The sequence below is a fragment of the Panulirus ornatus genome, chromosome 39, assembly GCF_036320965.1.
Source record: "Panulirus ornatus isolate Po-2019 chromosome 39, ASM3632096v1, whole genome shotgun sequence".
NCBI classification, from domain to species: Eukaryota; Metazoa; Arthropoda; class Malacostraca; order Decapoda; family Palinuridae; genus Panulirus; species Panulirus ornatus.
Window position 1 is genome coordinate 5,809,675 of NC_092262.1, and position 61,897 is coordinate 5,871,571.

The 61,897-nt window shown below is 40.0% G+C and overlaps 3 protein-coding genes across 6 annotated transcripts in view; all 3 read right to left on the minus strand.

The window, feature by feature from the left end:
• Positions 1-7,878: 7,878 nt before the first annotated feature.
• On the minus strand, positions 7,879-39,486 carry LOC139761060 (uncharacterized). 2 transcript variants are annotated; one of them, XM_071684855.1, is made up of 8 exons: positions 39,389-39,486; positions 36,005-37,642; positions 33,730-33,816; positions 30,751-31,712; positions 13,609-13,676; positions 13,259-13,454; positions 11,484-11,560; positions 7,879-11,248 (listed from the first exon to the last, which is right to left on the minus strand). In XM_071684855.1, the coding sequence occupies exons 2-8, from the start codon at positions 37,301-37,303 to the stop codon at positions 9,795-9,797; spliced, it is 4,143 nt and encodes a 1,380-aa protein (XP_071540956.1). In that variant the 5' UTR covers positions 37,304-37,642; positions 39,389-39,486; the 3' UTR covers positions 7,879-9,794. The 2 variants fall into 2 exon arrangements, with proteins under 2 accessions (XP_071540956.1, XP_071540955.1); XM_071684854.1 differs by having other exon boundaries at positions 39,378-39,486.
• A 649-nt stretch (positions 39,487-40,135) lies between these two features.
• Positions 40,136-43,521, minus strand: LOC139761284 (gamma-aminobutyric acid receptor subunit rho-2-like). The gene is made up of 2 exons (XM_071685320.1): positions 42,701-43,521; positions 40,136-42,002 (listed from the first exon to the last, which is right to left on the minus strand). The coding sequence occupies exons 1-2, from the start codon at positions 43,383-43,385 to the stop codon at positions 41,179-41,181; spliced, it is 1,509 nt and encodes a 502-aa protein (XP_071541421.1). The 5' UTR covers positions 43,386-43,521; the 3' UTR covers positions 40,136-41,178.
• Positions 43,522-54,700: 11,179 nt separating this feature from the next.
• LOC139761062 (organic cation transporter protein-like) overlaps positions 54,701-61,897 on the minus strand; it is a 78,817-nt gene continuing 71,620 nt past the window's right edge. For all 3 annotated transcript variants that reach the window (XM_071684858.1, XM_071684859.1, XM_071684860.1), the window contains 4 exons: positions 61,254-61,378; positions 57,918-58,135; positions 57,633-57,823; positions 54,701-55,590 (listed from right to left, as the gene is read on the minus strand). In XM_071684858.1, coding sequence (XP_071540959.1) covers positions 55,297-55,590; positions 57,633-57,823; positions 57,918-58,135; positions 61,254-61,378 — 828 coding nt within the window. In that variant the 3' untranslated portion in view covers positions 54,701-55,296. The remainder of the gene's footprint in view (positions 55,591-57,632; positions 57,824-57,917; positions 58,136-61,253; positions 61,379-61,897) is intronic.

Here is a 61,897-nt window from a genome sequence, read left to right on the forward strand (position 1 = left end):
TTATTATTATTATTATTATTATTATTATTATTATTATTATCATTATTATTATCATTATCATTATTATTATTACTATTACTATTGCTATTATCATTACTATTATTATTATTATTATTATTATTATTATTATTATTATTATTATTATTATTATTATTATAATTATTATCATTATTATTATTATTATTATTATTATTATTATTATTATTATTATTATTATCATTATTATTATCATTATCATTATTATTATTACTATTACTATTGCTATTATCATTACTATTATTATTATTATTATTATTATTATTATTATTATTATTATTATTATTATCAATATTAGTATTGTTATCATTATTTGAATTGTTGCTATGTTTTACCCATACATAATCAATCAATGGTTTCTACGAAATTTCTTTGGGAATAATAAAGCACAGATGAATATAATCTTATTAACCCTTTCCAGGAGTTAACAAACCAATAAAGATGATATACCTTATATCACAGGACAATTATATCAAAGTAAACGTCTTGAAAATTCGTCAATTTCAAGGCAATTCTCTGCATTTCATATTAATGAGGTGTTTGTCCATGTTATGGCTGGGATTCGACTTGGAAATTTGCTGCTGCTGTCATGTAACATTAGTCTTTTTACGACATAGTATTTACGTATTTATTAAAGTCTGACATCATTACTTTCAATTTCAATTGCCGTGTTATATATATATATATATATATATATATATATATATATATATATATATATATATATATATATATATATATATGTATATATATTTTCTTTCTTTCTTTTAAACTATTCGCCATTTCCCGCGTTAGCGAGGTAGCGTTAAGAACAGAGGACTGGGCCTTTTTTGGAATATCCTCACCTGGCCCCCTCTGTTCCTTCTTTTGGAAAATGAAAAAAAAAAAAGAGGGGAGGATTTCCAGCCCCCCGCTCCCTCCCCTTTTAGTCGCCTCCTACGACACGCAGGGAATACGTGGGAAGTATTCTTAATACCCTATCCCCAGGGATAATATATATATATATATATATATATATATATATATATATATATATATATATATATGGGTAAAATTGAAAGTTGATGGAGAGAGGTGGGTGATTATTGGTGCATATGCACCTGGGCATGAGAAGAAAGATCATGAGAGGCAAGTGTTTTGGGAGCAGCTAAATGGGTGTGTTAGCGGTTTTGATGCACGAGACCGGGTTATAGTGATGGGTGATTTGAATGCGAAGGTGAGTAATGTGGCAGTTGAGGGAATAATTGGTATGCATGGGGTGTTCAGTGTTGTAAATGGAAATGGTGAAGAGCTTGTAGATTTATGTGCTGAAAAAGGACTGATGATTGGGAATACCTGGTTTAAAAAGCGAGATATACATAAGTATACTTATGTAAGTAGGAGAGATGGCCAGAGAGCGTTATTGGATTACGTGTTAATTGACAGGCGTGCGAAAGAGAGACTTTTGGATGTTAATGTGCTGAGAGGTGCAACTGGAGGGATGTCTGATCATTATCTTGTGGAGGCTAAGGTGAAGATTAGTATGGGTTTTCAGAAAAGAGGAGTGAATGTTGGGGTGAAGAAGGTGGTGAGAGTAAGTGAGCTTGGGAAGGAGACCTGTGTGGGGAAGTACCAGGAGAGACTGTGTACAGAATGGAAAAAGGTGAGAACAATGGAAGTAAGGGGAGTGGGGGATGAATGGGATGTATTTAGGGAATCAGTGATGGATTGCGCAAAAGATGCTTGTGGCATGAGAAGAGTGGGAGGTGGGCTGTTTAGAAAGGGTAGTGAGTGGTGGGATGAAGAAGTAAGAGTATTAGTGAAAGAGAAGAGAGAGGCATTTGGACGATTTTTGCAGGGAAAAAATGCATTTGAGTGGGAGAAGTATAAAAGAAAGAGACAGGAGGTCAAGAGAAAGGTGCAAGAGGTGAAAAAAAGGGCAAATGAGAGTTGGGGTGAGAGAGTATCATTAAATTTTAGGGAGAATAAAAAGATGTTCTGGAAGGAGGTAAATAGGGTGCGTAAGACAAGGGAGCAAATGGGAACTTCAGTGAAGGGCGTAAATGGGGAGGTGATAACAAGTAGCGGTGATGTGAGAAGGAGATGGAATGAGTATTTTGAAGGTTTGTTGAATGTGTCTGATGACAGAGTGGCAGATATAGGGTGTTTTGGTCGAGGTGGTGTGCAAAGTGAGAGGGTTAGGGAAAATGATTTGGTAAACAGAGAAGAGGTAGTAAAAGCTTTGCGGAAGATGAAAGCCGGCAAGGCAGCAGGTTTGGATGGCATTGCAGTGGAATTTATTAAGAAAGGGGGTGACTGTATTGTTGACTGGTTGGTAAGGTTATTTAATGTATGTATGACTCATGGTGAGGTGCCTGAGGATTGGCGGAATGCGTGCATAGTGCCATTGTACAAAGGCAAAGGGGATAAGAGTGAGTGCTCAAATTACAGAGGTATAAGTTTGTTGAGTATTCCTGGTAAATTATATGGGAGGGTATTGATTGAGAGGGTGAAGGCATGTACAGAGCATCAGATTGGGGAAGAGCAGTGCGGTTTCAGAAGTGGTAGAGGATGTGTGGATCAGGTGTTTGCTTTGAAGAATGTATGTGAGAAATACTTAGAAAAGCAAATGGATTTGTATGTAGCATTTATGGATCTGGAGAAGGCATATGATAGAGTTGATAGAGATGCTCTGTGGAAGGTATTAAGAATATATGGTGTGGGAGGAAAGTTGTTAGAAGCAGTGAAAAGTTTTTATCGAGGATGTAAGGCATGTGTACGTGTAGGAAGAGAGGAAAGTGATTGGTTCTCAGTGAATGTAGGTTTGCGGCAGGGGTGTGTGATGTCTCCATGGTTGTTTAATTTGTTTATGGATGGGGTTGTAAGGGAGGTAAATGCAAGAGTCCTGGAAAGAGGGGCAAGTATGAAGTCTGTTGGGGATGAGAGAGCTTGGGAAGTGAGTCAGTTGTTGTTCGCTGATGATACAGCGCTGGTGGCTGATTCATGTGAGAAACTGCAGAAGCTGGTGACTGAGTTTGGTAAAGTGTGTGGAAGAAGAAAGTTGAGAGTAAATGTGAATAAGAGCAAGGTTATTAGGTACAGTAGGGGTGAGGGTCAAGTCAATTGGGAGGTGAGTTTGAATGGAGAAAAACTGGAGGAAGTGAAGTGTTTTAGATATCTGGGAGTGGATCTGTCAGCGGATGGAACCATGGAAGCGGAAGTGGATCATAGGGTGGGGGAGGGGGCGAAAATTTTGGGAGCCTTGAAAAATGTGTGGAAGTCGAGAACATTATCTCGGAAAGCAAAAATGGGTATGTTTGAGGGAATAGTGGTTCCAACAATGTTGTATGGTTGCGAGGCGTGGGCTATGGATAGAGATGTGCGCAGGAGGATGGATGTGCTGGAAATGAGATGTTTGAGGACAATGTGTGGTGTGAGGTGGTTTGATCGAGTAAGTAACGTAAGGGTAAGAGAGAGGTGTGGAAATAAAAAGAGCGTGGTTGAGAGAGCAGAAGAGGGTGTTTTGAAATGGTTTGGGCACATGGAGAGAATGAGTGAGGAGAGATTGACCAAGAGGATATATGTGTCGGAGGTGGAGGGAACGAGGAGAAGAGGGAGACCAAATTGGAGGTGGAAAGATGGAGTGAAAAAGATTTTGTGTGATCGGGGCCTGAACATGCAGGAGGGTGAAAGGAGGGCAAGAAATAGAGTGAATTGGAGTCATGTGGTATACAGGGGTTGACGTGCTGTCAGTGGATTGAAGCAAGGCATGTGAAGCGTCTGGGGTAAACCATGGAAAGCTGTGTAGGTGTGTATATTTGCATGTGTGGACGTGTGTATGTACATGTGTATGGGGGGGGGGTTGGGCCATTTCTTTCGTCTGTTTCCTTGCGCTACCTCGCAAACGCGGGAGACAGCGACAAAGTATAAAAAAAAAAAAAAAAAAAAAAAAAAAAAAAAATATATATATGTATATATATATATATATATATATATATATATATATATATATATATATATATATATAATTTCTTTTTTTTTTGCTTTGTCGCTGTCTCCCGCGTTTGCGAGGTAGCGCAAGGAAACAGACGAAAGAAATGGCCCAACCCACCCCCACACACATGTATATACATACGTCCACACACGCAAATATACATACCTACACAGCTTTCCATGGTTTACCCCAGACGCTTCACATGCCTTGATTCAATCCACTGACAGCGCGTCAACCTCGGTATACCACATCGCTCCAATTCACTCTATTCCTTGCCCTCCTTTCACCCTCCTGCATGTTCAGGCCCCGATCACACAATATCTTTTTCACTCCATCTTTCCACCTCCAATTTGGTCTCCCTCTTCTCCTCGTTCCCTCCACCTCCGACACATATATCCTCTTGGTCAATCTTTCCTCACTCATCCTCTCCATGTGCCCAAACCATTTCAAAACACCCTCTTCTGCTCTCTCAACCACGCTCTTTTAATTTCCACACATCTCTCTTACCCTTACGTTACTTACTCGATCAAACCACCTCACACCACACATTGTCCTCAAACATCTCATTTCCAGCACATCCATCCTCCTGCGCACAACTCTATCCATAGCCCACGCCTCGCAACCATACAACATTGTTGGAACCACTATTCCTTCAAACATACCCATTTTTGCTTTCCGACTTCCGACTTTCCGTTCTCGACTTCCACACATTCTTCAAGGCTCCCAGAATTTTCGCCCCCTCCCCCACCCTATGATCCACTTCCGCTTCCATGGTTCCATCCGCTGCCAGATCCACTCCCAGATATCTAAAACACTTCACTTCCTCCAGTTTTTCTCCATTCAAACTCACCTCCCAATTGACTTGACCCTCAACCCTACTGTACCTAATAACCTTGCTCTTATTCACATTTACTCTTAACTTTCTTCTTTCACACACTTTACCAAACTCAGTCACCAGCTTCTGCAGTTTCTCACATGAATCAGCCACCAGCGCTGTATCATCAGCGAACAACAACTGACTCACTTCCCAAGCTCTCTCATCCTCAACAGACTTCATACTTGCCCCTCTTTCCAAAACTCTTGCATTCACCTCCCTAACAACCCCATCCATAAACAAATTAAACAACCATGGAGACATCACACACCCCTGCCGCAAACCTACATTCACTGAGAACCAATCACTTTCCTCTCTTCCTACACGTACACATGCCTTACATCCTCGATAAAAACTTTTCACTGCTTCTAACAACTTGCCTCCTTGTCACCTAAGTGTGTTGTAACGTGTCTGCTTATGAAGGCCAATTTATACCATTTCGCATAGAAAAAAATGGGGGATGGGAGAAATAGCATACAAAAGTTTAAAAAGGTTTATGGCAGAGGAAAAAGTTCCAAGAAATGGTGTCCAACACGTGTATAAAAAGTTCCTCTCTGTAGACACGTGCGCACACGCTCAGGAACGTGCATACAAGGTATACATGATGAGTCTCGATGCTCAAATGGAAGATATACATGAGGGTTATAAGTCTGCTGAGGGTGTAAATATATATATCAATAGGATGAACATTTAAGGACTAAGAGCCATTTCTCCATTGTAATTCAATTCTTTTAATTATGGTACCAGCTTTTTCGTCCTTCTCTTGGCTTTCTCTCTAAGTTCACAGTGCTTCTTCAAGTGCGGTGACCAAAAATGAGATGCAAATTCTTGTTTTGGCATAATATAGGGTGAAATTAGTAAACATTTCCTCAAATTGTGTGTGTATGTGTGTTTGGGGGAAGGGGGGGTGAAAGTTTGTGTTCACAAATTGTGTATTTAGGAAAATTTAACTCTTCAAATAGGGGAATTGGCTTGAAAAGTCCAATATAGTATACACAAGAAAACGTCAAAAAATATGGCCTCTATGAATCATGATTAATCACAGATTAACATTAAAAATTAAGATATGCGAAAAAAAAAAAAAAGTTGAGAAATATCTTCTTTGTCATCCTATAATGATCAATGAAGAGGCAGAGAAAAACGTTGATTTCACTTGGAAATGATGTTTCGTTCTTTTCAACCAGTTTTAACACTGTACACTTATCTCAAACACAGACAGCTACCAAAACTGGTGGTGAATAACACAAACATATTCACTGAAGAATTATTACAAAGTCTTACAATAAAAATGACTGAGAAGTGATTAGCACAATGGAGAACACTACCGGAGCTTTTTTTTCTTCCTTAATCAAAAAATTTGCTTCACGCACTACAATGATTTCATGTGAATGTGAAATATATTCAGAAATTCAATGTTGAAAAGACAGCAATAAGGTGGCACATGTAGGGCTCCTACTGGAGGTACATTTTTCACTGGTAATATTTCAGGGGGCAAAAATCCTGGGAGCTTTGAAGAAAGTGTGGAAGTCGAGAACATTATCTCGGAAAGCAAAAATGGGTATGTTTGAGGGAAGAGTGGTTCCAACAATGTTGTATGGTTGCGAGGCGTGGGCTATGGATAGAGTTGTGTGCAGGAGGATGGATGTGCTGGAAATGAGATGTTTGAGGACAATGTGTGGTGTGAGGTGGTTTGATCGAGTAAGTAACTTAAGGGTAAGAGAGATGTGTGGAAATAAAAAGAGCGTGGTTGAGAGAGCAGAAGAGGGTGTTTTGAAGTGGTTTGGGCACATGGAGAGAATGAGTGAGGAAAGATTGACCAAGAGGATATATGTGTTGGAGGTGGAGGTAACGAGGAGAAGTGGGAGACCAAATTGGAGGTGGAAAGATGGAGTGAAAAAGATTTTGTGTGATCGGGGCCTGAACATGCAGGAGGGTGAAAGGAGGGCAAGGAATAGAGTGAATCGGATCGATGTGGTATACCGGGATTGATGTGCTGTCAGTGGATTGAATCAGGGCATGTGAAGCGTCTGGGGTAAACCATGGAAAACTGTGTAGGTATGTATATTTGCCTGTGTGGACGTATGTATATACATGTGTATGGGGGTGGGTTGGGCCATTTCTTTCGTCTGTTTCCTTGCACTACCTCGCAAACGCGGGAGACAGCGACAAAGCAAAAAAAAAAAAAATATTTCAGCTTATTACGTACTATCTATATCCAATGCCCTCTTCATCCCAGGATTACACATTAAATTAAGTACATTTGTCAAATAATTTCTTCCCCAAGGGCAATGCCTCATGCTGACATTCCCTTATCCAATCCCCCTAAAATCAGTGTCACTTATCTTCACATTTCTCATCTACATATTTGCTCCATGGCTACCATACACACATAACCTCCATGTCAACAGTTGTGCTTAACGATTGTTAAACAAGCTGTAGGAGTACTAAAGAGAGCAAAAATATTTCCTGTGCCTTACTTGTATCCTATATAGACTCCAAATGGTACAAACATCAGCTGCCTGTTTAAAGAGGTGGGAAAAGCTAGCTCATGGTGCTAGATACCATTCCCTTCAATTAATTATATCCTTGTACACCATCACATAAACCTTTTAAGCAATCAAACCCCTAACGTATGTCTGGTACCCATTTATTGACCACCCTAAAGGAAAGGATGAATAGCTACATTGGCTGTAAGCTGACTTACCCTGTCACGGACTCTAACCAGACACCATTACATCAGTAGATCTCTGTGTTATTCGCTGCACGTGTAATTATCCAATAGGATTTCTAACTACCAGTGTGTACTGGATGGTAAAGGAGTTCTATATCATGCAACTTTTTCAACATCTCTTTAGTGTTTATATTCACAACTTCCATCATTCAGTTCATTCCACTCATCTACAACTCTTAAACTATAAAAAGTTTCATGCTAAATATCATGTTATGGCCATATTATGAATAAAAAATAGTGGGCACTGAAAAATGTTATGAAATAAAATTTCCTTTTCATCACCGAGTTGTATTTCATAGATGTATTTTACAAAGCTACAGTTTTTTTGGGGATATGCAATTATTTGACAAGCATGTTCAAAACCATGACAGTGAAGACATGGGTACTAACTACCCATGTTTAAACACTTCCCTCCAAACTTGATGGCGTCTAGATGTGGAGCCAGCCAATTCACCACCCTGCCCTCATATGACTGCAAAAGTAATGTGTTGGCTCTCTACTGTCATAAGAATTTTTCTCCATTACTACTAAGACTATTCATCACATGATCATTCATGGTAAATATTTGTTCATAATTGGTATAGTACGCCGAGTTCTAACTGAAGGTATGTTTGAACAAAAGTATACACGACAGAACTAACATTTGCTCTGAACTCGGACAAAACAGTGAGAGTACTTACAAGTACTTGCGACGAGAAAGAGTGAACGGAAGGCTAGGTATGAAAGGTATCATTCTGGGCAGACATTCATGTAACCCATTATCACAGAGAGATGCCCTCCACACCAATTAGATCACAGGGATGATCAGGGCAAGTTAGAAATGGTGACATTGTTGCTGCCACAGCATTTGCTCTAAGTCCATCAATTTTCCTGAGTAAATAGCAGCAGTTGTCACAAAACTATGAATCATGTCTAAAACTATACCAAATTTGATTTTACTAGTAATAACTAATCTCATACTATGTTTATTTTTGTCATTGAATATCATGGACCATGCAATGTCATATTTTTCATGATTCCCAAAGCAAAACAAGGCCCTCTTGTTTCATCATCTTAAACTAATCTAATATAGTTTTTATAAAACAATATTAAACCAAAGGCCTGTTTATTCACCATAAATAACCCTGCTTATTCCAGTATAAAATAAATATTATGAAATTAATAAAATTCTTTTTTGTGATGTTAATCATAAGAATTATTCATCTATAGAAAATAAATTTTAACATATTAGTTCAATTTTGTCATAACAATTACTCAACAAGGTCAAACTAATTGCCTGAACCTGTTTTATCTGTAATACAAAGTAGATTGCCTTTGTCTACTTTGGTTTTTACAACATAGTCTTCTAACCTATTCTAATATAATATTACACTGTCCAACCTGGATAATTCATGAAGTAGTGATGTTACCATATGATTTGCTGTTTCATGTTGTTAGATTTAGCCAGAAAAGACAAACTTTAACCTGAAGGACAAAGTTTACTCCAGGAGTTATGAACAGATATATATAACACTGCCTCATAAAAAACACCAATAATGCATTTTTGAGTCACACTGTCCCTCATATATATTATACTGTCCTTCCTCTTGGATGTTGTGTTCCTTCTTCCAATGTGAGTAAAGATGTACTATTATCCATGACTTGCATGTATTCCACAATGAGAAATCTAACCTCAATACTTTGATCAATCTAACTACTACAAACGCATCACCCTTTCAGTACTCTTAGCAATATGGAATGCAGTCATTTTTTTTCCTTCCATCTCCCACCGCATAAGCTTTACATCACACTCAGCTACATTTCCATGATGCTTAAAATACTGAAAGCAGAGATGATTCTACAACAGCCATCATTGTTTCTATCATCTTTAACAACACCCGAACAGTCTTCACATATAAAAAATGGGAAGAAAAAATTATATTCATTCATCATTTTTGCCACAGTGCTGAAGGTGCTAAAGGCAATAACACTTCCTCTTTGGTAATCAAACTTTCAAGGAATAGCTAACATCAATGCAGAACCCTCAACAGGCTCAAAATAATAAATCCACTTTATTTCTAATGCAAGCAGCTTCTTCTCAGTAGGATATTTTTGATATGGTTTGGAGTGGGGAGGGACATAGATAACATGCAGGTGCATTTCATCCTGATTTAGAGATTTGCTGCACGATGGAGAAATCTTTAGTACGGGGGAGTAAAGAATTTAGATTGCTGATATCCGGACTTCATGTACTGCTGTGAAACACCTGCAGCATTTGAAGAAGAGGTTGCAGAGGCTACAGGCACATTCACTGGGCTTCTTAAGTTAGATGATGCTGGAGCACTACGAAATGTAGACTTCCCATCAGAAGACACTGAAGTTGATTTTGATGCAACAGGGGGTGGATTTGGTGGAAGGCTTGCTTTAGATCCTCCAAGAGATTTGGAAAACTGTGACTGTTCTTTTACTGAGCGATTCACCGTAGACGTACTAGGCGGGTTAGAGAATGATGAAAATTTACTTCCTCTATGAATCTCTTTAGATGTTCCAAAAGTGCTGGAGATCTTTGACGTTTCAGTAAACTGTGGTCTTGTACTATATGAACTCACAGATGTTGTAGAACTGTAATAAGAATACGGTTCAGGCATATCTATGAAAGACGAAAAGTTCTTAAGGGAATATCTTTCACTTGAAGTTATACCAGTGATAAAGCCAGAAGGTTCACTTAAAGTGTGGCTCACATTAGAAGATGGAGCAGAAGTGCTGAAGAAGTATGCAGGTTCATTTACTGAGTACCTTCCATTAGAGGATGACTGAGTAGTACTATAAAAGTCTGTGGACTGATTTAATGATGGCATTGCATTAGGTGGCACTGCAGAGGTGCTGGAATTCGAAGATTCATTCTGTGGATTTTTCACAGTGGAAGATGGTGCATGATGATTGTAGTAGTTTGATGATTCATTCTGAGACTGCTTTGCATAGGATGATGCATGGCTGTAGTAGAGGTTTGAAGCATCATTCCAAGAGTATCTCATATAATCATTACATGTTTGTGGGACGTTAAAGCTTTGGGTCTCATTCACAGAGTATCCTAAAGCGTTATTTGGTACAGCAGTAGTGCTGTAAAAGTTAGAGGGTTCATTCACCGAGTACTTCATACTATCATCAGCCACTGAAGTGACCGTAGTTGCATTTGATGGCTCATTCACTGAGTATCTCATAGAATCATAAGACGTTGCAGCAGTGGGCATGTTGTAGAAGTTTGAAGATTCTTGCACAGGTTGCCTCACATCAAAGGCTGCTGGACTAGTGAAATAAGCCGGTGATTCATTCACTGGATGCTTCACAGTACCAGATGTTGTGGGACTGGGACCACTGAAACAAGGTGACTGTTCACTCTGTGGATGTCTTATATTGGAAGATACTTGTGTATTATAGGGTGCTGATGGTTCATTTTGTGGTCTAACTTCAGGCACTGATGAAACGCTGTAATAGGATGACGGTTCAGTTTGTGGATATTTCATGTCAGTAGTTACAGAAGTGCTATAACTGGGCTGAGGTGCAGTGAGTGAGTAACTCTGACCACTGGATGAAAACTGCTGTTGCTGGGTGTTACTAAAGCCTCCTGGCATACTTGCATTATGGTTCAGCAGACCTTGAAATGCAAAAGATAATCAAGAATGAGATAAATCATATGGTGTGAAACATAACTACAAGGTTGCTCAAGGCAGCTATACATTAACAAATTCATTTTTAAATGCAATTGCTAAAAGGTATCTTTTTAAATAGATTAAAGTGCATTTGTTATAAGTAATGCACAAATCATATCATTACTTCATAAACAGTAGAAACTGAAATATAAAAAGACACAAAATCTTTTATTTCCTTACCAGAGCGTCCTTTTGATCGTTTACGTAAATTTTCCCAGTTCCAGAAGACAGGAATCAAGTTAGGACTCTCAGGGTCACTGCCAGATGAGAGAAAATCATAAATAGTGGTCATATTCCTGATGAATGATATCATTTTCCCATAGCCATCCCCTTGAGGGTGCTCCAGAAGAGAATGAGTGTCAGAGACAGAAAGATATGTAAGAGAAAAAAACACCTGTGATCAGACATGGTTTATATCATGAGAGCACTCAGTTGTAAAAGACACCATTTTGGTATATTAGGTATATGGAAAGTTACTTATGTAGTGTAGAGTTTCTAACATGAAAGTAAGGTACTGTTAAGAGTGGGAGGGGAGAAAGATGAGCATCCTCATTGAAGGTGGGTCTGCATCAAGGATGTGCGATGTCACTGTGGTTGCTTAATGTTGAAGGATGGCCGACTGAAGGGAGAGAATGCAGGGACATTGAGCAAAGGGCATACTGGGGTTGGAGGTAGTGATAAGAGGTGAATCTGCTATTTTTTGCAGATGACATGACTTTAGTGGCAGACTCCTGACAGAAATTCCAAAAGCTAGTAACAGAATAGGAAAGCGTGAAAAATGAAAATTGCAAGTTAAAAAGAACATAAGCACAGTAATAAGGTGCAGCAGGGAAACAAGACAGGATGGTCTAAGTGTGACTGGGGAGAACCTATAAGATGTATAGTGCTACACATAACTGGGAATGGAGAGCACCTACGAGATGTATAGTGCTACACATAACAGGGAATGGGGAGAACCTATAAGATGTATATTGCTACATATAACAGGGAATGGGGAGAACCTATAAGATGTATAGTGCTACACATAACTTGGAATGGACATGGCAACAGATGGAACGATGGAAGCTGAAGTGAATCATAGTATGGATAAGGACGCCAAGGTCAAAGGTGTAGTGAAGTGTACGCGAAAGGAGAGGTCACCGTCACTTAGGACGAAAATATGTGTCTGTTAGGACAAAAATGAGTATGATACAACTGAAAATGTTGTTTGGATGCAAGTCATGGGCCTTGAATGCAAGAGGGCAGAAGAGCATAAATAAATGTATCAAATGAAATGCCTTAAGACAGTACCTGGTGTGATTATGTGAGAAATAACAACTTAAGAGAGAACTGTGATCACATCATGATTGTTAGAGCTGACTATGATGTGCTGATATGTTTCAGACATATAGATAGGATGACCATAGAAAGACTGACTATGAGAATCTACATGTCAGAAGTGGAGTTAAGAAAGGGGTGGGGGGAATCCATGAAAATGATGGCATGATGAAGTGAAGGAGGATTTGGAATTTTAGGGCCTGAATATTTAGGAAGGTGAGATGCATGCTTGGGAAAGAACAAACTGGGTTGGTGTGGTGTATGGAGAACACAACATGCCATCAATGGAATAAAACATGGCATGTGAAGCAGTCATGGTAAACTATGGATGAGTCTGTGGAACTAGGCTTGGACAGCAGGCTCTGGCTTTATTGACAGACAACTAAAGAGTGGTGTGCACAAATGAGGCCATTACTTATCCATTCCTGCTACTATCTCACTGAGGTAGGAGAAGCAATTGCATAAACAAAGATAATGAATATTATCAATATAACAAGACAAAAGAAGGAGCCAAAATATAATTTTTCCAATTTAGCTCATTTGTATTTTGATCCTACCTAACTAAGGCCAGAAACAGAGAACAGGAGGTAAGAGAGAGAGTAAATGTTATTGATATCATTCAAGATGAATTTACATACCTGTTGTCAAAAGGATATCTATGACCTAAGACATTACTTCCATTTCCTCGATTCAGACTGTCAAGTTTTCCTGGGTAATTATTTCCACCTCCATAACCCCAGTTAAACCTGCCTCCAATTTGACTTTTTCCCATTCCTCGTTCACCATCCCTAACCATTTGGCCAACATAACCCTTACTGGGTCCATCTTGTGCTGCTGTTAAGTAGACAAAAGACGTTATCATTAAAAATCTAATAAAAAAATGTAAGAAAAAGAACTTACACAAACATTATGTCACATATCAAAATGTGTCACCATGCTAGGTCTAATTTCAAAACATTCAATGAACAAAGCAGTTCAAACTTTTCACCTGCTGATGCTTCCTTCTGTCCTGCCTTGTTCCTCGACAGTGCAATCAAGTTGTTGCTACTGCTGCCTCTGCAGAATACTAAATACTGTAAGTCCAGTCTTCATCAATATATCAGTTTACATGCCATACAAATTCTCCTCATATGTGAAGGGGCATCATACAGAACCTCTGATTACACTACTGCCTTTGTGCAAATTTCTTCAAATTCCATTAACCTTTGAGCTTTCTTACATTCCTGACTAAGGTCTCTCTTATATGTTAAAAAGTTCTCTGAACTGCTCTTCCCACATCTAGTCCCTCCACTCGCCCATAGCACTTCACTTCACTATCTTTTACTTCACAAATGATTCTCTTTTAATGTACTCATTTTATCCACTCTCTTAACTGCATATCCACTTCCAGCAAATCAATCAGTTATTCTAAAACATATATCCAAATTTCACTGACATATCACTGTGAAATACGCAACCCTTTATGGTAAAAGTTGCTCTACCTCATGGGTAAAGTTTTTCCTTCACTTCTTTTTCGATAGGTCTTTAGGTAGTTTCACTCCTAACAATAATTTTTCATACCGTCACATCACTTCAAGTACTCACTGATAAAAGCAACAGACAGCATCCTTGTCTCTATATGTCTTTAACCTCTAACTATGAACTAGTAACTTAGTCAACTCACTTCTACCACTTGCCCTACGCAATGACAGAAGTCATTTGCTCCCTCTTACATTCTTGCATCAAGAGCAAATGTTCTTCATATTTCAAAATACTTATAAAATACATTCACCATCAAAACCAAATATACCCAAAAACATCAATTAATGCAGAAATTAAGAGAGAGACAGAGAGCACACACACTTTACTAGTCATTAGAAATAAACTGCCGGTAAAGAGGCAACTAATCTCGTTAGAGACTGAGAGGTGAGAACTCTTGAGGATGAAGGAGTTCGATCTGAGAGAAGATGAATGATAGATTCAAAGGTATTCTAACTGAGGAATTACTAAAGCCACAACACCAGTAAGATGGGAAGGGAAAGGGAAGAGGATCATAAGGCACTGAAACAGCCATGAAGGAATATAACCAAGCTAATGAAATGCTTTAACCCGATCCATGAAAGGCTTAAATTCTTGGTGCAGTCTCGTCTTTTATATGCTACAGTAGAGATCAGATAGACCTGATATCCCCCAATAAATTCCATAAGTTGCAAGAGAAGGAAACAGTGGCAACAGGAGTGGAAGTGGGAAAATAGAGCTTATCTTTAAAAAATAAAACTGAAAAAAGTGCAGTGAACTACAGACTAGTTTCTCTAACAAATGTGGTCAATAATATACTGAAAAGAAAATCAGATAGCAAATGGATGGCAACTTGCAAAAGAGGAACTAACTAACCTAGAGATAACACAGATTCATAGTAAGGTCATACGTAATAAAGTTCTTAAGACTTCTAAGGCTGAGCTCCACTTTAGAAAACATATTTTTGAGAAGACTGTGTCTTTCGATTACCCTTAGCATTTGATGATGTAATACACACAGGAGGTTTGTACAGAAACTAGACCTTCAACCAGGAATATGGGGTATATTCCTCCACAAGAGAGATCATTATTGGAAGAGAGGAAAGGACACAGGTCAGCATAACATTCGTGAATGGGATAAGATCAATATTGGCATGCTTTAGGGTTCACTTTTGGGACCACTGTTCTTCTAAATTTATACAATTAATGTACCAGACAGAAGATGCAAGGTCATGAGAGAAATACAGTACCCGATAGATGATGGCTTAGTTATGGGGGAAGTCCTGTACCAGACAGATGTCACAAAGGTCATGGGGGGAAGTAAAGAATGATGAAGGTTGCATCAACTTATAATGGGACTTAAACAAACTCCAAAGTAGATCAGGTACATGGTTGATCATATTCACTCCCATCAAATGTGAAATAATGAGGAGGGGTCATAATTAAAGAAACCCTTAGTACAATTATCATCTCACAAGAAATGAACAACAGGATTCTGCATGTGAAAAACTTCAGAATCAACAGTGTGCCTGTCACCAGAACTCCACATGAGAACTGTTCAGAAGACAAACTGTCAACTGGTAAATATAAGAATAATGCTTACACACAACTGAATAAGGAAATATTAAAAAATTACACTTGAACAGAATCACAATAAACTTGCCAGGTCTGGTCATTACACTTAAAACAGTACAAAAATATTACTGTGAGGGTCTGGTAGGCCTGAATTAGAACTAAGCTACAGTGAGTGAAAGGCTGTAGCCCCAGAGATGCCTACTAATTAAGAGAGAAGAATACAAGGGGACTTAATCACAAATAATAAGTTTCAACATCATTTTGATGATGTCAGACAATATACAGTTTTTTGTGAGATGCATAGGCAGAGCAACAAGAGGTCATAACACGAGGCTAAGCATGAAGCTTGTTAGAAAGAATGTGAAGGACTTTGTTCAGTACCAGATGAAAAATAAATGGAATAAACTAAGTAATGAAATTGTAATTACTTGCAGGCGACTTTAGTTTAAAAAGATGTATGATGGAAGAGGAAGTTTAAGAGATAAGGCCTCATAATACAGAAATCCCTAGCCATAATGAAAAACAGAAAATAACGTATGAGCCTCCACCGTGCAGTAGTTGGTGCTGTGACCCAACAAAATAACAGGATCAAGTTCATATCCTGGTCAGGGCAGCTGGCTCAAAATAAACTCAGCTGTTCTTCATCATTTTTAAGGGCACGCCAATGAATTAGTATCTGGTGTAAGCTGGGGAATGCAAGTGTATAAGGTAATCACACAGTTAAAAAAAGGTAAATGTACAAGATTACCAGAGAAGACAACTGGAACACACATATAGCAAACACATACACCAACATATAAACAAATATAAGTAAAGCATTATGACATGATGAAACAGAGATCAACTGAAACATACAAACACATACATAAACATAAATGCATACACAATCTCTCATTCATTTTCTTCTCTCTTTCCCAAACAGAAAATAAAAGGCAAAAAAAAATCATCCAGAATGTATCTATAAACTCATCAGAAATAAAGTATCATTCAAATAAGCAAACTTAAAAACTCAGATGGGATGTTCTCAACACATATATAGTTAAAGGAAAAATGTCAATATTTTTATCACAGGAATCACAATCTAAGATTTAAGAAAAAGAAAGAAACCAATATCACTGAGGCAGTAGGTAATAATGGACATGACATTCAAGAATTTATGAGTAACATCAGAACAGATCCTGAGGTCCACATGAAATACCAACATATATTTTTTAGACTGGATAGAAGTAAGTAAAGGCTCCCTCCTGCTGCGTTGAATTACATTCCAAAACTGTATAAATGTTTACCTTAAAAATGAAAAAAATTACATTTTACCAAGAAAACAACATACAAATGAAATGGAAACTTCCTTGCTTCAAACAAAGGTAAATGAAAATCAGAAGTTGCAAGGTGGCCAGGAAATTTCCCAATGGGTGCCAACTCAGGCTTGGTTGAGCCTCTTGATGTAAGCACTGTACCATGATCACAGTGTTCCTCTAATTCATATCCTGATCACATAACTCATCAAACTCATGTATCATACTTTCCTTTTTTTTAGAGTCAGGTCCTGATCATACATCCATCAAACTCACTATTCATACTTTCACCACAAAAGGATTAGCATTACTTTGTCTACATGTGATTTCATCATGATTGAAAAGTCACCTTTGGTGACAAAAAGAAATTCAATCTCACTGAACAACTCCTCACTCCAGAAAAGTCCATCCTTTACCTACTATGGACTGTAAAACAGCCTTTGAAGCTGCACCTGCCCCATAAAAGGGGTCCTGAAGTTTCAAACCTGTCCTGAGGTTTCATAACTATATCATAATCAAAATAATAAAGGAGATTCTCATAATTCTCCTGTAGGTGAAAAATTTCCCCAACATTCATGCCATGTTTCAGTGAGACAGGCATATCCTATCTCTCCCATGTCTAATAAGAACTTATTTGGGGGAATTTTTCAGGTACTAGAAATATAAAGCTGATTATACTTGGCAACTAAAGAGACCAAAAACAGAACCATCCACATTTGAACATGTTTAGGTGCTTTAATCACACACAGGGGCTCCCTGTGGCAGACATGGATCAATGCCTTAAAGGGCTACACAGTGAGCTAATACCACGAAAAGATCATTAGAACTCTTGTTCAAATGTCCTTTGAATGAAAGATTACTGTCATGACAATGGAAAAAAGTAAAAATCCCAAATTTTTTGAAGAGCAATGAAGAACTTCATATTACACAGTTCAAGCTACCTTCATGACGTTTAAGTGCTGAGGTACCACTCAACATTCAAAATCCAAAGACCTCAGCAGAATTGGCAGCATCACTTAACTAAACCCACTGCCGGTTGATGTGCCTCTAGAAGATGGCAGCAAGTGTGTAGTACAGGGCATGGGAATTGTAAAAATCCATCGTCCAGTAAGTATGACAGCAGTCAGATAGCAATTACTGGCAACTCAATGATTCCAAATACTTTGTCCATACTTTTTTCACTTGGCGGGAGATGCAGAGAATAGTATACCGAGAGCAAACTGCCACAGACACAGAAGAAAATGTATAAAAATATTATCAATAATGTGCATAACTGCATACAAACAATGTATACAAATGTTATATATTAATAACAGAACACATATCAAGGAAAAATGGAAAAATTAAAACATAATTGCATTATGAAATGGGCATACATTATGATATACAGCTGGGAAAATCAGTCTGAACAATTGCCAGTATTCATCTGGGAAGCTCACTAACATGAGTAAAGTTTTCTTCAACTGTTATATGTATCGTTTGCTTATGTAGAAATGTCTTTTGAATGGTAAGGCAATAAAAGAAACAGATTTTTTTCACTTACTGAAAACTGTGATAAGAAGACAACAGTATCCCTACCCTAGTTCATCCTCCTCTGCACAAGAAAAAGATCTTTTATGAAATTATATTAATTTTTGCATGCAAGAGAAAGAAAAATTACACAAAAAACTGCATGAAAATAAATAAAAACTTCATGTAACTGTTTTGGAGTGCTGAAAGATGAAGCAGTGCGACGGAGGTATGTAAAATCACCAGCAGCACTAGTCAGATACAGTGTTCTCAAGCTCGGTTGGGCATTGGTCACCTGCAGCACTAGTCAGATACAGTGTTCTCAAGCTCAGGTGGGCATTGGCAATAAGACCTCCACTTCTAGAAGAAACCCTTCTCCTACTTCATCTTGGTCAACTTTTGATAATGATAGAGTCACTGTCCTTAACATCACTCTCCATGTAATCTAATCCCAAGACACATCATCACTGTCCAATAATTGAAGATCATCCTCTGTCTAGTCATCTAAATCTAGCTAAAAGCTGCTCAATCTCTTTTCTAGAAAACTCACAAAATGTGGTCTTACTGGAATGACTAGAGGATGAATGACTGTGGCGAGAAATTACTGCGCAATGCCATCTCAACCAAAACCCAGGTTCAGTGCAGAGCTTGAAACTGAGACACAAAACTCAATAGAAAAATATCCACATAGAGACATTGCTCAGCTCATGTGAATATCATTCAGGAGGCAAAAAGGGTTAATATTTATAGCAACCACAGTCAATAGATTGATGATAGCTGGTTTATTAACAACGATGTTTTCCACTATAAAGCACAAAAAAATCAAAGGGATTCACTCAGAAGTATTATAGAAATATATAAATTTCAATGTTTTCTTGTACCTGTAATTTTAAAAAAATGAGGGTTCTGAAGACTGAGGAATTTTTTCTCTCCAAGGGAAGATCCCATGTGCAAAGAGGATCACAAGGGAATGAATCCTCGAAATCCCCTATGGAAAATATGCAGGCATTCTCCACCTTCTGACACACCACCAGTAAGTGGTTGTTAGCTGATCACTCATTCAGGGGTTCCCCCAGCCAATCTGAGATTTCTATTGGTTAAGACATTATCGACTTGCCCAGAGTGGCAGCAGCAGCTACCTGTGTTCCTCAGAATTTGCATATCACCTGCATCAATCTAAGAATGGTCACAGTCAGAAATGAGACAAGGATTTTTGTTTTTCAAAAAGGAAAGAACAGAAAACAACACTTGTGGAATCTTGCCTTGGAGAGAAAAGGTTTTTCATTCTTATGAACCCTTACTTGTCTTTCATGAGCTATTCAATGTTCTACCCTGTGAAACAAGGAACACTTGTGGAGTACACAACAAAGCCTTTAAAAGAAAATTAGATGGAAGGTTAAATAAAGTACCAGATCAACCAAGTATTGATGATGACAAAAGAGGTGTAGTGACATGAAAACTGGATAACAGCACAAGCAAAATATGCTTAAGAAAAACATATCTCTTGATGAAGTTAGGTCTGCTGCAGAGGTGTGTGATATCACCACAGCTGTTTACTCTATCAACATATGTGGTGGGAGGGGAATGGGATATGAGTCAGTTACCATTTATTGCTTACATGGTGCTGATGGAAGGGTTGAGTGAGAAACTATACAAGATAGTTTCTGAGGCTGAATGTGAATGAAAGGAGGTAGTTGAGTGTACATTAGGAAAAAACAAAATAAGGTAATTAAGTTTAGCAGTAGAGAGTGCGACTTTGAATTGAGAGAACTTGGAGGAAATGGAGTGTTTTAGATACCTGGAAAGGTAATGGTGTTAAACTGAACCATGAGAGGTATATATCTATCTATCTACCTACATCTCTGATGTCCGTTTCCCTCCCATCAAGGGGTGTCCACAGCAAAAGAGTCTCCACTCATCCGCCTTTACATGCCTCTATTGCATACACCACTCCGCACATTCTTCCCCTATTTCTTTCCCACCAGTATTCCTCTACCCTATTTGCCCATGTCACAAGTGGTCTTCCACTCAAACCAACCCCTTAATTGTACTATCATACACTATCCTTGTAAACTCCTAGTCTTGCATTCTTTCCATGTGCCCGAACCATTTCAAAGTATTACGTTTCTTCCATTCTACCACTCCACAATTCACTCCCTTTGCATTCCTTGCCATACCACATTTCTCATACACCCTTTCACTTCTTTCTTCATTCCATATAGTCACATCACATGCTCTTCTCAAATAGCTCATGTCCACAGCCTGGATTCTTGACCTCTGTGCCTCATTCCACATCCATGTTTCAGATGCATAGGTCTGGGTCGAAAGGACTATGCTGTCCCTTAAGCCTTTATTCACTTCCATACTTACACCTCTACCCTTCATTATTATATTAAGGGACACAAAGACTCTTCTACCCTGTACTGCTCTCTCCCTTATCTTTCTTTCCATATCACCACACTTACCCAAGACAGCTACAAGATACTTAAATCCCCTCACTTCTTCCAGTCTTTTTCCTCATCATATCCACAGCACAATTTAGTACTTTCTTCTTTCACTCTATATGGTTTTACAAAATCCATACTTTCATTCCCTTTCCTTTTAAACACCACTGCTTTACTTTCACTTGCATTTACCTTCAATATCCTATGCTTAAACACATCATAAAACACACAATTTCTGCAACTCCTCTTCAATCTCCGCAAACAAATCAGTATCGTCCACAAACAGGCTTGCCACTAGCCACCATATCTCACCACCACAGTCCATCTCTGCACCCTTTTTCCCTAGTTTTGCTTTCATCTCTCTTATCACGCCATCCATATATATATTAAAAAGCCACAGTGACATCACACAGCCCTGCCTCACACCTATATGTATCCCAAAACTTTCACTCAACTCTCCGTCCACTCTTACCCATGCATTTGCTCCTTTATAGAAGGCTTTTACACCATCCAACAGTTGTCCCCCTATTCCTTAGCACATCCCAGAGAGCATTCCACACCACAGTTATAGGTTTTCCCCAGATCTAGAAAGCTGCATACAACTTCTTACCTTTCCCTAAATACTTTTCCACCGTCATCTTTATTACAAAAATCTGATCCACACATCCTTTACCTTTCCTAAAACCCCCTTGCTCTTCACTTATTCTGCATTCAGTCACTTCCATCTTTGTCAATTAATATTCTTGCATACACTATTCCTGATATACTTAAGAGACTTGTTCCCCTATAATTGCTACATACATCCTTCACACCTTTTCCTTTGAATAAAGGAACAATAATAGCTTTTACCCAATCCCCTGGCACAACCTTGTTTCCATGCTAAGTTACATATAAGATGCATCCACTCTATCACACTTTCTCCTACATACTCCAGCATTTCAGTCATAATCCCATCCACTCAAGGTGCTTTTCCTACCTTCAGCCATATTACTGCACCTACTTTCCTACCTTTTTTCTATAGGCCCCTACACTTGTATCCTCTTCCTTCCCTCCTCCACATCCATGCATGTAACACCTGTTGACTCCTCCTTCTCCCACATTCATCAGTTCTTCAAAATACTCTTTCCATCTTCATTTTGAATCAGCAATTCCTCTTCCTTATTTCTCACATCACCATTTCCACTCTTACATCCACCTCTTTCCTTTTTCACCTCATTCAAGTATAGTTTCTTATTATCCCAAAACTTTTCACTTAATTTTCTTCAATAATCTTTACCTACTCTTACTTTGCTTTCCTCTATCAGCTTCTTAACATTCCATTTACATAATTTGCATTCTTCCTTCCTCCTTTGCTGAACTTCCACTGGTACATTCCTATTGAGCAATCTACCATGTGCCTTTTCCTTCTCTTCCATAGCATTTCTACTCTCTTCTGTCCACCATGCACTGCCCTTTTTACTTCTATATCTCACTACTTTGTATCCAAATACTGATTCTACAACCTTTACTACTAGTATTTCTCTAAACATTTTAAACACCTCATTCAGATATGCATTCCTTAGCTTTCAATTACCTTCCTTTCATATTCTTCCCTGTATTTTACCAGATTCATCCTCTTACTTGCCAACAATCTTACCTCTCCATTCTTCCTTACACCATACCTCCACTTCTCCCTGACCCTCATCCCCACAAGAACCGAGGAATGGTCAGTCTCTCCAAAGAATCCTATCATGACCCTAACAGCCAGCACAGCCTTTCTCAATCTTTCATCTATTGCCACATAGTCAATCAAAGCCTTCTGCTCTTCTCTTCTTATCATTCCTCATCCAAGTATGTCTGCAGACAATCTTGCGCTTAAAAAAGGTGTTCACAAGGAATAAACCCCTCTTACCACAAATATCCACAGATAGCTTCCATTCTCATTTACTCCAGGCACTTCCCATTTACCAATTATCTCACCAATTTCATCGCATCCCACTTTCACATCCCCCAGTATCCCAGAATACTCAACTACCTACTTCTACGCAATAGACCTCCAACTATACTGAGTATCACATTTGCTATTTACTACCTAAACCATTGAAACCAAAATGAAGGCCTTAAACAAATTAAATGCCATCAGAACAATTACTGGCACCAGTTCTGGATGAGGAAAAGAATCCCATTTTATCCTCTACAAACACTTCACCTACTACCCTAAACTACACCTCACTTGCCTTGTCGTTCACCCTGTCATAAGGAAATATAATAAAAATACAAACCACACAAAACGAGGCACTCAGAACAATCATTTGTTGTTGAGCAACCAAAAACACCTGAACAGCAAAATAAAGATATTTCTAATACAGCCTCACTTCAACATATTCAGCACCCAATTCTCTGCGACAGCACAACATCCTTCCCATCTACACCAAGCCATAAACCAAGAATCCCAAACTGAAACAAAAACTCATCCCTACATCGCACTTTAGCAAGCTGTTGTATGCAAGAAGTCCATGATATATGCAAGTTCACTCTAAGCAAATTCAAAAACGATATACAAGCACCACCTTTAAACAAAAAAATTGTAATGTGCAAGAAAGTTTCAAAGTTCTGCAAACTGAATGAGTGCAGTGTACGACAAGCTGTCATTGCTCAGCTGTTATGCTGCTGTAGTTTAGCAGTAGGTATTGTGTACAGCTACCTGAGTAACTCAATGTTCACTGTCAGGTGCACACCCCATATCCTTGTACAGTCCACTGTGCCTTAAGCATCCATATTTCCATTATAGCATCCAAGCTTCCTGCTAATTCACAGCCTAGCCCTATCCGTTCCATTAATGAAGACACAATGGAGTGCACTAATGCTGCAGCTAAGGCATGTGGAAGTGGGTGAAAAAGTCTCCCATTTGGTCGTACCTGTCACCTCAACAACATCAGAGGTTCTTTTATTCATTTCACTCCCTCTCTTGGCCATATCAATGTACAAAATTATAAGCCCATAACAGAAAAAATGCACAACATGATGGGTATATGTATGGACAAAGGATGGGAAACAGAAAAAGGAACCTTAGCAAAGCAATGATTAGATGTAAGGTACTGTAAATTCCAGTACACATTCTGAAACGGGAACAATGGGCCAAAGAGCAGTTTATTACCATTAAGGCCTGGTTCACCAAGTTTCTTAGCAACAAAAGTATCACTACACTATGGTTACCAGTGAGTCGGCCACGGCTGATCAATCAAATGCAGCATCATTTCTTGATGAGGTTAAAGCCTTCACTGAAACATCAGGGGACAGTCCTAAATGAGTGTTCAGTTCTAATGACACCCAGTATTTTTGGAACCAGATGACAAAAAGGACTTACAATAGCATAGAAGAGATGGTTACACCTGGGACGAAGGTAGCCAAAGACAGCCTCTTCTTTATGAAATGTCTCAAGGCAAAGCCAGAGGTTGTTTCTTATTCACTTAACCTATGTGCATTGAAAAGGTTAAGCAAGATTAAACAACAATGAAAGTGACTGTAGATCCAGTAATCCAGTTCATAAGATGTTGGGGAGGGCTTCCTAGACCATGTAAAGGAACTCCTTGATAAACTGGTTATGGATAATCTTATAAAAATTGTCAATAATGACAAAATGGAGGAAGATTAAAAGAATGAGGTTAATTGTGTAAAAAAACAAGAGAACATATGGAAACATCAGTGAAGGGGCTAATGGGGAAGTAACAACAGGTAGGGATGAGGTGAAGAGGAGAGATGGATTAAAAGCATGGTCTTTTCATGTTAGAAAATATGAAAAGTCAAAATACAATCTCCATGTCTTGAGGAAGTGAAATCAATTGGGAACTGCACGTGGCATCCAAATGTGCAACCAAAGGGGTTACGAGTATCATATTAAAAGGGCAAAATCCTGTAATTCTACCATAAAATAAAGATGCAGTCATGGTCACCAATTTCTACTTAATGGTAGTAATCCAAGAAGAGCCCAAATGAAATGTCTATACATGGGCATCAATGAAAAGTTTAACTAGTACATCAATAACATACTTGCTGGGGCATAGGGCCTTTTCAAGAAAAGACAATGGGGATGGGGGCCTACTTTGTATCCCCTCAAAATGACTGAGAGATACGGAATATAATCTTAATAAAGCAAGAACCCCAGTGAACACTAGGAGCTCAAGATTATACATACTATGGTTTACCACGGGACATAGCAGACCAGATACCAAAATGAAAACATCATCTGGCAGAACTAATAATGAAAGTTTTGTTAGTGCTTCATTGGTGGACTACCTGAGCCTGAAAACTTTTTAACTACGGGCTCTGTCTTCACATCCCCTTCCGTATATCAAGAAAATCTTGAATTAAGCTTGAGAAGCACAACAAAGATACAGAACCACAACCAAAATCATCCCAGAAAAAGGCTCACAGAGAACTTCAAACACTATCCCTGATAGTGTTCTCTTTCTGCCACTGGGGTGACCCCTGTGCCCTTGTGTGGTACAGGCAAGGCACAGGTTCACAGAGATGGGAGTCATTAACTTGCCCCTCAGCATGACTTTAGGATGGTGAGGTACACATCCAAAAACTGCTCTCTGTGCCCAAATCATTTATGTAAACAAAGGTTCCATGATGTTACAAAAAATCCCTTCCCCTCAGGAATGAGCAACAAGAGCATATCATGCTGGTCCCAATAGAAAGCAGAATGTAGAGCGGCCAGCTGATACTCATCCCTACATATAGATCATCAAAGGTTTAAGTTAGTACAATCCCAACAAGAGACTCTTCTAGTCCCTACCTTTGGGTAATTCCCCCTCCTATGGCCTATTCACCCAAGCCTTCCCATAGAGAGAAAAACAACTCAAATCTGCACAGGTAGTGGGGCAGGGGTCACTCACTACCTGACTGATTAAACATGGGTGTACAGTGGCAAAAAAACTATTTAGTAATCAGCAAAAATACAAAGAACGTACAGGAGAATAAGAAATCCCATTAACAATAAAGGGATATCAATCCATGTGCAGGAGGGAAGAGATAGCAAACAAGGCAATGTGTTAACTGCAAGGCAATTCAGCAAATTCTGAGGAATGTCAGCAACTGTTGCTGACAACTTGAGCAGGGCAATAACATCATGTCCCATGGCAATGGAGGAACCACGAACAAATGACCAGCCAACAACCACCCACTAGGAGTATGTCGATGGGTGGAGAATACCTGCACATTTCCATCAGTAAGGTGCAGGGTTTAAAGGATTCTGAACCCCTGCAATATCTGCAATCTCTTGTCTCTCAGTGGATCCCTCAATCAAGGAGAGTAATTCTCATATCATACCTGTTTTGTAATAAGCCTCTTCCACCTCTTCCTCCTCTGAATGACACAGGGATGAAGTTAACACTATCATTATCTCTGCACAAAAAGAAAGGGAAGAATATTCACTGTTGAATCAAGAGTTAATTTGTACAAAGATAATTTCCAGCAAATCAGTATACACGAAAAAGGGGGAAAAGCTAAGATGCTTGAAACTATTCTTACAGTATACTATAGCCTGACTAAGACATTAGATATATGACTCATTTTTTAAAGATTGTGTTAGAAGATGTACTGCATATAAGAAGAGATGAAGTATGATGATAAAGTACAGCAGATTCTACTACTGTGCACAAACTCATGCTCATGAATGCATTTTGTATATCTAAGTCAACAAAAGTAATACATTTGTTCAAAGAAACCATACATTTTGGAAACAGATGGGGTATGAGTAGATCAAATTTCTCCTTAAAGTCTCTCTTCTTCCCCTGATGGTTCAATTTCATCAGCAACAGTAAATCTTGCAGAAAAACATAGAAGTTCTTTCACATATCTTTTCTAAACTCATCACACTTCCAATAGCTGCTATTGCACTTCCCTATTTCTTAACCTTTCCTTGTTTTTCCTTTCCATGTTTATCTTCACTTTATCTGCCTTGTAATTTGCCCTGCTGGGGTGTCCTCAATCTTCTTGCCTTTTTCTTAAAAAGCAAGCAGAAAGCAATAATCAATATGCAAAATTTTCATAATCTTTTAATGTTGCTTTGTATCTCTAACATTGGAATGGGTAAGGTTCTAGCACTTCAACAATGGTCTGATATACTGTTCAGTTGTAAGTGAGGTTAGAAAAATGTTGGACAGAAACATATAACAACATATCAAATGTATCTTCAGAATTACAATTTAAGGTAATATAATCACCAAAGAAAAAACTCCAAAATTTCAAAATGATGATGTTATAAAATAGCTATGAACCTTAACAATAATTTTCTAAACCAAAACTACTTCTTGAATCTATCCTCAGGAGAATTTCTTCTTCAACAATACACACATAATGCAAAATACTCTACAAACTAATTTCAAATATCTACATTCACTCATATGTGTCAAATCCAATACACTCCCTAACTTTCATTATTCAACCTTATTCATCTTTTTGACCTACGATATTCCTAAACCCTGATTCACATTACTTTATGTTCAAATACTTGCTCTATTTTACACTAATTGGCCAACTGATCTGTATTTCCTCTTTCCTTCCAATACAAAATTACTTCTGCATCTTTTCAACATGGAAATTTCAGTATTTTGAAGAGGACTAACAAATTCTAATTCTTCCACAACTATCTTCGGTAAACAATATAAAAGGAAGACAGCCTAAAATATACCTACCTAGAAGTGCCTAAAAAGAGACTTTGCCAAGAACCAAGGCTTGTGCATAGTGCTCATTGCATTGGGAAAGAGGGAAAATGACTTACACCACAATACAAGCATCATGTAAGACTTCCCCTGTACTTGTTTCTTTGGCGGACTGAAAATTTACAGGCCGAATGACATTTCATACTCTAATCGTACTTTTAGTTTCTCTCCCCTGAGACACTTTCAGATTTTTCCCATTAGATCTCGTAATTCTCTCTATAAGTTAATTAGTGCTGTATCACCTTCACAGAGAAAATTCCAAACTCCTGTTCCTTTCAAGCAGCTTTAAATTATATGCTAATGCTTTCACTGCTGGCCATAACCTTCTTCACCACTCCATTATTGTATAAATCAAGAAGTAATAGAGTTTCATAAATATCTTATAATATTTTCTACTTCCAACCAGTCACTAAATGTATTTTCTACTTCCAACCAGTCACTAAATGTAGCAGCATATTCCAAACATCTTCAGTACTCTCAAAAGAGAACCTTTTACTAGCATTTTTTCAGCACTCCTTGCATATTAATGACTCCTCTGATATTCCCCAATCATAACTGACTAACTTTTGTCTTACCTTCAAAGGATCAATTAATTCTGCGTATACACTCCCCTCCTTTGTCACTACCCTATCTACTCAAATGAAGTCATTTTGAGAATATTTCCAATATATTGCCATCCACCTTTTCTAAACTAGCCCAGACTTTCAACTCATATCATCACACAAAAAATATATTTATACTATCACATCCATCCAAAACTACTACATCTTTGTAACTGTTTCTGTTCTGACAATACTAGAAAGTATCTGATTCATACGATAACATCTATCAAAAAAATTTATCTTGATATCTGTTATTTCCTCATGGTATAATATCAATGCTTTAACTTGTTTCTAGCTCTAATAATACAGCAAAAGAGAAAATAACTCTTTCCACATCGGTATATACAACAAAATATCCTCCATATCAATTCATCCATCTCATCTAAGGAATTCTTTAACATAATCAGAGTCAGATGTCTTGTAATCATCTTGATGTGAGGGTTTAGGATACCCAATTAATCACAGTGTTCTTTCATGATGCAGTTTTCATTCCTGCATATCCTACAGGTTCCAAATGCAAATAGAAAAAACCTATAAGTTCTGGACCTCCAGAGGTACGAGCCAGTCTGGTTTTAACTCTTTCCCATAATGATGTAAGGTCACCTTTACTTTTCACATGGTGTGAATTAGACATTTGTCTGTCATTCCTTTTCTAAGAATTCATTCATCTTGTATTCATGTACCCTTTTAAATATATGGATATGTGATACTGAGCTTTTTGATGCTGCTTTGCTTTTACACAGTTGGGCAGGTTACAGGTCCATAAGGCTTTTAAACTATCTTATATGCCACCAGTATCCAGTTTTATTTTTCTCTCCAAATGATAAAAGCTTATGAAAGTGACTTTTGCCCTTCTTATGAGGACCACTTTGAAGGCTACAGGTGCTACTGCAGAGTAGCTGCATTTTTTTTTTCAACACCTTTTCAAAATCTAATGGAGATATTGCAGAGAGTAGCTGCATTTTTTTTTCAACACCTTTTCAAAATCTAATGGAGATATTGCAATGTCTGGATGTGAATTGTCCATGAAGGACTATGAGTTATTAATTACTTAGTTTTCAAGAGCTACATAACTTTGGGAGGGAAAAAGGGAGGGATGACAGTAATAAAGATAATGCTAGTTGTATCCAGGATAACAGAAGACCTGATGGTCTATAGCAAGGTTATATGCTGAAAGTCTATAACATATTCCCACATTCCTAAGCTATACAAAAGGAAACAGGATAACATAGTATAGTATAGTAGAATGTGGTGGTGGTGACAGGGCAATGGTGGAGATAGTTTGAGTGGTTGTGGTGGGTGGTTGATCTGAGTAATGGTGGAGGTGCATAAGAGGGCAACTGGAAAATGCGTACGACAGTGAGGAGGGATAATGATCTGATAGCCATCTCATATGCTTTTCAAAAGCTGCAAATGGGAGATGATCAAAGAACAGTAACCATCAAAGAGGTTGTTAACGTAATTGGGTAGCTGAACTTACTGCATTAGAGGTCACTTTCCTCAACTTGAGAGGAATGCATATTACATTTCTTTTATATGTTAATAGGATCAGAAAACTTATTTTGATATGGGAAACATCCTATAAACCACGACAAAGTAAGCCAAAAGCATGAGATCAAAATTCCTAACCAGGTTTCATGCTGGAAAAAAACAATATGTGCAAGAAATATCAACAAATATTAGTATAATGGCACCAAAAACACTACAACTGATCAAATATCAGTAACTGAGGATTAGCAGACAACGTAAAAATATATCTGCCATTATTGCTGAAGCCCATCAACGATGGTATACACTCCGCCTAGGGCACTATCTACCAGGTATGGAAATTACCAGATAGCACTTGTCTACCTACAGTGAAGTATAAGATAAGTTGAGCAACTGGTGCATACTTGGTTTACACTGTTAAGATCCAAAATAAAAGCTTCAGAAATGCTGAAAACAAATTTGCTGAGCCTCACAGCTACCTGAGGACACATAGCCACAGAGCAAATTGGTCTGAATGTGGGGTGTACACAACCCACTGATTCTCAGTCAAGGAAACAGTATCCCCGAATAACAGTAGGGCTACTAAAACTGGTGTAGGAAAACTATTATGGGGTTGCACCTGAAAAGAAACTAATAGTAAGTGAAACATATATTAATTATATATTATTAAACTAATAGTAAGTGAAACATATATTAAGGAAAACATGAATCTGTTTGTAAACCCTGTTAATTTCACCAAAGAAACTGGGAAGACAGAAACCGATGAAAGGTCAACATCTGGAAGATACTCACTACAGAAGTGGCGGAAACTGATATGATTAGCATTCAGTATGAATATCATGCAATAAGCCAAAGATTTTTCCAAGGGCTTTCAACTGAAAATTTTAAAAACCTACAAAGAATTTTGGTTAGGTGAGGATATTTTCATGTGAGAGCCTTAAACTATTCAAAATGATTTCTAGCTGACACAATATATTTGAATACCAGAAAAATAGCGATACAAAACAAACGTACCGATCAGGGAAGAATCCCCTGCCACTTGTTTTGATGCTTGATACCCCTTGTGGACTGCCGTAGGAGCTCCGTTCTCTAAAGTTTCTCATTGAACCTCTGCCTTTCCCATCTCTAACACGACCTTGAAAGTCACGAGAACCCCAGCTAGAACTTCGGTTACCCCTGCCAGCACCTCTACTTCCACCACCTCGATTCATGGGCTTCTGTTCTCCAACTTTCCGTCCACGTACATCTTTCTTCACCTGGTTATTATTGCTTGTAACTTCATCTTTCTTTTCAGTCCCAGATTTCCCAACCTGGGCATTTTCAACAGTTTTTTTTGCTAAATCATTTCCCGATTGCTGGTCACTTTTCTTTTTATTTCGCTTTCTCTTTCTCTTTTTTTTCACAACATCACCACTCAAAGAACCCTCCCTTTTCCTTTTCAGAGTGCTGCTCACAACACTGGCCGGCGCTGTCTCCTTTTTATTTTCAGCATTTACAACTTCTTTGGGAGTATTGGGTATGCTTTTTATAACTGGCACATTCTGCAAAGGTTGAAGATTCTGTCTTTCAGTGCTAGTTTTTCTCTTTTTCTTCTTATTTTTCTTGTTACTTCTGGGTATGTTTTGTGTCATACTTGCAGGAGTAGTAGTGCTAGTGATATTGGCGATAGGCTTAGTACTGGGGTTGGGTGAGTTTTTTACAGCACTTGTTTGAGAAGCAATGGTAGTATTAGTCTTTGTGCTGATGGTAGTGGCAGTGGCTGGGATAGTGGCACTGGAGGTGTTAGCAGTGGCACTGACGTTGGTAGTGGCTGTCTTAGCATCGTTGGTGTTGGTTTGGGTGTTGCTGGTGGTGGTTTTGATGTTGCTGATGGGGTTGCTGGTAGGGGAAGAGATAATAGTTTTGGGAGCAAGAGTGGTGCTGGTTACATTACTGATGGTATTAGCTGAGTTGTTGTTCTTAATTAACCCAACACCCTGAAATACAAAAAAAAACATGGAAATTTATCAGGACTGGAATAACAACAGTATTCAGAAAAATCTTCAAAAACATAACATTCATGCAAAATATATTTTGTGCATCATTCATGAAAATATCTGTCAGACTCATCTTTCATAATCTCTCTACTTAAGGAGGCCTATGCAAAACCGTATTAGCAAATTTCTTATACTGCCTTTGTCTGTATAAGAGTTAACAGTCACCCCTAACATAAAACTTTCCTTTCATCCTGCATTAGCCTTCAATTTTCACCAATATACACATCTTGTATAAATCTAACTACAACCATCCCTCACTTTATGTGGGGGTTACGTTCTGCAAAAACCTTGCAAATAAGAGTAATCGCATATGGCAAACCAATAAACATAGAGAAAAATGGGAGTTTTGGCACACTTTCTACCGCACACCCCATATAGTAGCATATTTTGACCACGTAAAAAAGGTACTGGTAAAAGAGGGTTTCTCAAAGAATGGTGAAATTACATGTAGTGATTCCATATAAAGCAAAGACTGGGTCTACTCTTCCTTGACACCCTTTCCCACTTTCTTTTGGGGTGACAATCTCAGGAAAAAGTAAGGTTAATTTGGTCTTGAATATGGAAAATTGACATTTCATGCTAATCTTAACCAGTTGTGATTAATCCAGCATATCAATGAAATACAAGGATTTAGCCCTAAAAATGCATTTAGTTAACCAGCATTATCAGCAATGTGGGCATGAGAGTAGCCATTCTGTCATGTAAACGAATTAGACTGCACTAACCCTTCTTGCTTTGGAGGCTGCTACCCAGTAGTGAAAAATAGGTTAAAGGATGCTAGCTTTTTACATCAGTACAGCTTTAGACAACACACTTCTGTTTTCTCAACACATCCTTAGCACTTCACGCCACTTTCTAAATTTAGATGATTATCTTCTGTTTCCTTCATGTCATTATCATCCTCATAAATACAACCCAGTCTAAATAATTTCATCAGATGATCACATGATGTTTGAACCATAAGCTTAATGTGACTCGAGTAGAGGCACTAATGGCCTAATGGTTGTTTCATGAGTTTGAAGGGTGAACTTGTGAAAGCTAAAAATGTAACTGCATCTCTAAAATTTCTACATTTGTAAGGTGGAAAATGACTGACACAGCTACTGAAGATTGTGCATACAGCACTAAGCAAATTTTCTTGTACATCACCGATGAAATACATACCATTGTATATTTTGGCATAAATCTATTACCGCAAATAAAGGCAGATACAGCAAAATAAAATCATGAAGCAGGAAAACTGTTAATGCATTGTCAAAGAAAATGTACGAAATAACCTTGTGTTGAACGTGAGCATGAGGGTCCATCACAGTTTTGTGCACACTTTCCATACTCAATACAGTGCTGCATACAATTTCTTCTAAATGTATTTTCGATGTAGACCAACCCCACACCTGTGAATGATGCAGGTCTAGCCATATTACTTAACATATCAAACCGCTGTCCTCAAGAGGATTAATGCCACTGTTCACCTCTTCATTCCAGCTTGTAATGTTCTTGTCTTGTAATTCTGTCATGTTATACCTGCACCATATCAAAAACTATCACATTCTTTACCAACATACCTAAAATCCTATAAGCAACAATATAATTCAGTTAAAAAGTAAGAGCAGTGTTAGTTTTTGTATCAATAACACTGCTTGACCCTACTGAATATGTAATTAACTGATGATAAAGACCTACATACTCATTTACTTTACAAGTATTCTGAACGTGCTGAAACTGTACATAAATTCCCCTATGGAGTAGTATCAGCAAATGAAATTTTGGTAAGTTAGGATAATTATTGTACTTTACTCGTCCTGCAAATAATACCTTCGAGTCTACTTCCATATAAATACATATAAATACATTTGGCTGACTCAGAAGCTGCACTGTATTTACTTCAGTATCAACAGTTTTCATTATCACAATAAACAATTTCAATGTAACACCACAACTGAATCAAAATACTAACCAGAGCTTTCTTTGCAGCAGATCGGCGATTCCTTTTACGTTTCTTTTTCCCTGGGTTGGCTCTCCCTACTGGAGCACTTGTATTCGTCTGTCAATAAAGTAACAAAAATTCTGACTATTCTAATTCTACAAGTATGGCTAATATACTTCATTTCTCTATTCTTTGGATTACAATATATGAAATGCCATTGATTATGACATATGACATCAAATACTAACAATATAGGTGGATGGATGGTACATGTTTATAGGGGGTCCAATTATATCAAGTGCAGTAAGATGTTTCCTGCATTTCTAAAAGAATTTCCATGCCCTAAAAATAGAAAACAACATAGAAACATGTCTATATGTACACAGTAGGCTGATTGATGTGATCTTTTTAGCCCTTTTTCTACGTCATTTAAGATCCATGGCCTCAAAGATGGCTCCTGTCCATGATGAGAGCTTTTGATGTATAAAAAAATATATAACAGTACATCTTGGAACCATGCGCATATGTCTCTTGATCTTTAAGTTCACAGAAAGAAAAACTCAATGTTCATACCCTTAAAGTTTGAAGTGCCTACCAGACAAAGTAAAACAGATTTATCAAAGTCATTTTTCCCAGAAAAAATCAATAAAAGACGACCTGCATGCAAGGCTGACACAATCTCAAACACAATGAACACCAGCACTAAGGTCTGCTTGCAAACAAAACTGCCATGACTCTTCTACCTCCTCTTTCAAATCCTGTGAAACTTTGCTTTCATTGTTATTTCACAAATGATTCCATCAAATCTATTGGACAAGAAAAATACATGACAATGAGAAAACAATGATGAAAACCCTGCTTAACAAATCATATCACAAATCTGTTATGAATTCATGAGTGTGCCCCCAAAATCCTTCAAATCATGTCCTTTGACAATGATAACCTCATGGCATACTATTGTATGGGAAAGCACCACTCCTTTTCATGTCTTAGAGCATTACCAACCCCTGCATCAGCGACGTAGTGCCAGAGAACATATGGAGAAAGGCCAAGTAGTAGTTGGTAGGCAGCCAGTGACCGGGGAGGTATATCACCAGTCCTACCAACCTGGGTATCATTAGGCTTAGCGACATCTGCTTAACAAGCCAGCAATTCAGTGGCTGTCAGGTTGCACTCCTCTGACCCAGGTAGCCCTCTTTTCTTTCCGCGTCACTAACATTAGGACTGCTTGCATTTTCTCCACAAACATACAATCTCTCCTTGTCATATGTAACACTTGAAAACACAGAACTCACGTAGCTCATTCTTGGTGACTCTAGATCTTCCTGCAATGTGCACTATGTGCTAGCCCCGCCTTTTGGTAAAATGGTAGGAGCAGAAGATAGAAGTAGGTACGAACATATAGGCAGGAGTATTAGACAGAAAGAGTAGTAAAAGATAGGAGCATTAGATAGAACAGTCATGTGGAACTAATGGTAGAAGCCTCTAAAAACACTGCACTAGACGTGCCCTCTACCAGTGGCCTGTTAAGGGCGAGACAATAAAGATTAAGAAGCGGCACCGGAGTTCTTATATGATGGAGACGCTGCTGCTGTGGCCACCCCTTTGAGCGAGTTCCAATTGGAACAGGAATCAGAGATATAGATAGATAGATTATCATGATATTCGTTCATCATCTAAGCATGAAAGACATCAAAAAAAATATGATCTCCCCAAAGCATTACATGGTACTATCAGCAAAAACATAGTAAAAACAATGAAGTGATGTACTCCCTATCTTTTCATAAAACAGATCTTTCTAACATTGAAGACAAGAATTGCAATCAGTCACATGTCCACTAATGATGCTGGAGAAAGCTCAGCCTTGCTAATCTCTGAAGTTCAATCTATCATCTTTCTTTTGTCATTTAAAAGGTATAATTGGTTTCAGTTTTACTGTATGCCTTACATTAATAATTAAACGTTATTCTACAAAGAGGGGAAGGAACGTTTAAATTGGCGTGAATGAATTCAAATCATATACTAGGCTTCTGATACTATGTCAAATCATAACTAGGCTTCTGATACTATCTGGTGTACTAGTATCGTATCATTCATGAATTACGAGTACATTTCAAGGCCTCAGTGAATATGTGAGATGGTGAATTATTTTCCAATAGACCCTAATAATGCATGCATATAAACTGTCAAACATGATGCACATAAACACAGTTTAATGTTATCTGGATAAACAGCATTATCAAGAATTACCAATTAATTCAAACAAAAGCAAGAGAGTATTAACTAAAGAACAGTTAAAGGTTACCTTCACTTCAGGTGGCTTCCCTCCTGTAACTAGGCCGCTCTTGGGAGGTACTTTCATTGAATCATTAGGATTATTAGTAGTTTTCACTTGCATGACAGGTTCACTATTCAAATTAGTTTTTGGGGCCTCCACAACTTGGTCTTTCACAATAGGCACACTCTGCGACTGATCTTTAGGCTGCTCACCAGTTTTCATGTTCACGACAGGTGCACTTTGAGATGGTTCTTTAGTAACCTCATTGCTCTTCTCCACATTTGTCTTATCAGTCTTCACTTGCACTGGTGATGTGCCCTGAGATGGCACTCCAGGTGTTTCACCAACTTTTCCTTGCACAACAGACACATTCTGTGATGACACTTCAGGCTTTTCATTTTGTGATGACACTTTAGGCTTTTCATTCTGTGATGACACTTCAGGCTTTTCATTTTGTGATGACTCGTTAGGCTTTTCATTCAGTGATGAAATTTTAGGCTTTTCATTCTGAGACGACACGTCAGGCTTTTCATTCTGTGATGACACGTTAGGCTTTTCATTCTGTGACGAAACGTTAGGCTTTTCATTCTGTGATGACACGTTAGGCTTTTCATTCTGTGATGACACATTAGGCTTTTCATTCTGTGATGACACGTTAGGCTTTTCATTCTGTGACGACACATTAGGCTTTTCATTCTGTGATGACACATTAGGCTTTTCATTCTGTGATGACACTTCAGGCTTTTCATTCTGTGATGACACGTTAGGCTTTTCATTCTGTGATGACACATTAGGCTTTTCATTCTGTGATGACACGTTAGGCTTTTCATTCTGTGATGACACATTAGGCTTTTCATTCTGTGATGACACATTAGGCTTTTCATTCTGTGATGACACTTCAGGCTTTTCATTCTGTGATGACACGTTAGGCTTTTCATTCTGTGATGACAAGTTGGGCTTTTCATTCTGTGATGACACGTTAGGCTTTTCATTCTGTGACGACACGTTAGGCTTTTCATTCTGTGATGACACGTTAGGCTTTTCAAGCTGTGATGACACATTAGGCTTTCCATTCTGTGATGACACATTAGGCTTTTCATTCTGTGATGACACAGGTTTTTCATTGATTTTCACTTCTCCAGCAAGTGTGCTCTGTGATGACACTGCAGAGGTCTTATCAGTCTTCACTTGCACACCTGACGTGCTCTGAGACAGCACTTCTGTTGTTCTACCATCCTTTCCTTGCCCAGCAGGAATATTCTGTGATGGCATATTGGGCTTTTCACCGATCTTCACTTCGTTAGTTGGAGTGCTCTGTGACGACATTTTAGGAATCTTATTGGTCTTCACTTGCGCAGCTGATGTACTTTAAGATGGCACCTCAGGTGTTCCACCTTCCTTACCTTAACCAATAGGTGTATTCTTTGTCGACATTAAGGGATTTCACTAATCATTTCCACAACAGGTGTGCTTGTGATGACACTTTAGGTGTCACATTGTTCTTTACTTGCACAGTGGGTGTAGTCTCAAGAGAAGGCTATGGTGCCTTGAAGAAATGGGCTGTATTCTGTGCAATAATTTGATGTCCTCATAAACACTGTGTTTACAGACGTATGTTCTTACTTCTAGTGTCCTCTACTATTCACCAAGGATCTACTTTGCCACCTGCAAAAGAAAAAAAATATCAGATATGCAGTAGATCTCAAACATATTATTATGTCAGCTGATTATTTCTCATTATACGTTTATCTATTGTTGTCCTAGGACCCCTTCCATATGAGAGGGACCTGGTGCGTCCAGAATCTCCTTCATAGAGGCTCCTTCAGCCCACAGTTGAGCTACTTCCAGTGCAAGGGAAATAATGTAATCCATCGAAGTGAAAAGTTCTTTAATGAGACTGTACTCTCAGTGATACAGCCTCACTAAAGGCGTCCCTCTTAAATAAATCAGCACACCATTCATGAACAAACGAAAGGAATGTCTGAAATAAACCTGGAATTCATAAAACTAACCATAAATTCCTCAATTCATAACAGTGAAAATGAGCAAATCCTACTTTATCTTGCCTATGAGACATAAATTGATCCAAAGTTCAACCATCCTCTGAAGATCTTGTCCTGCCGTTTCATATATACCTCCTTGACTGCATACTCAAGGGGCTATTTAACCACCCACGGAACATATCATATGTAAATTAGAAAAAAAAAAAGAATACCGTAACTGGTACTTTTCCTATACACTACAAGTCATGCAACAAAAGTGTAAAGATTAAGTTTGCTGACATTCATCAGCATTTGTTACAGTGCTCAGTCACGAGTAACAAATATATTTTCATTAGAATATTTAGAATTAAGGAATTCTTAGCAACTATGGAGGTTGAATGAGATCATCATAGTTTTACTGAATTTCCTATAACTGTTTTGCCTACAACTGTTTTCGCCCTTGTTCTCGTAATCCTCTGCTACACCCTTATTTGGTATCACAATGAAATGTCATACTCCAAATATCACGCCTCAAAACTCTTACTATACTCTCTAAACATTTTAAAAGCATGACAGAAGTCACATATTATTCAAGCTTTCCTGTATAGCTAAGCAAATAAATTACAGTAGACATCATCTATTATCCTTAAATGTTTCTAAATATTTACACTTACAATCTAAGAAGTAAGATTTATCCTTTTAGTGAATTAGATTACGTGCATTTAAAATATAGTCCATTTAATCCTGTAGCTTTACCCTACGTTTTCCCTCAGCTCCAATACCCAGCCCACTTTTTAGGGGGGTGTCATGTGTCCTGTCCGTATATGGTTTTCATCACCACCTCCTCTCTTGCATCATCGATCTCCCCTCCATTACATCCACCCACAACCTGGTCTAAACATCACCTTTTAATACATGTTTTTATTTCAGTACCGCTGCAAAGCAGTCACCCCCCCCCCCCCCTTGGACAATATTTACAAATCCTGTCACCCAAATTCTTTTCTAACCTTCAAACTTAACCCATTTTAACCCATATTTAACTAAGGTTATGTGCCATTTATTTCTGGTTTTATCTTTTATCTGTCCATAAATTGAAGATAAGGGACTCGTACCTCAGCAATGGGGGCCAGTGACGAAAAGATTACGTGATCAAGTGTTATGAGACATCCCTACACAGACAGAACTCCCATTGAAAAGATTGGACATGATATCCTCCACGAAATGATGACTTTCAACCCCACAATCAGGGACTTCCCTCATTATTTCCTCCATTTAGACATGTTTCATTCCTATGTTCCTCCTCGCTCCTCCTCGTAGCCTACAAGACACAAATGGCCAACAGAAACTCTCCCCTACAACCACTAGCCTCCAGTGTGGAGTGTGGACTCCTACAGTGATAGATCTCCTCTCTGTAATACCTTAATTGTACCTCAATTCATACAAACTGTCTCCAACAAATGAAGCAAACAATAAACTGCCTAACGCGTCACGGTGTAAACAGAGGCAGAGGAAGATGCCATGGTCGCGTTCGGATCAGACATCCGGATTCTAAATTTATTTCCAATTTACTCATTTATTTCTCTATCTCACTTATCTTATCCCCTTTCTCATCTCAGGTATTTAGTATTTAATGTCTTCTTTACTAATTTATCACTCTAAATATTTTGGGTGATTTAGATTAGAGGATAAGGTAATTTTATTCTAATTTGAATCCGGAGTCTAAACCCAACTTGGTCTTAGTCCCACACGAAAGACGGCCATACTTGTTAAGGCACCGCCACCGGCCAATTTATAGCAATGCGTCCATGGTCAGCAGGTGGTTGCGAACTGCAAGCCATTTGTTTTAAAAATGACCTACTTTTCTGATGCCAACGTGGTCTCTGATAGCATTTAAACATTTTATGTTCTCATCGAGGGATATGAAATAGTTTGGAGGGGCAATGTAACCCACATTCCACTCGTAAAAGGTTTTTATTTTACTAGGCCAGTGTTCTGTATCATCAACATCTTCACTATTGTTGTTTTTCCTTCATACTTCTATTTAGACTGTCTCTATCCACCATTTTGATTCGTTAAATGACTGTATTTAAATGCCTCGCATTTTCATCTTATACCAAGAAATCTACTTCCTATGTCTAGATTCATCCCTTAGACTTCATCAGCCTCTCAAGTTTCATTTATATCATTTCCGCCATAATGTTATTGAATTCTACAATATTAAGACCAATGAGACGTTCTAAATCGCCATTCAAATAAGCTTCTTCCACACGCTCCCTCATCATCAAAGAGTTAATCACAATATATTTCTCTTCTGGGCTACTCGCTATATACTATATGATAAGTATTCTCTTCTCTAAAATAGATTTATTACTTTTTTTTACTGAGGGAAACTAAGGATTCACATCTACACATTGATATGTATTTAGAGTATGGCCTTTAACACATTAAAAGGTCAGGTTAAAAAGGGCATCCTATTGTATTAAGGTCGTGTATCTTCATACTCAGGATGTTGCTGTAAGCAATGTTGCAATACAATATCTCTTGTTTAGAGTTAACTAATTAAGTATTATCAGTATTCATATATCGAAATTATTCCTAAGTGTTCTCATCTTTATTGTTTAAGAGGTTGTTGGCTCATTAACTGATAACAACACAGAGAAATTTCAATAATGGCATTAATGCCATTAATGGCACTCTGAACACAGATATCCGACCTTTGCCATTAATGGCACTCTGAGCACAGATATCCGACCTGTGCCACTAATGGCACTCTGAGCACAGATATCCGACCTGTGCCACTAATGGTACTCTGAGCACAGATATCCGACCTTTGCCATTAATGGCACTCTGAGCACAGATATCCGACCTTTGCCATTAATGGCACTCTGAGCACAGATATCCGACCTGTGCCACTAATGGTACTCTGAGCACAGATATCCGACTTTTGCCATTAATGGCACTCTGAGCACAGATATCCGACCTGTGCCATTAATGGTACTCTGAGCACAGATCTTCGACCTGTGCCATTAATGGCACTCTGAGCACAGATATCCAACCCGTGCCATTAATGGCACACCCAAAAAGGGGCTTTTGTTGACAAGAATCCTCACCAAACTAATTTTTTTGGCGAATCTTTACACACAAACAAATCAAACAGACAGACAGACATCATTTTCACACGAATTCTTTAAAACACAGAAGGAAGGCCTTTATATAAAACTAATGCCCTTGGGTAATATTAAGACGATGGAAGCGTCTCGTCTTATCATTTTGGTCCAAGATAATCCACACGGTGAAGAGACAGAGACTCACAACATCACAAATGGTGATGGTGATTATACCGACATGTTTGACGAACCCTGGTTCGTTGAGCCTAGTCCACCACCTACAGTAGTAGTGGCTAGGCTTGGCTTCCCAAGCTAACTTATCACCAGCGTTTGTTGACGGGATGTTGACAGGCTTATTTTCCTCTAGCAATCGCCTCCTCTCATCAATAATGGTGTGGAGGAAGAAGACGAAGCTAACTCGGCAGATACAATAGAAGAAAAACCAGTCCACAAATTTGGGCGCTGGGGATGTTGGGAGAGTCGAAGACACCTGGGAGAACAGGGAGGCGATGACAATGAGCAGAGATAAAGACACTGTGATCCTGTCGGTGAAGCCAGCGATCTGAAATCGAGTGAGGGTCAACTTCGAGAGCATGTAGAGGATGACGCAAGGCCCGAAGGTGGTCAGGAGGTACGCCTCGTACCTCCTGTAGAAGAGCAACTTGAAGCGGACGGTGTGAGGTTTAGAGGCGTTGTAGGAGTAACGTAAGCGAGAGATGTCGTACATGGACACTGTAGACTCCGTTCCTGTAGTGTGAATGCCGTTGTTCTGGACGTCCCACTGTGGTTCACAGCCAGGAGACCTAACCAGCTGAAGAATCATGTCACATTCTTGTATATCGAAGGGGAAGGCGAAGAGGTCGTACTCACACGAGAAGGTGAAGAGGTATTGGATTCTTCTGGTGTTACGAACTTCTGACCCACTGTACGAACGTACTGCAAGAAAATAAAGTACGCTTTGCCATTAATAAAACTCTTAATATAATGAGATTTTAATACGATTTTAATACGTAATCAAAAATATTCACTGGGTTATTCCCATGCTAATTGTTCCTTTACATGCAGCATTGGATTTGAATAAAACTCAAAATGTGAACAAAAGTAATAGGACAGAGAGGGAAACTTACAAAATGAGAGGTTCAGTAAAGGATATTAAAAAGCAAAAATAAAGATACGGTGTGGCAGGACAACAGTCAGCCATCATTTGATACAGAACAAAGGAAAAAAATAAAGAAAGATGAGAAAGGAGGAAGAAGGAAACACGTTAAAAAAGAAATGTGTGAGCGAGGCAGGAGCTAATGATTCAAAATATATATTTGCACAGAGATATAGCCATGGGGGAAAGTAGATGACACATAAGCTGGTACAGACTAAAAAAAAAAAACAATATAATACAGTTCCCTTCAGAAGCTTTTAGAGAAAAAGATAAAGAGGCAGAATATAGTAAAGCATTTTACCCTTGAGACAGATGGAGGAAGCGACTGCAACAACAGACAGAAACAACTGCAATATAAAGAGAAGGGGTAGTGGGCAGAGAAGGGGTAGTGGGTAGAGAAGGGGGTAGAGGGCAGAGAAGGGGAAGTGGGCAGAGAAAAGGGGTAGTGGGCGGTTGTAATTCAAACCTGGCGCCATACCTTCGTAACTCTGCCTTACATCCGGTCGGCCTGGATTCACGGCACGAACGGTGTATTCCTCCAAGACCCCAGTCTTGGTCTGGATGTGGAGGTTGTCCTCGTACCGGGCGTTGGTAAACAGCAACTCGGGAGTCCACAGCGGGCGGAACTCGCCCACTTGGATCTTGCGAGTGTAATTGTTGAGGTTGGAGAACGCGAGGCGATGGTCCGTCCACGATACGCCGATGGAGAGGGTGGCGGTAAACTCGTTCTTCTCCAGGGCGATGTCGCTGACGCCATGAAGGTGGACGTGTAAGGTGACCTGAGGGTGGAGTGTAGGGCATTCCATTGGTCGGTAGCTCGCATGGGCCTCCATAGGGAAGCAGCTGTTGCCTTCGTCAGAGCCATCGAAACATTGCGGTTGGCCATCACACCTGCTGGAGAGCTCAATACAGCGGCTATCATTACAGGTGAAACTGTCGTCTGCACAAGTGGATAGTGTGGCCATGTACTCCGTTCCCTCTTCAAACTCCCTCCAAAGTTTTCGTCCCAGTATTACATGGCCTTCGTGGATCACCGAATACCCGACGCTTTCACCCATGTGTTGGTGGATCAGACATTCCCCCAGTGAAGACGGGCAACTGCTCTTTAAAATAACATCACCATCGTCTGACTGCAGGATTAACTGGTCCTTCCGAGGATACATGTAGAACTCCTGCACGTCATCCCTTTCAGGTACATCTTCTTCCCCGCTGGGACGACGCAGGCCACCATGGGATGCACGACTGACGTGTTCTGGGTCAGTTTTAAGTACACGTTCCCCTTAGACCTCTTGGCCAGGTAGAGAACTTCGCCAAACGCATCGTTGACCACATCGTCCATCCACACTACACGAATATCATCATCCACATCTCTGCAGTCCAATATCTCACGGCTGACACTGGACATACCGTCATTCCTATTGATCAATCGACCATCCAGGGATTGGCAAAATGCCCTTGAACTGCTCTGGTTCAGGTGCACCTCAAACAGCGCCAGAAACTCCCATACTTGTGGTTGGCACATGTGGTCCACCTGCTTCCATTCACTGTCTACTCCGCCCGCCAGTGATAAATTGTAGCTAGACAAGTGGTCTACCGTGTTCGAGCTGCAGGACGCCAGTTCGACCATCTGAGAACCATTTAACTCTCTACTGAAGATCTTCAACTCTGCCACTCGACCAGAGAAGGCGTTCATGTCCGCTCCCACCTGTACAGTGACCTCCTCACGCTCATCCTCAGCCAGTTCATAGGGCCAGGTCTCCCCAAGGTCCATCTCGAACCTGGAGTGGTTAAGGTACAAGGCTGTGCTGGTGTGGGTGAGGGCCAGACACAGATGTGTCCAAACGTAGGTGTTCAGCTGGGGGGTGTGGAAGGGGGCCAGCCCGCTCTGGTTGACCGCGCCAAACAAACGACCATTGACACCTGTACGGCAGGTACATACACAGGGTAGTTAATGGAATCATCTAAAACCTTTTCTGACCATATTTTACGAATGTATATATATTTGCTATTTCCCGCGTCAGCGAGGTAGCGCCAAGAACAGAGGACAGCCTCAGAGAGAATATCCTTACTTGGCCCCTTTCTCTGTTCCTTCTCTTAGAAAATTAAAAAAAAAAATAATATATATATATATATATATATATATATATATATATATATATATATATATATATATATATATATATTATAGGGAGCGGGGGGCTGGAAATCCTCCCCACTCAATTTTTTTTTTTTATTTTCCAAAAGAAGGAACAGAGAAGGGGGCCAGATGAGGATATTCCCTCAATGGCCCAGTTCTCTGTTCTTAACGCTACCTCGCTAACGCGGGAAATGGCGAATAGTTTGAAAAAAAAAAAAATATATATATATTATACTATTCGCCATTTCCCACGTCAGCGAGGTAGCGTTAAAAACAGAGGAGTGAGCCTTAGAAGGAGGGACTATCCTCACTTGGCCCCTCTTCTATTCCTTCTTTAGGAAAATAAAAAACGAGAGGGGAGGATTTCCAGCCCCCCGCTCCCTCTCCCATTTAGTCGCCTTCTACGAAACGCCGGGAATACGTGGGAAGTATTCTTTCTCCCCTATCCCCAGGGATAATATATATATATATATATATATATATATATATATATATATATATATATATATATATATATATATATATATATATATATTTAAACTATTCACCATTTCCCGCGTTAGCGAGGTAGCGTTAAGAACAGAGGACTGGGCCTTTGTTGAATATCCTCACCTGGCCCCCCTCTGTTCCTTCTTTTGGAAAATTAAAAAAAAACGAGAGGGCAGGATTTCCAGCCTCCCGCTCCCATATATATATATATATATATATATATATATATATATATATATATATATATATATATATATATATATATATATATATCTTTTCTTTCTTTTTTGCTTTGTCGCTGTCTCCCGCGTTTGCGAGGTAGCGCAAGGAAACAGACGAAAGAAATGGCCCAACCCACCCCCATACACATGTATATACATACGTCCACACACGCAAATATACATACCTACACAGCTTTCCATGGTTTACCCCAGACGCTTCACATGCCCTGATTCAATCCAATGACAGCACGTCAACCCCGGTATACCACATCGATCCAATTCACTCTATTCCTTGCCCTCCTTTCACCCCCCTGCATGTTCAGGCCCCGATCACTCAAAATCTTTTTCACTCCATCTTTCCACCTCCAATTTGGTCTCCCACTTCCCCTCGTTCCCTCCACCTCTGACACATATATCCTCTTTGTCAATCTTTCCTCACTCATTCTCTTCATGTGACCAAACCATTTTAAAACACCCTCTTCTGCTCTCTCAATCACACATCTCTCTTACCCTTTCATTACTTACACAATCAAACCACCTCACACCACATATTGTCCTCAAACATCTCATTTCCAACACATCCACCCTCCCACAACTCTATCTATAGTCCATGCCTCGCAACCATATTACATTGTTGGAACCACTATTCCTTCAAACATATACATACATATACACAGACATAATACATATATACACATGTACATATACTTGCATGCCTTCATCCATTCCTGGCGCTACCCTGCCCCACAGGAAACAGCATCACTACCCCGCTTCAGTGAGGACGTGCCAGGAAAACAGACAAAAAAGGCCACATTCATTCACACTCAGTCTCTAGCTGTCATGTGTAATGCACCGAAACCACAGGTCTCTATCCACATACAGACCCCACAGACCTTTCCATGGTTTACCCCAAACATTTCGCATGCCCTGGTTCAGTCCATTGACAGCATGTCAACCCCGGTATACCACATAGTTCCAATTCACTCTATTCCTTGCATGCCTCTCACCTTCCTGTATGCTCAGGCCCCAATTGCTCAAAATCATTTTCACTCCATCCTTCCACCTCCAATTTGGTCTCCCACTTCTTCTTCCCTCCACCCCTGACACATATATTTTCTTTGTCAAAGTGTGAGAGGTGAAGCTATCGACCAGACTTAATCAACTGTTGATCGATTCAATAAACACCTACGAACGCCACCGGGATAGAAAACGATATTATCTAAGGGTAAACACAAGTGTACATCAGTGGTATATATATATATATATATATATATATATATATATATATATATATATATATATATATATATATATATATATTCGTACTATTCGCCATTTCCCGCATTAGCGAGGTAGCGTTAAGAACAGAGGACTGGGCCTTTGAGGGAATATCCTCATATGGCCCCCTTCTCTGTTCCTTCTTTTGGAAAATTTAAAAAAAAAATGAGAGGGGAGGATTTCCAGCCCCCCGCTCCCGTATACATATATATATATATATATATATATATATATATATATATATATATATATATATATATATATATATCGTTATTTTCTTACAACAGAGGGTGGGAAGAAAAATATTAACTACATCAATCCAGCCATTACAATCCCTTATGCCTTAGACACCATTTTGCGTGGACATCCGTCAATAAATAAAACCTACTTCTGTAAACATATGACCAGCAAACGCTCAATCTGTACAGCTCAGACGTGGTAAACTTTATGTGAACGAGGATATACTTTGGAGTGTGGATGCAACGTACTGTTGATCGCTACAAAGTTGTTGGCGTCCCACGCTGTTACGATACGTCCAGATGTGGCTTTATACCCGGGTTGCATCCACACACACACAGTACAGGGCATAGACAGAGCCCCAAGCCCGTAGTCCAGCGTCACCTGTCGTATATATGAAGACCACATCACACAGAAGAGAAATTCTTACATGAAGTCATCAGTAAGTTACGTTAGTCTATATAATACCCTGTTGGAAAGGATCACAATTTTGTGCGTGATCTAGATATTCCTATGAGTCCACAGGGAGAATGAAACACGACAAGTTCCCAAGTGCACTTTCGTGTCATAATCACATCATCAGGGGAGACACAAGAGAGAAATATAACAGTCAGTTGATATACATCGAAGAGACGAAGCTAGGACGCCATTTGGTAAACAATTGTTTTGGACAATCACTTGTTTACCAAATGGCGTCCTTGCTTCGTCTCTTCGATGTATATCAACATACACTCCCACTATACATGTGACCCATGATACAGAGTATTGTTTCTATGAGTCCACGGGGAAAATGAAAACAAGTGTTTTGGGACAATCACATGTTTACCAAATGGCGTCGTAGCTTCGTCTCTTCGATGTATATCAACTGACTGTTATATTTCTCTCTTGTGTCTCCCCTGATGATGTGATTATGACACGAAAGTGCACTTGGGAACTTTTCGTGTTTCATTTTCCCCGTGGACTTATAGGAACAATACTCTGTATCATGGGTCACATGTATAGTGAGAGTGTATGTGGTCTTAAGAAAATTATCCTTCAACACCTGAGGAAGGAGTTAATGATCTTTCAGTTGGTGAATATAACTACCTTTGTATTAAGTGATTAGGAACTCATTATGAAGACCACATTGTACACAATACCCGATAATATTAGTAGTAGTAATAGTATCAAATTAATATTTTGCAGAACTGAATAACTCCATCGGGTGATAATACAAAGGGTTCAAATTTCCCCGTTTTACCTTTTAATAGTTCATCTCTCTCGTTCATTATTTTCCTTTACCTTCTAATCTGTATTTTAAAGCAAATAACTTTCCTTCACTCAGAACAGCAACAACACATACATACACACACACACACACACACACACACACACACACACACAAAACAGCCCAGTACACAATAGTTACACACCAGGCAGACCTGTGCCACCCGAGAAATGGCTTCCATTCACAAGAGCCTATGTCAAAATGTACTCTTAGCGAATCCTCAATATATACATACATGAACTCTGAAAAAAAAATAAATGTGATGAAAATATGTCGTCTTAGTTTATCTATAAACACCCCAAGATTGTGAAAACCCCGAGCATAGTCTTTCTGACGTCTTGACTTGGGGTGAATTTGTTGATATAGTGTTTGGAAAATGAAATAGGACCTTGGGCAGTTCAACCCCTCCTTGTTCACGATGGCAAGACGCATGAGCACGACCAGACACTTCCTAGCTATGATGGGCCGAGTCCCTGAATTAATAAATGTTTAAACCAGGCCATTAGACACAGGAGTCGTTACCATTGTGCCCAGAGGGTCGTTCGAGTCTCCCTCAAAGATCAACGGAGCTGGGGTTTATTTCCTTACACCCAGACGATACTACAACCTTCTCCGTCAAGTTGGTTGACGGGGTTATCTATTGGGTCGTGGTTGACGTAGGTAGATGTAAGGGGCACAGACATCAACCCGTTGTATAAATTTACCTTGGCCACACGCTTGTCGTCGCTCTCCGGTAAAAAATCGAAGACGACCACACCATCTGCTGAGCCAGGGCCTTTGTCTGAGGTGAAGAAGAAGAAACAACAATTCATCACACACTTTGAGAATCTATCCATCTATTTCTCTCTCCAACTACTCCAACGACTAAATAGCTGACCATATTGTGGGTCATTATCTGCAAGAAAAAAAAATATATATCCTTGGAATTATGCTATGTGAATTGAAAATGCCTCCATGCTCCCCACATACATTACCATGTGCCAGTTCTTCGTTGTAGTTATAAATACACACACAAAAAAATATATACACACAGAAAAAATATACATACAAAAATATATACACACAAAAAAAATATACATACAAAAAAAATATCCTTGAAATTGTGCTATGTGAAATGAAAATGCCTCCGTGCTCTCCATATACATTAACATGTGCCAGTTCTTCGTTGTAGTTATAAATACACACACAAAAAAGGTCTCTGGTGTTTACTGTGGTTTCACTTTACATCAATTATTAATTAATCAAAATGGGCAAATACAAGGATATGAAAATAGGTGATACTTTCCAGTAAATGGTAATACGTAAAATAAAAATCTGGTGAACAAGCGAATGAAAAGTACAATCATTAACTGAAGAAATTCTAACAATATCTATAAAATCATGGTTATGGCTCATTAAAAAAAAAGCTACATATTCACGTGGTTATAACCTATATAGAAATAAAGATATAGCAACATGAACATAGCCATAATGTGTATTATAGAATCAATATATACGTACTGAGAAGACCAGGGAAGGAATATACCGAAAACAGACATGAATGACAGAAAAACACATCTCAAAAAGACGTCAACAAATATTACAACAGATACAACCATTGTAAAAAAAAAAAAAATATACAGAAACACACAGAAAACAACACACAGAAAAAAGATAATAATAATTCAATGGTGTACGTTTGATTTCTATGAAGACGTGTGGCTTCAAGGAAAACCTAAGAATAATATACAACACACACACAACACACACACACACACATACACACACACACACACACACACACACACACACACATACACATGGCTGGCCATACCACTCAGCTCACCAGAGTGACTGTAGCCGGCCAAGATTGTGAGCAAGAGTAACAGGTGAACCATCTTCCCACTGGACCCTGCCATCTAGTACTCCGTTCTGCTGAGAGAGGCTGCCATGTACATACGTAATGCATACCGTTACATATAGAAGCTTACGAATCGTCAAACATAATAATATATCGCATGATAAAATCCCTTACAATAATCTTAATCTCATTTATCATTTATCCTTTAACCAGGAATATATATTACGTACCTGTGGATGGTCTATTGTCCAAATGATTTCTTACTGTTTTACAAATAAAATACATCGAAATCCTATATATATATATATATATATATATATATATATATATATATATATATATATATATATATATATGTGTGTGTGTGTGTGTGTGTGTGTGTGTGTGTTTATATACCCCAGCCAACAAAATCATCAGGAAACCGTGTCATTTTAAGTAATATTTGCCAAAGAAAGTGAAAATATCTTAATATCTGTAAAATTCATATGTTTTTTCATCTGTTTAAGATAAAAAAAAAATGTTATACTATGATATACAATATTAATATTTGAACAATATTAAGTGTTACGGGGGATAAATGCATTAACAATCAATATCATGAATTTAAAGTTTAGACATTTGAAAAAGCCTTTCGGCAAGACTTCAATTTATTTCTATCATCAAATTATTTCTATGTTAATTATATTTTTGAAAACACTGAAGGTGATCAAGACTACACCAAACCTTTGTTTCTTACCGTATTTCACCTGTTAGGAGGACAGAGTTAACACCCAAACACCTTCGTCCATGGAGAACCTTACTTGCAATAGAATTATGACAGCAATTTACTAAGTTTCCTTTGACTTTAAAGGTCAAAAAAGAAAAAAAAAAAGGCGAGAGGAGCAAGACGACCAACGTCTTGACCTGACCACAGCTGGACACCGTCTGACGCCCTCATTGTTTACATCGTTTAGTAACACGACATTAATGGCTCACTCAATCATACGGGTTACAATAACTAGAAAAAAAAATTTGAAGAAATGTTTGCGCGCTTAATTGTTTTTCTCTTTTAACATAGGTAATTAACAAGTTCAATTACTATAAATGCGTTGTTGATCAATGAAACGGACTAGATTGATGAGATAATGACTTTACATATCAAAAGGTTTACGTGAACTGATGGGTTTGTCAAGCTCAAAGGTTAACCAATGTAGTTTTGGGTTAACCAATGTAGTTTCTTTTTAAAGTAATTCTAATTTCTGGTGAATTACTTTGACTACAAGAGCCAAAGAGAACAGACAATTAATCTTCCTTTATCAATGAGACAGATTTTGATGTTTGTAAGCCCAGAGAGAGAGCCTTGGACTTAGAATCATGTCCTATCACACAAATCTTAAATTCAACCACAATAAAATGTTATATAACATGAATTTAACATTTCAGCCTTCTACCACAATTAGCTAAAATGACAGACGACTTTGCTAAATGGCTTAACGATCGTTAAATGAGGGGGGTTAATCTAATAATGGACTTTTAGTTCATAACACCTAATTGTACCTCGGGCCAATGGTAAGGTACGAAGCTGTCAATTAACTTTGCATGTTTTATGGTCTTGTATGTCATTATGATGGTCAATATGGAGATCAGAACCATTAATCATTATTGTCCTCTCTCGTTTATATAATCATTTCATTCGTCGAGGCAAGCCACACGAGATTAATTTATATCTATTGATTAATTGATTATATCTATTATGTAGAGCAAGGTAAGAGCCAAGAAGGGTCGTTTGAATTTTATGCTTTTTCAGTCATGATTGTGGCCATTTGGATGCTATATTTTTTATTTCATATAGAATTCTATACGCATAAAGGCTATGCCACATCTATATTTTTCTATATACAGTTTCCTGCTGTTTTGTGTATGGTGGTCCGGCAGTTTGCCAAGCCAAGTATCAAAGCAGCAGTTTCAAATCTCATTAAGACATAATTGAGTAGGAACTTAAAGGGAGAGAGAGAGAGAGAGAGAGAGAGAGAGAGAGAGAGAGAGAGAGAGAGAGAGAGAGAGAGAGAGAGAGAGAGAGAGAGAGTGTGTATATCGAAGCTTTCCTTTCAGTGTGAGAAGGAACTGTAGGAGTGGAGGAAGGAAGAGCTGTGGGACTTGTAGGAGTGGAGGGTAGTTTAACCTGGGAACTGCCAGAGGCTGATTACATAACAACCAGTTTGTGAACGTTACATTATGGAAACTTTTTACGGAAACGAAAAGAAATAGAAAGTTGTATAAATTTGCATTGAAATATATATATACTTTTCAATGTTAGCTATGCTAGATAACCTGTTAAGAGAAAGATAAAAGAGTTTGGAAGAGAAAGATTGAAAACAATAAAAGGAAAAGACATCGATATGAAGGCAATACATGTGAGTTGCCAGCTCTCACCAGAGGAGTCGTCCCGCAGTAACCACACATTCCAACACTCTAACTGTTTAACTGCTATTAACTGCTTGTTTGGTGGGGGGGAAGACTTAACAACACTGGTGTTTTATACCCCATTACTCAACTTGTTTTATTCTATGTATAATCCGGTCATTTTAATTGCTTGTTTATCTTTGATTTTCCATTTTTATCAAATCCGGAATATCATAGATCCCACCAATAACCAATTTATCACCTTTTGAGAAATTATTTACCACATTATCATGTTTTCTTCCTTTTAAGGGAATTCTTCCATTGTAACAGAGAAACTCTGCTTTCACTTACCTTTAAATGTGATCATTGCCATCATCCAATCAGTTCAAAAATCATCGGTTAAATAATTACTTTTATAATGGCTTTTTTTATGTAGTGCCTTAATTACATGAACCCACGTGACCTTTTGTGTAGTTTTCCTCTGTGTGTGTGTGTGTGTGTGTGTGTGTGTGTGTGTGTGTCCTGGCAAATCAACTTATTCCCAGGACGATCTATGTGTGTGTGTGTGTGTGTGTGTGTGTGTGTGTGTGTGTGTGTGTACTTTTTCCCAGGATGATCTTCCACCGTGGAAATGGATCGCTAAGACATGTGTGATGTAGAACATAGCAGAATGCGCTTAACGTGAGCGTAACCCGCTATCCAATGTGGAGTTAAGGGGGGAGGAAGAACCAGGCTCTAGTGAGCTTGACCTTGACGGTCTATCGGCGGGTGATGGGGGTGTAGTACTACTACTACCCTCGTTGGCTTTGTCTCAGCGGTTGTGGTAGTTTGGTTGGGTCTAGGTCAAGTACAGGTCATTAAAACTCACCGGATACCATGTTGGAGCGGGATGTGTTTGACCCAATGGCGTCAGTCGAGAATCCGCTATTATATAACTAGTCTTTCTATACGTCTTTGTACATGGAATTGAATCGTACCATAAATGTTTTCTGATACTTTGTATTTGTCTTTAACACCATTGTACTCAGCTGATCAACGCCTATTACAGGATACAGATATTAGGTATGATAATTTCCCTGAACTCTTTATTAAATTCCTCATTACCTTTCTTACTTCTTACAATGGTTTAGCAAGCATACTTTAATCAATTCTTCAATTGAAGAATTGATTAAAGTATGAAGAATGTTTGGAAGTCGAGAACATTATCTCGGAAAGCAAAAATGGGTATGTTTGAAGGAATAGTGGTTCCAACAATGTTGTATGGTTGCGAGGCGTGGGCTATGGATAGAGTTGTGCGCAGGAGGATGGATGTGCTGGAAATGAGATGTTTGAGGACAATGTGTGGTGTGAGGTGGTTTGATCGAGTAAGTAATGTAAGGGTAAGAGAGATGTGTGGAAATAAAAAGAGCGTGGTTGAGAGAGCAGAAGAGGGTGTTTTGAAATGGTTTGGGCACATGGAGAGAATGAGTGAGGAAAGATTGACCAAGAGGATATATGTGTCGGAGGTGGAGGGAACGAGGAGAAGAGAGAGACCAAATTGGAGGTGGAAAGATGGAGTGAAAAAGATTTTGTGTGATTGAGGCCTGAACATGCAGGAGGGTGAAAGGAGGGCAAGGAATAGAGTGAATTGGAGCGATGTCGTATACCGGGGTTGACGTACTGTCAGTGGATTGAATCAAGGCATGTGAAGCGTCTGGGGTAAACCATGGAAAGCTGTGTAGGTATGTATATTTGCGTGTGTGGACGTATGTATATACATGTGTATGGGGGGGGGTTGGGCCATTTCTTTCGTCTGTTTCCTTGCGCTACCTCGCAAACGCGGGAGACAGCGACAAAGTATAATAAAAAAAAATATAAAACTTTAATCAATTGTAAGTATACAGTCTACATATTTAAGTATGTAGTTTACACTGATCGTCACTTGTTTTGTGTCAGTTTCTAAGAATGTAGTTTACACTGATCGTCACTTGTTTTGTGTCAGTTTATAAGTATGTAGGTTGCACTGATCGTCACTTGTTTTGTGTCAGTTTATAAGTATGTAGGTTACACTGATCGTCACTTGTTTTGTGTCAGTTTATAAGTATGTAGGTTGCACTGATCGTCACTTGTTTTGCGTCAGTTTATCACTTGGTCTATATCACTTGAAATTTAGCGATGGAAGTTCTGCTTTCAGAACCCCAGGGGAGTCAAAGGTTTTTCGAGTGTTGTTTACCCCGCCAAATCCAGTCTACCTCTCCATGTCCTTCTCAATTACTTCCTCCTAACCATTTCTAATCACTTCCCTGACGTCGGATAAATGGTTTAAGAAATAAATGTAGTTAGGGAGATGTAGCTGAACAACATGCAACGTTACCAATAGGAGCGGTGATAGGAAAGACAGCAGTTGCAGCACTGATAACACACCTAGGAAATCTGAGTATTATGTTTGATTATATTTACTACAGGAGGAGGAGTGGGTATAGCTATGTGCTTGTAACATAGCATTACATAGCAGAAGAAAAATAAGAATAATCTATATGCTAGAAACTACACAGCACTGAAGTTGGAATTGTAGCAAAAAAATAAAAAATATACAGATCAATCCCGCTAACATCTCGAAAAAAAAGGACAATTAAACTCTTGTAAATTAACAATACTTTATCAAATTACATTAAAAAACGGAATATATATATATAAAAAAACCATAAGTTTATGTTAATGACTAATACTTGAGACTGTTTTGTGTTCAATGTAAATATTGAGTTATGTTAGTACGTACTATGTGATGTATGATAATTAGCAAAACACAATTTATTCTCCTATTCTTCAATGTTATGATGATAATTTAATGTTTCTTCATCTTCAGATATTATCACAAACTTACAAAATATGAGATTCTGGTCATAATGGTAATAACCAGGCGCTAACTACATCAGCCAGCTCAGTAATGTAGCGGAAATGATCTTTTCAAAAATATATATTGGTCGTATTTGTCAAACCGCTGAGACAAACTGCTTCACAAAGATCACAATTTATTGAAGAACTCGGCATGTGCCCTTGGGTGAAGGCTGTCCTGACCTTTCCTCATGACCGTAAGGCCCTTGGAAGCCCATGACCGAAGCACGACTTGGGTCTAAGGGTCGTCACGCCCTTGCGAAGGCGCGTATTTACAACCACCTCAAACACTCGTCCATATATCAACCGAACTCCTGCCCAGCACCTGCCTGCAGAAGGAAGGGTGGGTTTATATGATGGTTTCCTTCACCGTCCCCAGAAGGTGACTGCTTGATATGGGTTGGGAGACCTCTACTGACGGAGGCGGTGAAGAGGGGAACACCGTAGGTCCCTCCTCCCGCCTTGGGGAACTCCTGACGGAGGAGGAGGAGGAGGAGGAGCTGCTCCTCCTCCTGGCGAAGTTCTCAGCGTCGTCCAGCGTCTGTGGTAAGGGTCGACCCGCCGTCTCCGGCAGGAGAGAAGCAGAGAGAACCCCGAGCAGACCGAGACTCCCCAGCAGGAGATAACTATGCCAGGGACGTGCCTGGAAGACAGGGAAGGGCGTTGTCCATGAAGGCAAGACGATAACGAACAGTAATGATTACTGACCAACACAGTCTTGGTGAACCAATCACTAGCTACACACACACACACACACACACATACTCCACACCATTCCCGACCCCCCCACACACTCCACACTAGCCCCAACCCACACACACACTCTACACTAGCCCCGACCCCCACACACACTTCACACTAGCCCCAACCCACACACACACTCTACACTAGCCCCAGCCCACACACACACTCTACACTAGCCCCGACCCCCACACACACACTCCACACTAGCCCCAACCCACACACACACTCTACACTAGCCCCAGCCCACACACACACTCTACACTAGCCCCGACCCCCACACACACACTCCACACTAGCCCCAACCCACACACACACTCTACACTAGCCCCAGCCCACACACACACTCTACACTAGCCCCGACCCCCACACACACTCCACACTAGCTCCAACCCACACACACACTCTACACTAGCCCCAACCCACACACACACTCTAACTAGCCCCGACCCCCACACACACACTCCACACTAGCCCCAACCCACACACACACTCTACACTAGCCCCGACCCACACATACACACTCCACACTAGTCCCGACCCCCCCACACACACTCCACACTAGCCCCAACCCACACACACACTCTACACTAGCCCCGACCCACACATACACACTCCACACTAGTCCCGACCCCCCCCACACACTCCACACTAGCCCCAACCCACACACACATTCTACACTAGCCCCAACCCACACACACACTCCACACTAGCCCCAACCCACACACACACACTCTACACTAGCCCCAACCCACACACACACTCTACACTAGCCCCGACCCCCACACACACACTCCACACTAGCCCCAACCCCCACATACACACTCTACACTAGCCCCAACCCCCACACACACACTCCACACTAGCCCCAACCCCACATACACACTCTACACTAGCCCCGACCCCCACACACACACTCTACACTAGCCCCGACCCCCCCACACACACTCTACACTAGCCCCGACCCCCACACACACTCCACACTAGCCCCAACCCACACACACACTCTACACTAGCCCCAGCCCACACACACACTCTACACTAGCCCCGACCCCCACACACACACTCCACACTAGCCCCAACCCACACACACACTCTACACTAGCCCCAACCCACACACACACTCTACACTAGCCCCGACCCCCACACACACACTCCACACTAGCCCCAACCCACACACACACTCCACACTAGCCCCAACCCACACACACACTCTACACTAGCCCCGACCCCCACATACACACTCCACACTAGTCCTGACCCCCCCACACACACTCTACACTAGCCCCAACCCCACACACACACTCTACACTAGCCCCAACCCACACACACACTCTACACTAGCCCCAACCCACACACACACTCTACACTAGCCCCGACCCCCACATACACACTCTACACTAGCCCCGACCCCCTCACATACACACTCTACACTAGCCCCGACCCCCCCACATACTCTACACTAGCCCAGACCCCCACACACACTCTACACTAGCCCCGACCCCCACATACACACACTACACTAGCCCCGACCCCCCACATACACACTCTACACTAGCCCAGACCCCTCACACACACTCTACACTAGCCCCGACCCCCCCCCCCCCCACACACTCTACACTAGCCCCGACCCCCACACACACACTCCACACTAGCCTCGACCACCACACACATACTCCACACTAGCCCCGACCCCCACACACACACTCTACACTAGCCCCGACCCCCCCACACACACTCTACACTAGCCCCGACCCCCCCACACACACTCCACACTAGCCTCGACCCCCACACACACACTCCACACTAGCCCCGACCCACCTACACACTCCACACTAGCCCCGACCCCCACATACACACTCCACACTAGCCCAGACCCACCTACACACTCCACACTAGCCCCGACCCCCCACATACACACCAGGAGCAGCCCCTAGCACTGACCATGGCCACGATGGTGGGGCTGAAGACGTTGCAGGCGATGGCGACGAGGGAGGCGCCCCCCGTGGCGCAGGTCCTGACCGGGGTCGGGTGTAGCTCGGCCGCCTGCAGGTAGATGACCAAGAAGGTCATGGAGGCGCTGAACTTGGCCACCAGCACCAGCACCGCCACCGTCGTCTGCCTCTCCTCGTAACCTGAAGAAGGAGGAGACGACCACGAAGTGGAGTAGCTGGACGGTACGTACCAAGAGCTAGGACGCCCAACCCCTGACCCCTGGACGATACGTACCAAGAGCTAGGACACAGGCGGTGGAGAGCAGAGATGCTGTGCTGATGGCCATGACGCCTGCGTGGAGAGGTCGTCGACCCACCTTCTTCAGGAGGAAAAGGACCATGATGTTGGCGGGCACCTCCATCACAGAGATGGAGAACCACCCAAGGAAGGGGTTCACGAACACGTACGGGTACTTCATGGTGGTGTTGTAGTACAGGATCATGTTCACTGTCCTGCCAGGGAGGGAGGGAGGGACACTAGACCTTCCGTCAACGCCTTCTACAGGAGGAGGAGCAGGAGGAGGAATACAGAGGGATACAGAGGGATATAGTGGGACACAGAGGAATATAGGGGGATACAGACATCATTGGAGTCCAATATATATATATATATATATATATATATATATATATATATATATATATATATATATATATATATATATATATATATATATATATATATATATATATATTGGAAAGGATCACAATTTTGCACGTGATCAAGATATTCCTATGAGTCCACGGGGAAAATGAAACACAAGTTGCCAAGTGCACTTTCGTGTAATAATCACATCATCAGGGGAGACACAAGAGAGAAATATAACAGTCATTTGATATACATTGAAGAGACGAAGCTAGGACGCCATTTGGTAAACGTGCGATTCATTTTCCACGTGGACTCATAGGAATATATATATATATATATATATATATATATATATATATATATATATATATATATATATATATATATATATATATATATATATATATATATATTTTTTTTTTATTCATACTATTCGCCATTTCCCGCAATAGCGAGGTAGCGTTAAGAACAGAGGACTGGGCCTTTGAGGGAATATCCTCACCTGGCCCCCTTCTCTGTTCCTTCTTTTGGAGAATTAAAAAAAAAAACCCAGAGGGGAGGATTTCCAGCCCCCCGCTCCCTTCCCTTTTAGTCGCCTTCTACGACACGCAGGGAATATATATATATATATATATATATATATATATATATATATATATATATATATATATATATATATCAGTGATGGATTGCGCAAAAGATGCTTGTGGCATGAGAAGAGTGGGAGGTGGGCTGTTTAGAAAGGGTAGTGAGTGGTGGGATGAAGAAGTAAGAGTATTAGTGAAAGAGAAGAGAGAGGCATTTGGACGATTTTTGCAGGGAAAAATGCAATTGAGTGGGAGAAGTATAAAAGAAAGAGACAAGAGGTCAAGAGAAAGGTGCAAGAGGTGAAAAAAAGGGCAAATGAGAGTTGGGGTGAGAGACTATCAGTAAATTTTAGGGAGAATAAAAAGATGTTCTGGAAGGAGGTAAATTGGGTGCGTAAGACAAGGGAGCAAATGGGAACTTCAGTGAAGGGCGTAAATGGGGAGGTGATAACAAGTAGTGGTGATGTGAGAAGGAGATGGAATGAGTATTTTGAAGGTTTGTTGAATGTGTCTGATGACAGAGTGGCAGATATAGGGTGTTTTGGTCGAGTTGGTGTGCAAAGTGAGAGGGTTAGGGAAAATGATTTGGTAAACAGAGAAGAGGTAGTAAAAGCTTTGCGGAAGATGAAAGCCGGCAAGGCAGCAGGTTTGGATGGTATTGCAGTGGAATTTATAAAAAAAAGGGGGTGACTGTATTGTTGACTGGTTGGTAAGGTTATTTAATGTATGTATGACTCATGGTGAGGTGCCTGAGGATTGGCGGAATGCGTGCATAGTGCCATTGTACAAAGGCAAAGGGGATAAGAGTGAGTGCTCAAATTACAGAGGTATAAGTTTGTTGAGTATTCCTGGTAAATTATATGGGAGGGTATTGATTGAGAGGGTGAAGGCATGTACAGAGCATCAGATTGGGGAAGAGCAGTGTGGTTTCAGAAGTGGTAGAGGATGTGTGGATCAGGTGTTTGCTTTGAAGAATGTATGTGAGAAATACTTAGAAAAGCAAATGGATTTGTATGTAGCATTTATGGATCTGGAGAAGGCATATGATAGAGTTGATAGAGATGCTCTGTGGAAGGTATTAAGAATATATGGTGTGGGAGGCAAGTTGTTAGAAGCAGTGAAAAGTTTTTATCGAGGATGTAAGGCATGTGTACGTGTAGGAAGAGAGGAAAGTGATTGGTTCTCAGTGAATGTAGGTTTGCGGCAGGGGTGTGTGATGTCTCCATGGTTGTTTAATTTGTTTATGGATGGGGTTGTTAGGGAGGTAAATGCAAGAGTTTTGGAAAGAGGGGCAAGTATGAAGTCTGTTGGGGATGAGAGAGCTTGGGAAGTGAGTCAGTTGTTGTTCGCTGATGATACAGCGCTGGTGGCGGATTCATGTGAGAAACTGCAGAAGCTGGTGACGGAGTTTGGTAAAGTGTGTGGAAGAAGAAAGTTAAGAGTAAATGTGAATAAGAGCAAGGTTATTAGGTACAGTAGGGTTGAGGGTCAAGTCAATTGGGAGGTGAGTTTGAATGGAGAAAAACTGGAGGAAGTGAAGTGTTTTAGATATCTGGGAGTGGATCTGTCAGCGGATGGAACCATGGAAGCGGAAGTGGATCATAGGGTGGGGGAGGGGGCGAAAATTTTGGGAGCCTTGAAAAATGTGTGGAAGTCGAGAACATTATCCCGGAAAGCAAAAATGGGTATGTTTGAAGGAATAGTGGTTCCAACAATGTTGTATGGTTGCGAGGCGTGGGCTATGGATAGAGTTGTGCGCAGGAGGATGGATGTGCTGGAAATGAGATGTTTGAGGACAATGTGTGGTGTGAGGTGGTTTGATCGAGTAAGTAACGTAAGGGTAAGAGAGATGTGTGGAAATAAAAAGAGCGTGGTGGAGAGAGCAGAAGAGGGTGTTTTGAAGTGGTTTGGGCACATGGAGAGAATGAGTGAGGAAAGATTGACCAAGAGGATATATGTGTCGGAGGTGGAGGGAACGAGGAGAAGAGGGAGACCAAATTGGAGGTGGAAAGATGGAGTGAAAAGGATTTTGTGTGATCGGGGCCTGAACATGCAGGAGGGTGAAAGGAGGGCAAGGAATAGAGTGAATTGGAGCGATGTGGTATACAGGGGTTGACGTGCTGTCAGTGGATTGAATCAAGGCATGTGAAGCGTCCGGGGTAAACCATGGAAAGCTGTGTAGGTATGTATATTTGCGTGTGTGGACGTGTGTATGTACATGTGTATGGGGGGGGGTTGGGCCATTTCTTTCGTCTGTTTCCTTGCGCTACCTCGCAAACGCGGGAGACAGCGACGAGGTATAAAAAAAAAAAAAAAAAAAAAAATATATATATATATATATATATATATATATATATACTTGAGCCATCATGAGAATACGTGTAACCTAACTGACCAGCAGATGGTGACCAGTGCTGTACGAGCGGCCATACGAGGGTATCGAACCAAGAGCCTCATCATGTGCAGTGGGCCGTGTGACGCCTCAGTCATCGTCACCTGCTTCTTCCCCGAGCCGCACACCTGGTGGTAAAGGGGGGCACCGTGGTTAGAAACGTGCCCCTCCGGTCGGGAAAATCAAACCCCCACCCCCATACATCCCATACCTGGTGGAACTCCCCCGTACATCCCACAATACCTGGTGGAACTCCCCCGTACATCCCATCATACCATGTAGAACCGCCCCACAATCCTACCATACCATGTAGAACCCCTCCTCCTCCCCCAGAACCCCACCATACCATGTAGAACCCTCCTCCTCCCCCACAACCCCACCATACCATGTAGAACCCTCCCTCCCCCACCATACCATGTAGAACCCTCCCTCCCCCACCATACCATGTAGAACCCTCCCTCCCCCACCATACCATGTAGAACCCCTCCTCCGTCCCCCACCATACCATGTAGAACCCTCTCTCCCCCACCATACCATGTAGAACCCCTCCTCCTCCCCCACCATACCATGTAGAACCCTCCCTCCCCCACCATACCATGTAGAACCCTCCCTCCCCCACCATACCATGTAGAACCCCTCCTCCCCAC

Excerpts from the sequence above, each read along its gene's own strand:
- LOC139761060 (XM_071684855.1), bottom strand. The coding sequence starts at position 37,303 with ATGTCGTCACAGAGCACTCCAACTAACGAAGTGAAGATCGGTGAAAAG. Across the intron at positions 33,817-36,004 it reads GGAAGCCACCTGAAGTGAAG|ACGAATACAAGTGCTCCAGT; the intron begins GTAACCTTTAAC and ends CTTTATTGACAG. Across the intron at positions 11,249-11,483 it reads ACGATCAAAAGGACGCTCTG|GTCTGCTGAACCATAATGCA; the intron begins GTAAGGAAATAA and ends TTGCATTTCAAG.
- LOC139761284 (XM_071685320.1), bottom strand. The coding sequence starts at position 43,385 with ATGTATCCTCGGAAGGACCAGTTAATCCTGCAGTCAGACGATGGTGAT. Across the intron at positions 42,003-42,700 it reads TGTAAGGCAGAGTTACGAAG|TACGTTCGTACAGTGGGTCA; the intron begins GTATGGCGCCAG and ends ATTTTCTTGCAG.